A 72,089-nucleotide genomic window follows, 5' to 3' on the forward strand; every position below is an offset into this window, starting at 1 on the left:
TTTTTGGAATTTCATAATCCTGCTAGTCAGAATTTAGGGACTGCTTTTTTTCAAGGTTTTGGCTTGCCCTGGGCTTTTCCCTATGGCTGTACTGTTCCAGGCATCCTGTTGAAAGGTGTTGAGCTGGGAAATAGAACACACACATTCTCCTGTACTAGCCCTAGTCTCCCTTTCCTATCATTATTCCTACATTGGGCCCATTCTACCTCTTGCTTTATCTCTTCTCTCTCCTTTCTCCCTTACACCCCTTTATCCCTTTGTTTCCTTGTTCTGGCTTTCTCTTTCATATAAGCTACTAAAATTAAATCTTACCATCTCTGAAATTGTTTTTTAATAAGAATTTTTTTGTTTTTCTTTTTCCTCTTATTTGGAATGGCTGTAGTGAATTCATCTGTATATGATTGTGAGTTTTATTTTAAAAAATATAAAACTAATTAAAATTTGGAAATTTACGATGATGTAAAAAAGGTCAGCATAACTGACTGAAATGTGAGAATCTATTGTTTCCTATGAATTCAGTGATATATAAATTATTTCTCTCTGAATTGTTGTCAAAACCTCATTCTAATAACTGTAGAGGCTACATGACCTATAGAAGCCAAAAATGGAGGCAAAGGCCTGTGGGCCTAGCACCGGGGATGTGGAGGCAGCAATACAGGGAATTCAAGATTATTCTCAGCTGCAGAGTGAGTTTCAAAGTCACACTGTGATACATGGGACATTATCTCAGAAAGGGGGGGCAGAAAATAATGGGTTAGAAGCTAAGATCACTTACTGTGGAAGCATAAACACTGGAGTTTGTATTCCAGAACCCCTGTAAACACTGGACATATTTCTCGCCTACCAGAAACCTCAACACTGGGGTGGGAAGAGAGAGGAATGTAGCTGGGGCTTCCTGGCTCCCAGCCTAGCTGAAACACAGAAGCTTCAGGTTCACTGAGAGACAGTTCATCAAAGGATCAAGGTGGAGCATGAGAGGAATGCTGGTCCTCCTCCGCCCCCCGTGAATATGTACAGTCGCATACCCACACATACATGCGTATTTCACACATTCCCATTCATACACACACTTAACGCACAAATGTACAAACCACACATGAGCAAAGAGATAAAGAATGTGGATGAAATAACCGATTATGATGTGAAGGAGCAATGATAACAAATAATCATTGTTTGCTCAGATGGTCTTCCTAATAATTTCCATCGTTAGGCATAGATAGTTGCTAACACTTTTTTTTTTTTTTGTGTGTGTGTGTGTGTGTGTGTGTGTGTTAATATGTATTGCTTTCCTATCACTAACTCTATATTGGGCCCACTTGGAACTTCTATAGCTATACAAGATGCAGCCAACAATACTTTGTCCCTTGCAAGAACATATAGCTGTAAATTGTTCCCTTTACACTTGATATATTTCAGTTCCCCGCTCTCTCATGCATCATAGCATCAGGACTTTCTGCTCCTGGGATTGCTCCCTTTGGATGTAATCAGCAGCAGTGCAGACTGTGCCAGGCACACCTATGGCTGGGCATCTTCAGTGTGTGTGTGTGTGTGTGTTTATGTATCCTTCCAGTTTTGTTTAGTGAGACTCAGAGAGACTTGTCAATCCAAGTTGTCTACTTTCTTCACTGGTATTTGTATATTTTTCCCCTGATATTAACAAAGAACGAATGCTTGCTGTTCTCTTTGTTCCTTTCCTTGGCCTCTCTTAAGCAATGTTCATTCACCAAAGCCAGGACTGTTTTTCAAAGATGTTCTGCTTACACTGAGAGAAAGAATGCACATTGGACATATCCCAGTGTTTGCTTTCCCAGATCTCAATGACATGAGTTTTCATCTTGCCTTGCTGACTCTAGGCCCCTCTTGCTTCAGCTCTCTCAGCCACTGCCTGTTCTTTTTGGTTCCTTTGATTTTTTTTTTTCTTCTCAACCCCCTACCTCCTAATTCTCTTCCCTTTACAAGTCAAAGCTATTGAGTTCTGTCTTGTTTCAATCTTCAGCACCCTGAACCCTCACCCACTACCATGTTTAGAATGCCAGAGACCATTAGAAGAAAGATGATGATTTTCTGTGTGAAAACTCAGCAAACAAAAGACCCCATAGTTAGCAGAAGCCCCAAGTCTTCGAAAGCAATGGGAGGTTATAAATAAGCATATTTTTTTTCCTGTCACATATTCAGATTCCAAATAAGAGATTTCTTCCATGCTCTGCAGCTGGACCGTTTTCCATTTTGACAGCTTTGTTAGCAGTTGGTGGTGTAAACCAGAGTTAACTAGAACCACATTTTTTTCTGACTCTTTCCAAAGAATAGATTTTTAACACCTCTCATAGACTGGCTGTCCAGGAAGTCACCAGTCTGGTGAATATTGGTGTCAGCAATGACAAAATAAAACAATTAAGATGATGTAATCTGATCAGTGAAGAAAACAATGGGATTTTGTATTCTGCAACTGACCTTGATATTCCAATAACTAAATAATAGTTGGATCAGTTTTATTGCTTTTGAGCTTTACTCAATTTTTATGTCAATTTTTAATACTATTATCAACCCTGAAACTATGTTTTAACTGAAAAAAAAAGATTATTTACATCTATGCTGATCCAATTTCCTCCAGTGCCTAACCCCTAGAGATTACCCATAATCTCAATACTGAAACAGCAAGCGCAGTGGAGCTTTCTTTTTCTTTCCTTTCTTGGTTCCAGTCATGGAAGCTGTAACAATCCAATATCTCTGGTGTTATAGAAGAGTCCATAGTCCTCTTAATGTTCTCCAGAGCAGAAGCAATCCGCATGCGTCATACTCCTTCCTTCTACCAACAGAAACTCTAGCCATTTAAAAGTAATGCGAGTGGCATTGGTAGATACAAGTAGATGCAAAACTGTCCCCATTTTGTTTGAAAAATCTGGAAAATGAAATCCTGTCAATTTTTGGAGATTTATATACTACATTTAAACTCTGCATTGACTAAAGGTATCTTTCCATAACATGAGCTATTTCAGAAAGAGGATGAAATAAAATAAACAGAGCAAAAGTTGTGTGCCAACTACAACTCCCACTCTGGATCAAAAACTTTCAGAGAAAGTCAGCTGTAAACATGACAACCTTCAACATGATATCAGCAAGTACATGTGATTTTTCATGTGAGCATCCTGACACCGAAGAAATTTGCAATACCAGAAATAATGTCTTTGAAACCAAATTCATGTCAGAAAAAGCAGAAAGGTTTTTTTGTTCGTTTGCTTGCTTGTTTGTTCTGTTTTGGTTGTTTGAAAGGCTTCCTCAGTGTTATCAAATGAGAGATGGTGTGATTTGAAGTTCAGTAGAAACTACTGAAGTTAGCTCATAAATGCAAGACCGGCTAGTTAGAGATTCAGGATTCATGGGCAGCACAAAAACTTTACCTAACAGCCTCTTCCCGTCAACACAACTGAAGATAACAGCCCTGGGAAACCTGCATGCTAAGTGTACTCCTTTTTAATGAAATAAAGCTATTCTTGCAATGTTTGATGGTGGTTCCAGTTTTAATATGAAATGTCCCCTCAAAGGCTCATGTGTTGAAAGCTTGTTCCTAAATGGAGCAATAGAAAGCAGCGGGACTTCAGAGAAGAGATTGGGTTATGAGAGAGATGTCCTTATCAGGGGACAGTCCAGTGGTTAATAATATGGTGAGTTATTAGGAAGTGGTGCAAACTTAGGAAATAGAACCTTGTAGAACAGGGTAGGTAGGTCTTTACAGATCGCCCTTAGGGGTTGTATACACATCTATGATCCATTCTGCCTCTCTGAGGACACCCTTTTATGACTGTGCCCCATCCTCTCATATCTCCTTCTCTTGAACCCACCTTCCTCTTCTTTCTTTCCTGGTCACCATGAGGGGAGCAGCTTTGCTCTGTTCTGGACTTCAGGCCATAATGCTTTGCTTCACACAGATACAATAGGCCCAGTTAGCATGAACTGAAATCTCTACAACTGTGACCGGAATCTTTACTCTTTGTGTGTGAAAATTTGTGCGAGAGAGAGAGAGAGAGAGAGAGAGAGAGAGAGAGAGAGAGAGAGAGAGAGAAAATGTGAGAATATGCTCATGTTGGTGTAGGCCAGTATGTGCTGTAAGCACATACACAGTGGAAAGAAGAGGGTGTCGGGTGTCTTTTTTTATCATTCTCCATCTATATCCTCCAGGAAGGGCTTCTGCTTGACCCTCAGCTAAATTATTTTTTCTTTCTTTACTCTTTCAGCTCATCTGGGAGCCAGGATGGCCCGGAGATCCTCCTATCTCTGCCCTGATAAGAACGGACATTATAAACACCTGCTTGGAGCTGGCATTACAAGCATGCATGGGACACTAAGCTTGTTCTGTGGGTACCTGTATCCAAACTTCAGACCTCAAGATTGCACAGCAAATGCTGTGAGCTACTGAGGCATTGATGCAGTTCTATTGCACACATTGCATTGTGAAGACATTAAATGGTTTGGAAAATTAAAAGTAGATATTAAACATCACTTTCAGTGTTCTGTAAGACAAATATCAAATTATAACTTCTGTTTTGCTTGACACTAGTGATCATTATTGTCTAGCAGCTGTCTACCCATTACAATATGTGACCATTCAAATGACAGCATCTTCGCTGCAAAATATGTTAAATGCTTTGTGTCTAATAAGACACATTTTCTTGTTTGTTTGTTTGGTTGTTTTTTTTTAACTATTTTTCTTGCCCAAAATGTTAAGGATCCACTGATTTCTACTGGCTACTACATTATTTTGTTAATCCGTATAAACTATAATTGTCAATTTAATATTAAAAATATGCTGAACCTCACTAGAAGCTAAAATAGTGAAACGTTTTAAGCCTTAGATTTTCAAAAGCTCAATAAGTGTGTGTGTGCTACCCGCTAACGGCTGACATAGGTGAGAATGTTAGCAGCCCTTAGGAGGGTTTTTCACATTGGCAATTAAATTTTGAATGTGTAAACAATTTGACCCAGCAAAGTGACTTCTGGCTAATAGTCAGAGTGCTAAAGCACACAACATGGGACTCATGTGGAAGATGGCTCCTTGTAGTGTCATTGGCAACAAGTTGTAAGCCATATGCTTTGATGGTGTGAAATGGCATTTAGTAATTCACAGCAATGAGAGGCTACAGAGCTCATTTGCAGTAGAGTAGACAGCACCACTCAAATGGATCTATTTGAGAGGAAAGTCACCATGTTGTATAATCTGCAGAGTCTAAAATCCAAGAGAAATAAAGCACCTTCAGTTGGGCCCTCATGCAAAGACTCCTGGGAGCTCAGAAATCAACACACGGGTGTTCAATATTGCCCTTCAGTGTTAAAAGAGAGAAGGTTCCTGGACTTACTCTGTTGGTCTTAGTGTGTTCAACTTCCCCAAGGTTCGGCCACCCTAGGTTCCCAATAATACATAAGTAATTCTTCAATAAAGAAGTTTACATGATCATGTAAAACTGAACAAATTCAGGAAAGGAGTAAACAAGGCATATTCCACCCACGGAGCATCTACAGTCTAGCTCATCTAGAAATTTTCCAGATAAGTAGTTACCTGGGTTTTGGAAAATATTGCATGTGACTCTCCTTCATTCCTGAATTTGTTTTTGTTTCAGGTTATAGTCAATTTCTGTAACACAGTGTCTTAGTTAGGGTTTCTATTGCTGTGACACGATGGCCAAAGCAACTCTTATAAAGGAATTCATTTAATTGGGGCTGGTTTACTGTTGTGAAGTTTAGTCTCTTGTCATCATGGTGGGAAGCATGGCTGCACCCAGGCAGACATGGTGCTGGAGAGGTTCTATACTATGGTGCTGGAGACAGTTCTACATCTGGTTCTACAGGCAGCAGGAAGAGGTTGTAAACCATTAGGCCTGTCTTTAGCTTCTAAACTTTCTCATACAAAGCCACACCTATTCCAGCAAGGCCATACCCCCCAATGGTGACAATCCCCTATGAACCTATGGGACCATTTTTATTCAAACTACCTCCCACAGAGATCCCGAAATATCTGCCAATAGAAACTACATGGCTGAGTGACATGGGGTGTTATTCAGCCTGCTGCTCAGTATTGATTTATTTTGTCATCTAAAGGGCCATTGGAGGAAAACTATACTTACGGTGACATTTCAAAATTAATTCTTATCAAAACATAGACTTTAAATCAAGAAGTAAACTGGCAACACCACAGCACTTATTATTATCATGTTCCTGGTTAAGTCTAAATCACCTTTTTCACTTCTCTATGTAGTTGGTAGTTGTTGTTAGGTTGGGTTTTGTTTGTTTTACTTTTGGTTGGTTGGTCTGTTTTGTTTTGCTTGTGAAAACATGACTACCTCTATAGCCCATGATGGTTTAGGATGCTTCTAAGTAACTTAGGCTGCATCAGAATTTCAACAGACCTTCTCCTTCGCTTCCCAGGCACTGAGACACCTGGCACGTGCCCCCCACCCCTGCACTTGGAGAACATCAGGGTTTTTCTTGCATAGCTGGACAATAGTGCGACTCTGGGCCCAGTGCCTAAATGGTGTGATTATCTGGATTGTTTCTATTAGAGAAACATATGCTCTCATGTTTGCAACAATTCCCAAATCTCCCTACTGATTTTTGGACAGTCACACTCAAAATTTTTTGCCACCAATCACCTGTTGCTCCCCATTCCTAGTGTGAGATGGCCTCTCCCCATCTAGAGGGATGGGGGACAGAATTGTAGGTGCTATGGTTGAAGAGGCAAAACTAGAAGGAAGAGGGACGCAATCACCTGGGTGGATGTGCGACTGTGGCAGGGAAGTGTTTTCTTCCACAGGCATCTGAGTTCATGAACAATGTTGCTTTTCTTATTATGATCACCTCTTTCACACAACAGAAAATTCATTTTTGACCAGAAAAATCACTGAAATATGTTGCCAGTCGTTCTTTTAAGGTATCTTTCAAATTTAATAGCCTCAGGAAAATGTTTCTGCTCTGAGTAAACTGTGTACTGTAATGTTCAAATCAAGGACCATTCTTTCAGCAAAATATAAAAGCAGAAGTAGAAATGTTTCCTCAAATGTAGAGAGCAACACGTGTGCCCCAGAAAGACAACCCCTAGTTCCCTGTGGCTTCCTATGTAGTTTTTCCAGTGACCTTTTTTATTTCCACTTTTTTAAGCTTCTGTGAGCATCCATTAGTGCACATTCCATTATTTTGTCATCTTCTTCATAAGGTATCATATCCCTTCCATCAGGTCATTGTAACAACTTTAGTTTCTATTTTAAAAAGAATTAAGTTTTTTTTTTTCTTTCTATCAAAAGTGATAGTATCTAAAGTCTCTTTGCTGGCATAAGTGGTATAGAAAACCCTCTATGACTTTTTGATATATGAATAATTCCCCAAATCTAGGATGTAAAGAATTTGCATGATTTTTACAAGCTTGCTCTTTTAAAATTGTTTAATGGGACTCTGAAACAATGACCATGGAGTTTTGGGGATTTGTGTTCTAGCTGATGTAGTCTTTGACAATGTGGAGAGTCCTGGAATGCCTTGGGGAAATAATACTTTCTAAACACTCTCTCTTTAATATCTGTTTCGAGGGAAAGAGGGACATTGCTGATGCTGAGTCCAGGAGATTTTTATTTCCATAATTTAGTTTGAGTGTCTCAGAGCACAGTTGGTTTGATTTGTCTTCGTGCGTTTCGGACCACAGGTGTTTCCCATTAAGACAAGCAAGCTGACTTTAACGGAATCCTGCCGAGCAGTGGGCACAGGATGCCTTCTGTGAACTGCCAATAATTATTTGTCCTACCTTTGTTTCTGGAGATTCTACTTAAATTGGTTCAAAAGCTGATAATCTGTTTCATCCCTAAAGATTAACCCCTTAAAAAAATGAGTGTGCTTTCCCGTAATTGGACTGAATGAAAGAGCTCTCTTAATATCGTTGTTAAATTAGAGAATGATTTTTAAAGTGTGATAAAAGGCAGCTTCGGAAGAGCACTCAATGTGTAGCACTGCTAATAAAATAGCTTCAGTGACTTGCTAGTTCTCTTTAGCAGACAATGAGGTGAGGAATAAATCTAAACTGGCTGCTACATAAATGCTCATGTGACGGACATGCTGACTGCTCTCTCTGCTCAAGAATATGAACTTGAATCTAAGCGTTTATGAGCTTATTCTAATCTTCAGGTCTCTAAAACAAGATATATGTTAAAAAGCTGCTTCTCAGCAGTTCTGTGATTCCAAAGGGGTACAGTCCCTTCTCAAAGAATGAGGAGATATCTCAACCCCCATCCTGGGTGTGTTGGATACCACGAAATAAACTACAAGAAAATACACATTTTTTTTTGCATTTTTATTGTATCACTCAACATTATTCTACCCTCTTCATATATATTTAACACTGAAAGATAGTCTGTGTTCATATGCTGTCTGGATTATAGAGAGCACAGCCCATATAGAGAGCCAGACTATTCTGACTTATTACATTGGAGTTAATTAGGAATAAACAATTTTGATAACAAAAATAAGATTATTGGCTTTATTATATACTGTTCACATTATTTTTATATGTATTTGTTTTGTGTGGGGGTGTTTGTGTATACATGTCTGCTCATGTTCATGTAGGTTCGTTCACACATGTGTGGAGGGTACACATATACATGCTTGCATAGGTCAGGCAACAAATACGAATGTCGCTGTCAGGAAGGTGGTCTACCTCTTTATTACAGTATTTCTCATTGGCCCAAAGCTCACCAGCTGGTTCAGACCGCCTAGAGAGAAAGCCTCAGAAATCCTTCTATCTCTCCATTCCTAGGGCTAGAATTATAAGCACACAGCCGCACACATAGCATTTTGGGTTCTAGGCAGAGCCTCCTGCTTCGATAACAGATACTTTACAGACTAGGTGATTTTCCTGGTCCTATTATGTTTTCATTAATGGTTTATACTTATATTTACATAAGTTGCAAATATATATTCCTTTGAATTATCTACAAAATACTTAATGACAGTCTAGCTTGAATATATGTTTAGGTCCAAGGAAAAAAAAACTTAAGTGTCATAAAAACAAAAGCGCAAAAGCTAATTTATATTCTCAACTAAACAGTATCAACTAAATCAATGCCTTTGGTATCATCAAGGCTTTCATTGATGCTTTGATTTTTCTCTCATCATCAAACTAGTAAATGTACAGATTTATCTTCTAAATAATACTCACCTCTCCTTGTCATGACCTTCACAGTATCTGTTTTCTATCACTGCAGGACTACATCCTATGGGAGAAAGTTACATATATCTGTTATAGCCTCAATACATATAGCCTCCAAAGTTTTCACATGGAAGACAGTTTTGTAATGGAACCATTTTCTCCATATATATGTATGTTTATGTATACACACATATATGACTGTTCCATCTATCTATAATTGTTTCACATTGTATATCATATATACAAAAAATGCAACATGTAATATATAAGAAAGTATAATTGTATTAAATAGGTATTGGTAAGAGTTCACAACTTCTGACTTAAACACACCCATGGTGCTGTCTGTGAAAATCTCTATGCTCCTGGCAGCTATGGCTCAGTGTTGGGGCTCCACATTGCCACAGAATATCATATAGAATCTCCGTAGCTTGAGTTCAAAATTGAAGATTCAGACAGCCATTTTTATCCTTAAAATTGAAAAGCTGCAGGCCAAACGATTGTAGGTAGAGGACAGACACAGCAACATCTTGGTCCTTTGAACTTTTCACTTACTCTTAAGACAAAATTTAAGAAAATAAAAGTTTTATTTTAATTTAATTATATATGTTTTTAAAATAACTCTTACTACAGACACATTTGACAATATAACATGAAGACAAAAGGAGAAATAAAAATCCTAGATTTAATGAACAATATTTTTAATTATTTGAAACCTTGGATAGGCAGCTGCATTTATGAAACATTAAAATAAGTGGATACATATCAGTTGTACTGCTTACATGTCCATTAACCTAATTAACTTTGAAATCTAGTAATTAACTGACCCATGAAGTCACAGGCCAATGAATAAATGAACTTTTCAAAATTACAAAAAAGTAAGTCATTGATTTATACTCAGAGATTCCATCTTTAGGAAGTGCATCCATACCTTGAATTTTGCATGAAGTTATATAATTATACAATTAGGTAACGTGCATTTAGCTACAGTCAACAGAGTTCTTACTTGACTGCCAATTAAGTCTGCATGCTGACTGCTACTTAAGTGAAATATGATGTGGAGGGTAAAAGATTACCTCATCAAGTCTGCATCTGTCTTTCCTCTAACAGATTCAAGCCTACATCCAATATGCAATTAAATCACAAAATACTAAACACACAGTGACCTCCAAAGCAAGTATCACTGTGGATATTCAGTTCCGGGTTGACAAGCAGTGCAGTTGTCATAAAGGGCTTTCAGAGTGTGCAGTTCCAAGATTCCTGGAGAAATTTTCAGGGTAAACACACACACACACACACACACACACACACACACACACACACACACACTCTATGAGTACTGAAAGGAAAAGAAAGATGGATTAGAAATAATGTAGGAATGGAAGGAGTGATGGAGGAAGAGAAGGTAGAATAGCAGACAAAGGAGAAAGAAAGATGGAAAAGAAGGAATCGAGGATTTTGATTTTTGAGTGGGAAACAGGTGAGCTTTAAAAAGACTGAAACGTTGCAGAACTCATTTTGACGTGTTTTAAATAATGGCCGGAAAATACCAGAGCACCCGCTGTGCAGTTAAATCTTTCCCACTCGTTAATGGAGGGATACAAAGGTCACTGCTGTGCAAAGAGAATTGGCTAATCCCTCTGATGCATGGTATATCCAGTACCTCCTTTATTTGATTTTGTGGGGAAAAGCTGGTCTGAATTAGGCCTTCAGTAATTATTGTGTGGACCTGACATAAACTTTAACAAGTCTTATAATGGCCTATCCATATATTCAGTCCAATTATTACAACTCAAGCAGTTGGGCGGCAGACATTGTGCTGTCCACTCAGAACTTTTCTGAATTATTTTATGTGTCACACAATGTAGAAGAAAACAGACATGTAAATTAGAGAAATAAGCAGAATACCACCCAAGGGAAAGAAAGCTGATTTTTAAGGTTGTGTCTGAAGGAGATGCTGAGAGAGTTCAGCCTAGAAGCCTGAAATTGTGCTTGAAGCTGCAATTATCCTCTTCCTGGAAGAATAGCTATTATCTGAAAAGATGCTACATCTGTCTGTAAAAGGCACAAGAAACCAGAGTCCGAGAGTAAGACCCAAGATGCTTCATTTACGGAGAACCATGGCCAAGCTCTTTAAAAGTAGATGGTGGCTTTGGCAATGTATGCACCCATTAGAAGACATGAGTGGGGAATCAGAGTAATTTCAATGACTATGTTATTGTCCTTAAAAAACATTCAAGGACAGGACAGCCTGACCCTTAAATATCTCCATTTATGATGAATTTCTAAACAAAATAAAATGTTTTGGTATTTAATCTCATATATCTGGAGTAATTCTAAACCCAGACCATCCAGTTACAAGGCCACTGTTATCAAATATTTCTTTCACATAATCAGCTAGGGCACAGATACCTTTTGCCTTTAGCTTGGAGAAAATGTTCTCTTTTTGGCTTCTATTCCCTTATCCATCACTGAGAGGTTAATGTTAAAGGGACATTTCGTTTTGCCTCTGTAGATCTGATTCTTTTCACAATCATTATTTAAATTTCCTATACAGATTATATTAAAATATATGAAAGCGGAGCCTGTGTTAAACATGACCTGTATGTGACTCTACGCAAAATAGAATACAAAGCAACTTCCCTTCTTCTCCTTTACCAATTTTTGCCATTCGTTTAACTAGTTATTTCAAAATGTGTTTCGCTATCCTTACAAATGCATGTTTATTTCAAACACAATGAAAATAGTACAGTTGTAAAAAGACTCAGGAGCTAGCTCACTGGTGGTGTTTATTTGCTGCTCAGCACATTTCTGTTTCCGTTGCCTGTGTATTGCCATTCTTAAGAGAGTTAAAATAAACCCCTAGATGCCATGAAAGGTTGAGGTCCCAGGTCCATACATAATGCAACCCACACCATGAAAATGTTTCTGTCAACTCAATGTCCCAAAGACTAATGTTTTGCCATTCTTTCATAGTTTTGTACACTTCTGTTTGACTTTTTAAAAGTTTTCATGATGTAAATTTTAAAAGAAAACATTCAAAATTGTGCCCCAGATAGCACATTTGCATTAGAAATATACTAAGTACTGTTTCAGCCAGCACCACAATCAGCGTAAAGATATACTTGCAATTTGGTTTCAGCTTGCAAAAATTAAACAAAATATTTACCCTCTGGAAGCTATGCAATGGCTGTCAAGATAATTCAAACCCCCCCGAAATCATTTTTGCGTTTTTAATCTATGTAATCCAATTAAAATGCACCTACACAAGAGACTTTAAAAACATATTCTTTGGACATTGTCTATGAAAAAAATTACTAAATATTTGACTATCTTTTAAAAAAATTAAAGTTCTTGTGTTAGAGCTCAGTAAACAATGTTGAATAATTTCCCTCAAATTATTCAAAATACTAACTTTGCACTGAAGAGAGTCTTAACGCAGCATGTTGATTTCTCTTACTCTTTGAGAAAAATCAAAGTATTCTTGCTACTGTTGAAAGGATTCTTGCAGCAATCGCAGTTACTAGAAGCTGGGGGGTTAGTGGAGGTAAGACCATGATAAACTTTGATAGCAAATAAAATTGAAACACAAATACACTTCCACTAAAAGCCACATGATGTGGGAACAGGGAAATGGGGTCCTTTGGTAGTTGTTCCTGTGGAAAAAAAATAAATGGAAAAATATAGATCGAAAACCAATCAAAATAGAATTACGGTTTGTGCCTGAGAAGAAGAGACAAGAAAGGGGTATGGGATAAAAGGCAGGATAGGGAAGGAAAAAAGTGGACAGAGAACAGAGGCGAAAAGGAAGAGAGCCAAATAAATTCTCATCTCTTTGTGTCTGGCAGGATGCTTTTCAAAACTGAAAGCACCCTGCAAGTGACTATAAACATGTATTCGATAGTTCCAGGCCTGGGATCATCAGGTGGAGGCAACAAGCAGTTTTGAGAGATATCTCCACAACATATCGCCTATAGGCATACTTTTTATCTGCTTAATGTGGTTTCTTATACCTCTACCTCCATTCCAACCCCCTAACACTAGGTAGGAGAGAAAGTAGGTTATCGAGTAAAGAGAATGTAAACTTCTTTAGACTTAGTTCCTGTTGATTAGGGTCATGAGGTTCTTTGGGGCAATACCAATCTCAGTTGTCAGGATACCCAGCAGTTTAGCAAACCAGCAAACCAGTAAACATTCAAATGGCAAACACAGCAGCAGGATGAACCATCAACAACTTTCTTTCTCCTCCAACTCATTTTCCTCTCAGTGCTCTGGGATTTATTCCCTCTCAGAGTCCTCAGAATTAAACTATCTGTAGCTGGCAGAGATCACGTGCCTGTCTGAGCCTGCATGAGGCAATCATAATTAACAAGTATGGACAAACTTAAAGCAGCTCCATATCCCACACATGGGATTAAAACAAAAAAACATACTTACATAACTGAGTCTTTAAAGAAACCAGAAGTTCCATGACAATTGCCCCTTGGACATAAATGTTCCTACACTCCCAAACTATGAGCTGAATACAATTCTTCTCACTCTAATTCATTAATCTGTGACCATGGTAGGATAGTACAAAATGGACTGAGATACCATATGAGTCTTCAGGCGCTGCGAGTGTAAAAAATTTCTTGGTTTGTATTCTTCTTGTCATTTATTTATTTAATGGTTATTTGAGACTGGGTTTCTCTGTGTAGCCTTGGCTGTCCTGGACTTGCTTTGTAAACCCGGCTGGCCTGAAACTCAAACTCACAGACTCAAACTCAAACCTGCCTCTGCCTCCCTGAGTGCTGGGATTACAGACATGTACCATTGCAACCAGCCTATTGTTATTTTTTAAAGGAAGAAAAATAGGAAAGATTTTTTAAAATAGAAACATTCCCATAGATCAGATGAAAAATAAAAAAAAATGCTAAACAAGTAGATTAAAATGACTGAAATTCCACTTTCACGTACTAAATGAATTGTGAGTGCATTGCTAAATTTGACTGTCAGGTGCTGTGCTGTGTAATGAACAGATAAATACAAGTAAAATGCACATATACATTAAATACAAGAAAATAAATAAATTCATATTTTTTAAATGAAAGTTTTTTTTTAATTGAAATTGAAAGAAAAAAAAAAACTGTTCAGTTAAATCTGCCATGATAAAAAGGGCCAGTCTAATGTTGGGTTTGATCATCTCTGGTGGACAGCTGTCACAGAACATGTGTAATCAATCCATCCTTCACAGATCCTCAACTGTAGATCCCTTGATGGGTGCGGACAAAGACACTACTTCCTTCTCCTTATGTTAGCTTTTCCTCATCCCACAATCCCATGGTCATCCAGTCACAGGTAGAACCCTGGGCAGGATGTTAGTGATCATTTGTTGTTCCCCTCACCAGTGTACCCTTCCATCACCTCTATCTGGTGTCTGAGAAGCTGCACACATCATTTATCTCCTACGGAAAGAGCCCTGCCTGAGAAGTTAAGAAAAGCAGACTGACTGTGAAATGTTGTAAGAAGAACTTCCCATTTACCATAGAATTTCCATGGTGGTCACACTGGAAGTGTGACTTTGTCATCACTGTTTTTGTCTAGTTTAAGGCAGACTTTGGAGCAGACTGCTTCCAGCTTCAGTTAGTTTCCTCTCCATTGCTCTCTAGTTCTAGGAGGAAAATGCAGTTTCAATATGTACCACACTCTGCTGTGTAATGTGAAGTTCCAAAAGAAAATGGCTCTGACCAGCCCACCTTCCACACTTGCAAGCATCCAGATCATGCTATAGAACCTAGCTGGCTACTCCCATCCCTCATCCCTAACTGTCAGTGCTCAATTCGATGTCTTCCCCACCAGACTGTACAATTCATATGGCAGAGACAGGTTCTCACTTGCTCTCCACATTTGGCATTGACTCACCATGTAATAAATGAAATTAACTGAAGGTGAGAAAGGATGGGAATCAGATTTTTTTTTTCATCAACATATATTTTTGAAGTATCTACTAGGCTCCAGATACTTTCTAGTTTGCAGGAAAAGAGATAAAGCATTGTTTTAAGAGGAAATTAATTGGATTAGTTCAATATCTATCTACAATCATTAAATACCCTTGAATAAGAGAAAAGGAGTCAGGTGTCTAAAAGGTCTAAGAAAAAAGGTGAAAACAGATTTTTTTTAAAAGTCTTGAAGCTAATACTTTGGTACATTAAGAGATTTATATATTGTACAGACGTTTCCAACATATTCAATTTAATCTTTAGAAATAAAGAAAGATGCACAAATTTTCTTGTGGTATAATGGAAGGGTCTGGTCATTAGGGTAGGTTCAACCCTGACTTAAAATTCTAATGGTGCCATTTAAGAACTGTACCCTGGGCAGATGTAGCAGTAGCGCATGGCAGTTCATTGTCCAAGTGAATCCATAGTAAGGGGAACAGGGACTGCTTCAGACATGAACTGATTGTCCTGATCTTTGATCACCTCCCCCTGAGGGGGGAGCAGCCTTACCAGACCACAGAAGAAGACAATGCAGCCACTCCTGATGAGACCTAACAGACCAGGATCACAAGGAAGAAAAAGAAACCCTCCCCTACCAGTGGACTTGGGGAGGGAAGTGTGTGGAGAAGGGGAAGAAAGGTAGGGATTGGGAGGGCAGGAGAGAGGGAACTAGAGGGAGGATACAAAGTAAATAAAGTATAACTTAAAAAAAAGAAATAAAAACACTGATAAACTCAAAATAAAAAGAACTGTAATGTTGGGATTTTTTTAAACTTTTTATTTTTATTAATTACACTTTATGCACTTTATATCCTAGCTGTAGCCCCCTCCTCCATTCCCTCCCAATCCCATCCTCCCTCTTCTTCTCCTATGCCCCTTCCCCAGTCCATTGATAGGGGAGGTTCTTCTCCCCTTCCATCTGACCCTAGTCTATCAGGTCTCATTAGGACTGGCTTCTTTGTCTTCCTCTCTGGACTGATAAGGCTGCTCCTCTGTGAGGTGGAGGTGATCAAAGAGCTAGCCCATGAATTCAAGTCAGAGACAGTCCCTATTCCTATTATTGGGGAATCCTCTTAGACACTGAGCTCCCATGGGCTACAGGAGCTCTACAAGGAGAGCAACAGAACCAAAATATCTGGGCACAGGGGTCTTTTCTGAGGCTGATACTCTAAATATTGTTGGGAATTTTAATGTAAATAAATTAGTGTCATTTTAATGAACTTCTTTTTTTAATTAGTACAATAACAACTATTCCTTAGGATGATCTCAGGTTTTGTACATGAAGTCTGTAGTATATATCATGGAACATAGTAGCCATTTAACTATACATTTCATCATACGACAAGTACAAATTGTGCAAATCAGAGACCTGCTGGATGAGTTGCTAATTCTTGTCTTTTCTTCTCTTAATGATTCATTGACCTTGCTCTTCTTTCCATGGAACTTAGGTGGAGTCACATGATATTTTTAGCTTACCATTAATGAAAACAATCCATGTTCCACAATTAATGTTGCCTGTAGATGCAACAATAAAAAAGTCACACTTTCCCCAGATAGAGGTCCCTTCTTACCTCACAGTAATCCCAGAAGTCAAAGCTATTTGGCTTTTTCTTCCCTCCTTCAATCCTGTTCTTTAATTCTATTTCCTATCATTTGACTTCAGAATTTTTCAAATTCTATGAAAAGTAGGTAGAGAATGCAGAATTATTTGGGAGCAGGGCAGTTGGATCAGTGGTTTAGATCACTGGCTGCTCTTCTTGTGGACCCAGGTTTGACTCATAGCATCCACATGGCATTTAACATCTGTCTGTAAATCCAGATCCAGGATCTCAGATGCCCTTTTTCTTGTCTCTGAAGATACTGCATGCATGAGGTAAAAGACATAGGTACATGCAAACCACTCAGACTCATAATAAACAAAATACTTTTTAAAATAACTTTAAATAAAAACAATGTTGTAGTTAAATCTGATGAATGTGTATACTTCTATGAACCAGCTTGCGGTTGGACTTCTCTGATGTAGAATCATCATTGAGCACATGAGATGATTTCACCCTTCACAGATTCTTACCTGTATGTACATCTCTGGATGAGATGGAGGCATCACCTCCTGCTTCTTATGTTGGTTTCTCTATAGCCCAGAATCTCACATTCTCCAAGTCATTCGGTCACAGGTAGAACCAGGGGCATGATGTCAGTGGTCTCTTGAAGGTCCCTCTCCCTTTCTCATGTATGCTGTCCTGACCCTTTCATCTGTGGGAAGCTGATCATGTCATTTATCTCATAGGACCAGAGCATTGTTAGAGATGGCATATCCCTGTTGCTCTGTTTCTCTGTTAATGTTTCAGGCAACCATAATTGGCAAACACTGTGCTTCCCTAGCTCCAAGACACAAACTCACAGTGGCTCATCAGATTATGTGGCTCACAATATTTTGAAGAGTGTATGGACAGACACTAAGGCTTGGCAGTTTTTTCCAAAACTCTCCCTGATGTCTTCACTTTCAACACATTTGTACTTATAAAGTGGCTGAGAATGCTTAGATTCACAAAGTTTGTTTCTATAATTTCACTAGTCATTCCTTCATGGCGGTCGCATAAAACAGTTTATGTTGAAGCACCACGGACTGTCTTGAGCAGCCACCTTGAACTGATGTGAAAATATTGCACTTATTCATTCTGTCATTTGACTTTTCCTAACGTTACATTTATTTAATAAGAGATTCCTCTTTTTGAAGATTATGCCTTTCCTTGCTCTTTGTGCAATAAAGGCAGACATTTTTTTATATTGTACATTGTGGTTTTAGAATATGATTTCTCAATAGAATAAAAACTTGTCCACTGATTCTGTTAGTCTTTTATTTAATTCATAGGTTGATCTAAATGCCTTGAATATATGGCTATGATTTATCTCTTTCATTTTTATAAACAAGGAAATTAAAAACCTGAAGTGGTAAGTGAAGTTCCCAAGTAATCATTCATAAAATAAGAAGATTTGGACCAGAACAGAAACAGGTATCCTGACTCCCATTCCAGCACTCTTTCCACTACAGACACTAATTGTTTAAAAAAAAAATGACAGGAAATAGTGGAAAACAAAAAGGTTAATTACAAAGAGAAAGCCTAAAACTTTCTGATAAAGCTACAAATATATGTTGACATTTTACGATGCTTATAGCTTCTTAAGGACTGAGCATTTGCCTTAGACTGGATTTTACTTATCCCGACAGCTCTCCCAGGTTGTGCCAGTGTTATTTGCACTGTCTCAACAAGAGAGAGGCCTAGAGTGTGGTACATGGAACTTAGGCAAGGCCACACCATTAAAACTGACAGCAAAGTGCGTATGAAAGGCTGGCTATTCCTCATCTGGAAGTGATTTCTGTTCATTCAAATAAAACTATGTGAAGTTATCACCAATAGGTAACAGAAAGACATAATAAAAAGGAAAGACAAAACTGATACAAAAGAGAAATTTCAAGACACCCATGAATTATAATTAATTACTGGAAACAGCATGAAAAAAATCAGAAACATATCAAAGGACTATATGTGAAAATGGTCTACTGATAGATAAAAAGTATTTTCTAATCATTCTATTTCCATGTTCCTGTTCTGTCAACCCTATAGGTTATTAAAGTACACCATGAGTTAAAGTTTAACAAGGATTTGATGCTTCTTCTATAAAAAACTTCGTATTTCTAGAGCCTACTACAATCTACATACAATTGTTTTGAGTATTCAAATTCTAGAGATTCATGATTCTAAAGCTATTTGAAATCAGTTGGGAAAAAAGAGGTGATCCTTCACTTAGGGTCTTGTTTTCTGTTGTGCCTGGATTTTTCTCTCTGCTTTTGTTTCATTTCTTGGAAAACAGCAGAGAAACTGGATCTGAAACTCAGGCCATGTGCAACAATTCTGGACTTTTCTTCGTGGATTTATATACAACCCCAAAGAGAGAAGATATTTATTTTTGAAGAGTAGTGCCTACCATTGGGACAGTTCCTTATTTTCTGTTTCTTCCTGAGAATTTTAGATGTGAGGAAAAATATGTAGCAGAGCTTGGACAGCACATTCCAGTGTAAAGAATTAATTGCCCAATGAGTCAAAGATTGCTGGGAGCAGAATGAAAAATTTGGGGTAGCTATCTATAGAGTCATAAGTCAGAGAAACATTCTACATGTGGAGCAGTGTGAGGGTTGGGGGAAAGATTCCTCTTGAATTTTATCTCACCTTAGGCTGAAGCTAGATCAAAGAATCACTAGTATATAATATCCATAGGATCTTCTGGAATCATCTTGTTGGCTGTTATTTTTTTTAACTTGCCTCAGCCAAATATGTTTTTTGGGATTCATACATATGAAGTGTGTGTGTGTGTGTGTGTGTGTGTGTGTGTGTGTGCATGCAGATACATGTACATAATAGACATATACTTTTGGGGTTTTGTACATATAAACATGTGTACATACATATATATACATATATACATCATATACATATAAATATGTATACCTATGGTAGAGATGTCCTTGCCTTCTTCATTACAGAAGAGAAATTCATTCATCAATTTATATTAGACTTCATCAGAACAAGAAATACTTTTGAAGCAAACTGACAGAATGCCTTTCAAAATACTGTTTTAGCATGTATCTGTTGTTCTTTAAGCATAACAGCTGCAGCCCGAGGGCAGAGAAGTAAAACTGGAATTACAGCTGTTTGGTGTAATATTCAAATAATGTTTGCTATTGATTTAGGACAATCAGGCAGCTCAGAATCTGTTTCCTTTCATTTACTTTCTTGACATCAAAGTCACTGAGTGTTATGATAGTGTAGTAATGCTGTTAGGAGAAAACATTAATTCTACTGACAGTAGGATCCTCTGTTTTCACTGCTTTGCCTTGACATATTTGTGTGCTCTCTATTCACCAGTAAATAGAAGAATGCTATCTGCAAACATGGAAGAACAATAGATTATGAAATTATTCTGACAGTTCATTCATATGAAGAAGACCTTGTAGAAAACAAGATGTAGTGTAGTTCCTGTTGACCAGGGGCCTGTTTTATAAAAGGTGTAACCTTGTATTACTTAATAAAATTCAACCCTGCTATAGGTCAGTATACTACACAATGAAGCCTCAAGGGAATGCATGTGAAGGCAGTGTAGCTCACAAAGGGAGAGGCAGAGATAGAATAAAAACAATGCACTCAACAGTTGGCAAAAGAGCATGACCTCTGGTCAGCTGCTTACCCTCCTTGGGCTCCAGTTTCCACAGCTGAAAGAAAAAACACTTTAAGCAAAAAGCACCCTTTAGCTTCTCTTTTAGGAAATTGGGCTAAAGACTAATGAAATAATGTATGAAGACAAGCTAATCTCCAGAGGAGCAAGCATTAAAATACATAGATCCAAGTATGATTACCAATAATTTTGCTGGATGACCTCTATGTTCAGGAGAGAGAGCAGTATGAATCTTTGACTGCATAATTACACAGGGAATGGGTTTGTTTATTTGTTTGTTTGTTTTTTACTGTGTTGTCTCTGAAAAGCCATTAGAAGTTTTGATTCATTGAACCTAGAAGACAATATTTTGACTTAACTGTCATAAAGAGTTCCATTGGACATCTACTGAACATGTAGGAATGCTATGGGATAGCCTACTGTGTGGGGTAGAATGTTGTAAAAATAAGCAAAGTAACTTTTAAACAATAAGTTTTAGTTACTAAATGGTGTTTAAAAAATAAACAAGCCTTACTTTTCTAGAAAGAGGAATATTTAATAAGCAACTATTCCCATTGCCATTACCAGGCTCCACTATCAGATATGAGAGGCAAGATTTTTAAATTAGAATTGACTTGCACCATTAATGTCTCTTTCCTGTTGTCCATCAACGCAGCATCTTCAAACTGTAGCAAAATAAGTGTATTAATATCACAATAAGTTCATTAACTGATTTCTATTGGATATCAACCAGAAATATAACAAAAGTCAGATTAATCGATTTACTCTTTCATTTACTATCTACGTATGTCTACTGTTTTCTAGCATTTTGTAGTTTTCTCAGAATAGAGGAAATGTAAATTTTCACATTTTGGGAAGGGAGAAGTCAGGAGTGATCTCATGCAGGTGATAACAATGGAGTCATGATTGACTAGAAATAACTCTCATTCATTAAAGATATAAATTTAAGAAAATAACCCAATAACTAGAAAAAAAACTTGAAAAATGATGGGATTAGATGAAGTAAAAATGATAATATAGGCCACATGACATCAGGTGAAGTAAGAATGATAATATGGGCCATGTGACATCAGGACTCTGCAAAGTGAAGACCTCCAGACATATGTTCACAAGGCCTTTGGAAAGAGCACCATGAGAGTGCTCACTGTGTTCAGCCACACACTGACCAAAAGGCACTGCCAAAGATCCTTAGCTATATTACAGAGGTACAAAAGGCAGTGGAAACCATTTAAAGATTTTAAGCAACCAAATCTTGTATCATGTGTGTTTTACTCTGTAATTCTAGTTACAAAAAATGAATAAACAACATAGTTTGTAGCAATTTCCCTACATAGCTCAGATACTTCATGTTGATCTGTCTCCAGGATTTCTCATCATTTTCTTTAGGCTTCTCACTTTTATCTCCAGCATACTTCAGTTGAGGATCACTTGTGTAAACCATCTGAAAGAACAATGACAGTTGGAAACGTGCTATACAATGATTTAAATTTCATGTCCAGAAATTCTATTATTTCAAATGATTTCCCAATGTATAATCTCTGAGTTTTGTATAATTAAAAGTGACGAAGAGTGTTAACTTCTGGAAACTGTCCATGTGCATCTTGTTTTACATAGATTAGGGACAATGGAGGACCTAAAGAGACTAAGATTATACCTCAGTGAACAGCAATGCAAGTCACTGTATGTGATTTTGGAACAAGGGATAATAGCTCTTACTAATCATTCCTGGGCTTTGACAGTATCAGTGAAACAGGAGACATGAACTTTATTTATTAGCACTTATGTTTGAGGAGACAGATGTACCTAACAGTCATTTACAATGGCTCTGTTTTGGATGGAGAAACATCAGAAAGTGCTCGGCTTGTGCAAACTACAAAGGAAGTGAGGCCTAACCTTAGGCAGCACACCTTTTGGTGATAGAATATCCTGTCTTTCAGTGACTTTCAGGTACTGAGCAGAAATTGCTGTCAGCTACAGCTTTCATGAAACAGTTTGCCCACTTACAAGTTCATATCAAAGGAAGAATATTCAACTATATCACCAAAACATATATTTAATAAACAGTGTTAGTAGACAAAAACCAGGAGGGGTGGAAAGAGAGTACCTTCCAATGACACTCAACCTGACTCTGAGTTCTTTGTGAGCCTTTGTTTATGTTCATGAAAAGTAGCTAGGTCAGAGTCAGTCAATAATGGACTTCAAATAAACTGATATTTAAGGTAACTTTATTACTCAAGCAAATACAAAACACACTGAATAAAATTATCTGCATATCATAACCTACAGAGTGAGAAAGTGCAGACATTTTTCATGGGGAATTTTAAATACATGTGAATTCTATGCACTTTATTTAATGTGCTAAAACATCAGTAAAATGGAGGGTCCATGGCTAAGATTGCTAAGCATTCATTGCCTTTGTAAGATATGTTCGTTGTCCTGGGACACTGTCGAATTTCTGGTTTCTTGTAGGCAGAAGGAGATGGATTAGCTGATGTAGTGCTTGCTGTGCAAGCATGGCAACCTGACGTTAGATCCATGGCAGTAGTGTGAAAATGCAGGCATTGAAGTACATGTCTATCATCCAGAACTGTGGAGACAGACAAGAAGGTCCCTGGAGTTCACTAGACACCAACCAAGCCAAGTCACAGTGCTCCAGGTTTAAGGAGAGACCTGTCTCAAACCAAACAAAAGTGGATAAAAACCTAAAAGGACACATGAGGTTGACTTCTAGACTTCAATGTGCATATGCTCAGATGTGCACATGAACTCTCATGTACACATGCATATACATAGGGATGTGTATGGACAACAAACACATTCACAAACATGACAGAATGTTACTATGAAAGCACAATAGCTGATTTTAAATGGTAGAGTCAATTTTCTCAATTAATCTTTCTAAAGAGACTTCTGAAAGGAAATAGTCTAAAATTACCTCTCCTGTAGTCTAAGAAGTGTCTCGAGAAAAAATAGTGATAACTTTTTTTAAGCATCCTGTCCAAAGACCAAAAGACAACCTAAAGCCACCATGTGTGAAAAACAATGTATTAAGGACTACATTGAACTTTATTTGTTTTTTAAAAACATTTTTTTCATTTGAGGAGACATTTAAAATATTGGAAAATTAATTTTGATTGGAGACATATTGAGTGTCTACTACATTTAAAGTGTCATGCCTACAGCTGGGCCACAAGAGGAAGATAAACCATGTATTCCTTGAGATTTGCAAGCTTTCATACATATGAACCAATCAAACTACTTGAATATATTCATTGACATTATTTACATACCTCTTATATAAGACAGAACTACCAATATTGCATGTGGAATTTCCTTATAAGACAATAGAATGATGGGATAATCAAGCTTCCTTTTCAGTCAAACTTTTCATATTATGTTTTTACCATCTTATATAACATTCCCTCACTTCCCAGTCCATCCCTAAACAGTATTACCTCTGCCTGTAATTTAAGCAAGATTTAGAGCCCATAAAGTCCCCAAATTTTCTTTGCATCCAAAACTTCTCTGATCTCCATGTGACTGACTCTGTTTAATGTCTTCACCTGACTGTTCCACAGGTATACCAAATCACATGTCTTCATCACATGACTAAGTCATGGCTCTTAGTCACAAGCATCAGACTTGGATGCTTGATGAGAAAAGTACACGGTTGAAGACTTACTGAACAACTCACAGAATCACAACCACATTTCTTGAGAAACCACACAAGAGATTACTGTGACATGGCTACCATGGTGTAAGGTTTCTCACAAAAATCTACATAGTATTTTAGGTGCGGTGTTTTGGCTATATACAATCTTGCATACTCTTTGTTTTATTTTTACAACAGTTTTCAGCTTCCGATTATCGACAATGCTATTATCATGAAGAAATTTCCATGAACACATACACTAAAAGCTTAATGATGATTGAACTCCCTACTTCTTTATATCTCTTGTATCAATTGAAAGAATCACAGAAGTGGAATTGTAAAAGCTGAAATGTGATAGAGCCTTATTTATGTCTTTCACAGGTTGCTGACAATAACTTTAAACGAAACTGAAGGTGGCTCTGAGCAGCCTTTGAGACTTCGAAGCTCCAGGGTCCTGATGTGCTATTCATATGGCTGAACCTGTATTATCTTTCGGGTAGGTCAGCCTTTCTTCCTTTCTAGGAACATGATTCTCTGCGCTAACTGAAGCTCTTCTCACAGTCTCTTCTTCACTTGACATCACTGCCCTATTATTTTTTTTCTTCATTTTGAAGGTGCATAAGTCAGGGTTTTGTTGGGGAGGAAATGGTTTATTTGGCTTATACTTCCAGATTATAATCCATTACTGGAGGAATTCTAGACAGAAACTCAAGCAGATCTGGAACCTGGAGGCAGGAGCTGATGCAGAGGCCATGGAGGGTGCTGCTTGCTGGCTTGCATCCCTGGCTTGCTCACACTGCCTTCTAAAAGAACCCAGGACCAGCTACCCATAATAGGCTGGGTCCTCCCTCATTGATAACTAATTGAGAAATGCCTCACAGCTGAATCTCATGGATACATTTCCTCAACTAAGGCTCATTTCTTGGTGATGACTCTAGCTTGTGTCTAGTTGACACACAAAACCAGCCAATGCAGAAAGCTCATGGACACAATTTTTTTTTTCTCATTCTACCAACTAAAATTAAGTTACTCTTCCTTTTAATCTACAAGCATCCTGTTATATTTTTGTAGGATTCATTGTTCTGTCTATAGCTCCTTAACTGACTCTTTGTAATGCTGTTTCTCTTCTATAATGTAAATTTCAAGAGAAGGACAAAGCTGGATTCCTTCCTTGCTATGAATTTCATGGCAAATGTCTTATCATTTTTCCCAAAGAATTATCAGTTGAATAAAAAACTAAAGGGATGTATCATCCCAGCTGGAGAAGTTCAAGAAAACATTCTCTGAGCTTGTAAAATTTAAGAATACAAAGAATTTAGAAAGGAGAATTAGCAAAGTTTTAGATGGACTCCTAGGACCTCAAAGAGTGAGCTGTACAAAGCTCTGAGTTATATGGTAATCATAGGATAGATAAGGATATTACTTGGAAAACTGGGTTGGAAGCAAATTATAGACTGTCTTAGATGCTGAGATGAGAGACATACTTTATCTTAATTGCCTAATAGGCTATCCCCCTATGGTGTTCTGTGAGCTTTTTAATATCTTTAAATCACTGTATCTCTGCAAGCGAAGGCTGTCATAGAATGAATCTAAGTTGAACCCCAGCATCCTTCCCTCCAGATACTCAAATCCTTAGTATATTGTTCCTATTGAGTCTATTTCTACCCATTCATTGCGGCAAAGGTAATGGGAAGTCATGCCCTTGTTTCCTGATTGAAGTGTGAAGCATCTCTCTCACTAAGGGACTTTCTCTTTCACTAATTTTGATAATACAAGTTGATTATTTTGGTGAGACCCACGTAGCAAGGTATTGAAATAGCTACGGGCAGACAGCAAGAAAATGAAGTCTTCAGTCTGAAAAGCTACAGAGAACTGAATTCTGCCCACAAACCTGTGATATCATATCAGATCCTTCCCTTATTGAGCCTTAAAAAGAGGCCTAACACTTAGAGAAATCTCGGTTGAGGTCTTGAAGACACTGAACTAATCAGAGGTTCCTGATCTGTAGACACCATGAGGAAACAAAGATGTTGTTTTCAGCTCTATGTCTGTGATAACATTGCTATCTAGTAATAGATACTGAAGATAAGGTATTAAGAGTTGATTTATTTGTTAAACTCTTCACCCCTAGCATCTCAGAATGTAGCTATTTTCAGAGACAGGTTTTTAATAAACACATTAAGTTTCAGTGAGGATACTAGGAGAGCATGAACCAATACTACTGGTACTATGCCTTAGTCTTTCTTAGTTACTTTACTACTGCAGGAAAAAAAAGTCATGACCAAGGCACTGTATAAAAGAAACCATTTAATGTGGTAGCCTGGGGAGCAGAGTTTCTGACCATCATGGCAGGAATTATGGCAGCAGGCTGATACACATGGTCCTGAAGCAGTAGCTGAGAGCTTACGTCTGATCCACAAAGAGAGAGAGAGAGATAGGCAATCCAGAATGACAGTGGCCTATTTTCTCACAGTTCTGAAGGTTAGAAGTCAAGGCCATGGCTCCTCCAACAAGGCCATACCTCTTAACCCCTCCCAAATAGCTCTATCACCTGAAGATTCACCTTTTGAATATATGACTCTATGGAGGCCATTCTTATTCAAACAACCACACACTATTACAAGAAAAGAAGTTTGGCCATGACATAGAAAAGAAGAGGTTGTGAAGACCCAGAGAAGAAGTAGCCCTTGAGTGGTAAGTCTGGAGCAGAACTCTCTCCTAGAACTGTCAGAATAAACAACCTTCCCAAGCCATGGCCTTGACTTCTAACCTTCAGAACTGTGAGAAAATAGGCCACTGTTGGTTATTCCACGTGGTCGGTGATAAGTTATAGAACTGCTAGAAACCAAGCACACTGTATTATCAACCTTTTCTCATAAAGAATATTTATGAACACCTAAAGGCTAAGGAATCACTAATAGCTAAAGCATCACTGGCCCACAGTAGAAGTGGAATACTCTTAAACAACAGGGGATTCTGGAAACAAACTAGCCACATGAATTTTATTAAATGCATTTTAAAAAAATGTTAGTACAGGCCAATGTTGTACTGAACACTCCCATAGCCTCTGTCTCCTTCACCTTTTCTCCCAGTAGGCCCCTTTCTTTCCTCAAAAGTTTTTCTTCTTTCTACTTTCATATCAAATACATAGATTTAAGAACCACACATCAGAGAAAACGTGCCCGCTGTCCTGAGGCTGGCTTCATTAAATTATCTCTTGTGATACACAGTTTCCTACAAATGACATGACATCATTTGTATGGTTGAAATAAATACACAGACTCACTCACACATACACAGACACAGAGGGAGACAAAGAAAGAGAGGGGGAGGCGGGGGACAAGGGCTAGGGTAAGGGCAAGAGCATTATTTTCTTTATCCATTCTTTGACTGATAGTCACCTAGTTTGGTGCATAATGTAGCTACTGTAAATAAAGCTGCAGTAAACACTGATGCACAAATTACTGTGCGCTGTCTCCAGTTGGCATCTTTGGATAAATACCCCGGAGTAGTAGAGCAAATTCATTTTCTTTCTTTTTTTATATATATATTTTTTATCTCTAAGCATTGGTTTATTTCTTTTTTTTTTTTTTCAATGCAGTTTATTCAGGAACATTGAACAATCCTCGGACCCCGGGGAAAGCCAGCCCACAGCTTAAATAACCTCTGGGTAGCCAACCCAGGCGTGCCACGGGGGCAATGCAGATAGGTCCACATACATGGAAGCAAGCCAGATCCTCGGCCTTAGCCAAATGTGGAGTTGTTCGTGACAGAGAGCACTCACCATCGGGAAGGTGGAAGGCGGAAACCAGCTCCATCTTTAAGGCATAGCATTCCGCAGCTCTCTACAGTTCCCCCTTTTTGTTTTAGACGCATCAGGCAAGAGTAGAGGTCTGATCTCTGATATTAGAAATAAATTGGGACTTTGTACAGATGTTCATTTAGGTGTCATCCACCCAAAGAGCATCAGACCCGTCCGATACCTTTTTCTCAGAGGCGGGACCTGGGGCATCAACCCGCATGCAATCAGACATGCTCTTCTCTGGGTCCAAAGCGGCTGACCCTGAGTGCAATGCTTAGCCTTGCATCCTGAGCGTATCATTTTAGCTTTTTATGGTATCCAACCATGCTTGGGGAGAATGTCCTGCTTCAATGGCTGTAAAGGCCTGAATGATCATGGCTGCATCACACTGTTTTGAGACTCTAATCTTGCATATATACCACAGGCAAACCAAGGAGACCAACACCAGAAGGCCTGCTAACACTCCCATGCCCGCCCATTCCTTCAGATGATTCATGGCTGCAGCAATCCATGTTGATAATCCTGTGGCTAGTCCTGCGTCCACTCCGGTAGAATTTACTGTGACAATGGTCACTCTCAGCTGCTCCATCGTAGTATCGAATTCACCAGTCCAATTACCTAAAATATAGCTCGACAATTGTTTAGACAGATTTGCAGCACAGGAAAAATTCTCATGTTGTATGCTAGTGACACAAAGTCCAGCATACTTTCATTGACAGCCAGGTTGAGCGATTTGCCATAGGGTATCAATTTGCTCCTGCACGAGGTCAATCCTCTGATTGAACACCATCAAGCTTCCTTTTAGTTGAGATTAATTCCTTTATGTACAACTAAGGCATGAGCTACATTGGCTAAATGATTATTCAGGGTCTGAGCAGTCTGCACAGTATGACTCATGGCTAATGCCCTGGTGGTAGCTCCAACAGCCGTCAATGAGATGGTAGTAACAATGGTGGCTGTAGTTCCAAGATCCCTTTTCTGTCTGAAGAGAGTCATAGCATGAGGGGCATCAATGGGCACAGGCACCCAGTGAGGCATGCGAGTAAGCAGGGCATACCTAAATTTACTAGCATTCCAGCATTGGGCAAAAAAGCAAGTATTATTACCACAATTATTTGGCTCTATCTGGCTAATAATGAATAAAAATGGGGGATATAGACAAACAGGTGTGGGCTTATAGGAAATATTATGAGAAGCCTTAACCCCTCGTTGGAACATCCTGCGTCAGTTCTAGAACTAGCAGTGGTGGTGTCCGAGGTCTGAGTAGGTTCAGGAGACCATTGCCCCCAGGGGCGAGACGTGCTCCATGCCAACTGACTAACTCCATGTTTTCCTCCAATTTTGAAAGTCGTTTAAGGTTCTTAAATTATTTTTTCCCTTTTTTCTTAAATTTTTCATCAATTACACTTTATTCATTCTGCATCCCCCCATAAGCCCCTCCCTCCTCTCCTCCCAATCCCACCCTCCCTCCTCCCTCTGCTTGCATGCCACTCCCCAAGTCCACTAATAGGGGAGGTTCTCCTCTCCTTTCTGATCTTAGTCTGTCAGTTCACATCAAAAGTGGCTGTATTGTCCTCTACTGTGGCCTGGTAAGGCTGCTCCCCCCCCCCCCAGAGGGAGGTGATCAAAGAGCAGGCCAATCAGATTATGTCAGAGGCAGTCCCTCTTCACATTACTATGTAACCCAATTGGACTCTGAACTGCCCTGGGCTACATTTGTGCAGGGGTTCTGGGTTATCTCCAAGAATAGACCTTGGTTGGAGTATGAGTCTCTGGGAAGTTCCCTATGTTCAAATTTTCTTGTTCTGTTGCTCTCCTTGTGGAGACCCTGTCCTCTCCAGCTCTTACTATTTCCCAGTTCTTACCTAAAATTCCGTTCTTCTGCCCAACAGTTGCCCATCCGGCTCAGCATCGGCTTTGATAATCCGAAGGGCAGAGGCTTTCAGAGGCCCTCTGTGGCAGGTTCCTAGGTTGTTTTCTGTTTTCTTCTTCTTCTGATGTCCATCCTCTTTGCCTTTCCGGATGGGGATTGGACGTTTTAGTTAGGGTCCTCTCTCTTGCTTAGTTTCTTTAGATGCACAGGTTTTAGTGGGTTTGTCCTATGTTGTATGTCTATATGAGTGAGTATATACCATGTGTGTCTTTTTGCTTCTGGGACAACTCACTCAGGATGATCCTTTCCAGATCCCACCATTTACCTGCAAGTTTCATGATTTCCTTATTTTTCATTGCTGAGTAATATTCCATTGTGTAGATGTACCACAATTTCTGCATCCATTCTTCAGTTGAGGGGCATCTGGGTTGTTTCCAGCTTCTGGCTATTACAAATAAAGCTGCTACAAACATGGTTGAGCAAATGTCCTTTTTGTGTACTTGAGCCTCTTTTGGATATATGCCCAGTAGTGGTATGGCTGGATCTTGAGGAAGCGCTATTCCTAGTTGTCTGAGAACGCGCCAGATTGATTTCCAGAGTGGTTGTACAAGTTTACATTCCCACCAGCAGTGGAGAAGGCTTCCCCTTTCTCCACAACCTCTCCAGCATGTGTTGTCACTTGAGTTTTTGATTTTGGCCATTCTCATGGGTATAAGGTGAAATCTCAGGGTTGTTTTGATTTGCATTTCCCTAATGGCTAGTGAGGTTGAGCATTTCTTTAAGTGCTTCTCTGCCATTCGGTATTCCTCTACAGAGAATTCTCTGTTTAGCTCTGTTCCCCATTTTTTAAGTGGATTACTTGGTTTGCTGCTTTTCAGCTTCTTTAGTTCTTTATATATACTGGATATGAGTCCTCTGTCAGATAAAGGGTTGGTGAAGATTCTTTCCCAATCTGTAGGTGGTCGCTTTGTTTTGATGACGGTGTCCTTTGCTTTACAGAAGCTTTTCAGTTTCATGAGGTCCCATTTATTGGTTGTTGCTCTTAGAGCCTGTGCTGTTGGTGTTCTGTTCAGGAAGTTTCCGCCTGTACCAATGAGTTCTAGGGTATTTCCCACTTTTTTTTCAAGCCGATTTAATGTGTCTGGTTTTATGTTGAGGTCTTTGATCCACATGGACTTCAGTTTTGTGCAGGGTGACAAGTATGGATCTATTTTCATTTTTCTACATGTAGACATCCAGTTAGACCAGCACCATTTGTTGAAGATGCTATCTTTTTTCCATTGTATGGTTTTGGCGTCTTTGTCAAAGATCAGGTGTCCATAAGTGTGTGGGTTTATTTCTGGGTCCTCTGTTCGGTTCCATTGATCCACCATTCTGTTTCTATGCCAGTACCATGCAGTTTTTAAAACTGTTGCTCTATTGTACAACTTAAAATCAGGGATGGAGATACCTCCAGAATATCTTTTATTGTAGAGGATTGTTTTAGCAATTCTGGGTTTCTTGTTATTCCATATGAAGTTGAGAATTTTCCTTTCCAGGTCTGTAAGGAATTGTGTTGGTAATTTGATGGGCATTGCATTGAATCTGTAGATTGCTTTTGGTAAGATGGCCATTTTTACTATGTTAATCCTACCAAGCCATGAGCATGGGAGATCTTTCCATCTTCTCATATCTTCTTCTAATTCTTTCTTCAGAGATTTGAAATTTTTTTCATACAAGTCTTTGACTTCCTTGGTTAGGGTTACTCTGAGGTACCTTATGTCATTTGTGGCTATTGTGAAGGGTGTTGTTTCCCTAATTTCTTTCTCAGCCCTTTTGTCTTTTGTATATAGGAGTGCTACTGATTTTTTTGAGTTAATTTTGTATCCGGCCACTTTGCTGAAGGTGTTTATCAGCTGTAGGAGTTCCCTGGTAGAGTTTTTGGGGTCACTCACGTATACTATCATATCATCTGCAAATAGTGATAATTTGACTTCTTCCTTTCCAATTTGTATCCCCTTGATCTCCTTCTACTGTCTTATTGCTCTAGCAAGGACTTCCAACACTGTGTTGAAGACATATGGAGAGAGTGGGCAGCCTTGTCTTGTCCCTGATTTCAGTGGGATTGCTTTAAGTTTCTCTCCATTCAGTTTGATGTTGGCTATAGGCTTGCTGTATATCGCCTTTACTATGTTTAGATATGTGCCTTGTATCCCTGATCTCTCCAATACTTTGAACATGAATGGATGTTGGATTTTGTCAAAGGCTTTTTCAGCATCTAGGGAGATTATCATGTGGTTTTTTTCTTTCAGTTTGTTAATATGGTGGATCACATTGATGGATTTCTGTATATTGAACCACCCCTGCATACCTGGGATGAAGCCTACTTGGTAATAGTGGATAATATCTTTGATGTGTTCTTGGATTCGGTTTGCAAGTATTTTATTAAGTATTTTTGCATCAATGTTCATAAGGGAGATTGGCCGCAAATTCTCTTTCTTTGTTGAGTCTTTGTGAGGTTTAGGTACCAAGGTGACTGTGGCTTCATAGAATGAATTTGGTAATATTCCTTCTGTTTCTATTTTGTGGAATAGTTTGAAGAGAATTGGTGTTAGCTCTTCTTTGAAGGTCTGGTAGAATTCTGCGCTGAAGCCATCTGGTCCTGGGCTTTTTTTGGATGGGAGACTTTTGATAACCGCTTCTATTTCTTTGGGGGATATAGGTTTATTTAGTTGATTTACCTGGTCCTGGTTCAGCTTTGGTAAGTCAAATCGATCAAGAAAATTGTCCATTTCATTTAGATTTTCAAATTTTGTGGCATATAGACTTTTGAAGTAAGTCCTAATGATTGTTTGGATTTCCTCAGTGTCTGTAGTTATATCCCCCTTTTCATTTCTGATTTTGTTGATTTGGGTGGTGTCTCTCTGCCTTTTAGTTAGCCTGGCTAAGGGTTTGTCGATCTTGTTGATTTTCTCAAAGAACCAGCTCTTGGTTTCATTGATTCTTTGAATTGTTTTATTTGTTTCCAATTGATTGATTTCAGCCCTGAGTTTGATTATTTCCAGCCGTCTACTCCTTCTTGGTGTGTCTGCTTCTTCTTTTTCTAGGGTTTTTAAGTGAGCCATTAGGGTGCTTGAATGAGCTGTCTCGAATTTCTTCTTGAAGGCACTTAGTGCTATGAACTTTCCTCTTAGCACTGCTTTCATTGTGTCCCACAAGTTCGGGTATGTTGCGTCTTCATTTTCATTGATTTCTAGAAAGACTTTAATTTCTTTCTTTATTTCTTCCCTGACCCAGCTGTCATTTAGTAACAAGTTGTTCAGTTTCCATGTGTGTGTAGGCTTTTTGTTATTTCTGTTATTGTTGAGGTCCAGCTTTATTCCATGGTGATCAGACAAGATACATGGGATTATTTCAATCTCCTTGTATCTGTTGAGGCTCGCTTTGTGACCCACTATGTGGTCTATTTTGGAGAAGGTTCCATGAGGTGCTGAGAAGAAGGTAAATTCTTTTGTGTTTGGGTGTAAAGTTCTGTAAATGTCTGTTAGGTCCATTTGATTCATGACCTCTGTCAGAGACATTGTTTCTTTGTTTAATTTCTGTTTGGTTGACCTGTCCTTTGTTGAGAGTGGGGTGTTGAAGTCTCCCACTATTAATGTGTGTGGATCTATATGTGCTTTAAATTTTATCAATGTTTCTTTCACAAATGTGGGTGCCTTTGAATTTGGGGCATAGATGTTCAGGATTGTGATGTCTTCCTGGTGGAATTTTCCCTTGATGAGTATGAAGTGTCCTTCCCCATCTCTTTTGATTAATTTTGGTTGAAAGTCTATTTTATCAGATATTAGAATGGCTACTCCTGCTTGCTTCTTGGGTCCGTTTGCTTGGAAAGTCGTCTTCCAACCCTTTACCCTCAGGTAATGTCTATCTTTGTGTCTTAGGTGTGTTTCTTGTATGCAACAGATTGCTGGGTTTTGTTTACGTATCCATTCTGTTAATCTGTGTCTTTTTATTGGAGAGTTGAGTCCATTGATGTTGAGAGAGATTAATGACCAGTGGCTGTTAGATCTCTTGATTTTGATGTTGGCTGTGGTCATCAGGTTGTGTGCTTGGTTGCTTTTTGTTTTACTGAAGTGAGGTTATTTATTTCCTGTGTTTTCTTGAATGTAGCTAGCTTTCTTGGGTTGTATTTTCCCTTCCAGTGTCTTCTGTAATGCTGGATTTGTTTGTAGGTATTGTTGAAATTTGTTTTTGTCATCGAATATCTTGTTTTCTCCATCTATGAGGACTGAGAGTTTTGCTGGGTATAGTAGCCTGGGCTGACATCTGTGTTCTCTTAGGGTCTGCATGATATCCGTCCAGGCCCTTCTGGCTTTCATAGTCTCTGTTGAAAAGTCAGGTGTGATTCTAATGGGTTTGCCATTGTATGTTACTTGGCCTTTTTCCCTTGCAGCTTTTAGTATTTTTTCTTTGTTCTGTATACTTACTGTTTTGATTATTATGTGGCGGGAGGATTTTCTTTTCTGGTCAAATTTGTTCCCTCTTTATCTCTGAACTTCTGTCTCATATGGCTGAGAAGCACTTAAAGAAATGTTCAATATCCTTATCTATCAGAAAAATGAAAATCAAAATGACCCTAAGATTCCATCTCATACCAGGCAGAATGGCTAAGATAAAAAAAAAAAAAAAAAAAAAAAAAAAACTCAAGTGAAACACAAGCTGGCCAGGATGTGGAGAAAGGGGAACGCTCCTCCATTGCTGGTGGGAGTGCAAACTTGTACAACCTTTCTAGAAATCAACCCAATATTTTCTCAGAAAATTGGGAATAGTTCTACCTCAAAACCCATCTAAACCACTCCTGGGTATACACCCAAAGGATGCTCCACCATACAACAAGGTCATTTGCTCAACAATGTTTATAGTGGCTTTATTCATAATAACCAGAAACTGGAAACAACCTAAATGTCCCTTAGCCAAAGAATAGATACAGAAATTGTGGTACATTTAAACAATGGAATACTATTCAGCTATTAAAAACAAAGAAATCCTTAAATTTGCAGGCAAATGGGTGGAACTAGAAAAGATCATCCTGAGTGACATAAACCAGACCCAGAAAGATGCACATGGTTTGCATATACTTATAAATGGATATTAGACCTATAGTACAGGATTATCATACTACAATCCACTGACCCAAAGAAGCTAAGTAACAAGGAGGGCCCAAGGGAGGGTTCAGGAATGTCTCTCAAAAGGGGAAATAGAATAAACAGCAGAAGTGGATGAAGAGAGGGAACTGGGCAGGGATAGACTAGGGAGGGAAACAAAGGTAGCATCAGATTGGGAGAAGGGGGTAGGAGGTGAGAGGACTGGGAACAAGATGGGACACTGCTGAGTGGGGGAGATATCTTTTTGTCAAGCTGGAGGCCTGCAACAGGATAGGCTCCTGGGAGGATACAGGTGTGACTCCAGCTGAGACTCCTAACACCTGGGAACATAAAACCTGAAGTGACCACCTCCTAGCCAGGCAGAACTAATAGAAGGAGGAGACCAACAACAACCCACCCATAAAACATTTGATCAAAAAATTAACCTGCCTTCAAGAAGTGATTTATTTTTAGTATTTATATAAACGTTCTCCTTCTGCTTTCACAATCTGTGAATTTCATTGTTCCTGGTCCCCGCTAAGTGCAAACTGTGAAGTCCTTGGTCATTTTGAAAGTGAGCATCCAGTCCAGCCTTGGTTTTAGTTGGTTTTCAGACCCTGGACAAGCAGCTAAGGTGCCTTTTGAATCTGACGTCCAGGCTCTCCTGGTATGCTTTGGTTTCTACCTCTTGTAGGGTGTGGCAGGCATATCCTGCCCTCTACCCTGAACTCTCCAACCCAGGAGCAAGGCTTCCCTTCCTCCAGAGGCTCTTCAATATATAATCCAGACATTTTGCTTCCCCTTCTTTCTTGTGTTTCTTCTCTTTCTACATTTTCTCTCTACTCTCTCTGCTTTTCCTCTCTCCTCTCCCTGCACATGTACTTTTCCTTCTCCCACTGTTCTGTCTTCCCCTGCACAGTGGTTTCTTTGGCACAATTTCTTGGGACCAGTAAACCTGCCAAGAGATAGTCTCAATAAACCTAAATTTGTATACAAACAAAAACAAAAACAAAAAAAAGTCCATACTGATTTACATAGTGACTGGATTAGTTTAAATTCCTAAGTAGTAGTGTATGCGGCCTCCATTCTGTCTTCTTTGCCAGTATTTTTATTATTATTATTACTTGCTTTCTGAATGAAGGGAGCTAGGCATTTTTATTTATTAACTTTTGTCAATGGTTAAACAAATACTTCCTTCACACATTTTTAATTTGTTTCACATGTATGGGTTCTTTGCTTATATGTTTGCCGATACATCTCGTTCCTGCCTGATATCCATGGAGTCCAGAAGAGGATGTGGAATTCCATAAACCTGGAGTTACAATCATTAGATGTCCTGTGCACAGTAGGAGTCAGATCTGAGTCTTCTGGGAGAGAAACCAGAGTTCCTAAGGGCTGAGCCATCTTTCCAGCCCCCACTTTGCTTTTTTAATCAAGTTTTAGATGTGTTTCTCTTAGAATATTTAGAATGATTCATTTCTCAGGCCTCTATTCAATATGACAAGCCATTTTCCTATAATATGTTTAAAATTAAATGTTTCTATACTACTTATTTTCTATGTAACTTAAAAACCAACAGTGAAAACCTTAGTTAAATTGTTCATAACTTGCAAGCCATTTTCAATAGTTGGGATGACTGCTTTCTTCAGAATGAATGAGTCTTTGTGTGTATACAAAGTTGGGAACAGAGATATTTTTAAAAAATGCAATGAACTATTTCTCAAGACATTATTTATTGGACTTGGCAATATCACTCTGTGGTCTGCTCTTTGGAGAAACTTGACTGAAATGATTGCAAATAGCTTTCTATTTTCCCTTCATTTTGCTTCAGACCAGGGTTGTGTATTCTCTTACGTATAATAAATGTCTAAGTACTCGTGGGTGGCTTTCAGACAGTGAATGTGGTTTTTCAGCTACTAATTGCCAAGTTGGGGTTGCACAATCAGATTTCTGAGACAGGGTTCTCTGAAGCTTTGATCATGTCTTTTTTAGTGAAATGTGTTTGGAATGAGTTTAGAAGCAGTCATTGCTGGCTGGGGGTTCCTCTCCATCTCCCTGACAGGCATTCTCTCCTCCTTTGATTTGGTTCTTTCTCTGAGCCTCCTACATCAAGTTCATTGTGTCCCTTTCTTGACCTCTGATTGGTCCTTAATCTTGATTATCTACTGGTACAAATTTATAGGTTGTACTGATTTGAGGTGCTATTTGATAAGGGAGGACCATACTTTGTCTCCAAGGGCTTTCCCAGGAAAGAGTATTCTCTGCCAAATTCCTCAATGTAACTCTTTAAGCTACACCAATGAGGTTTCTGTATTTGCCATTTTCCTAAAGGAATTCTCACCAGATTCATCACTGAATCTCTTAGTGCCAAACACAGTAGAGTTCTTTCTGTAATCACAGGAACAGGGGCCTTTATGACATCTGTATCTCAGAGCCTTTTGATATCCCTGGCCCCTACATGCCCAGTGTCCTTCTTTTAGCTCACAGGCCCATCATATGCTTGTCATTCTTGGGTTACTCTTTAACTGTTAGTGTGCCTTGTATATTCTCTCCTAATATTCTATTTTCTATGGTCTGCTGCATGATCTCATTGTATTCTATTAGTCCAAAGACAATATGATGATTGCATAATGTCTCCAATTATTTTTTCTTCAGCTCAGGCTCTTTTACTGAACTCTAGACCTGCATACAAAACTGCACAGAGAGGAAATGATTTTGAATTTCTAATTTCCTGTTTTTTTTTCAGTATTCAGCCAATTTCATTCATCTTGATTTTTCTCTTGCTACTCCTAAATAATCTTTCTAAAAGTTCATGTTTATCATATTGTTATGCTCTCCGTATAATATTATTTATATATAACAAAATAATATTCACAATTTCATGCCCATCTTTTCTCCATGTTTATTTCCATAAGGTCTATCTTCCATCTATGCAAATATACTTCCCTGTCTTTAGCTCTATTCCTTTGATTATTTGGCTTGTTAGAACACCTATATCCTTGACTTGTCGGCTGTTCTGTCATGGCCTGAATATTGCTAATTCTCTAACTCGGTGCATTTCTTCTATTTTGACAGTTTCTTCCAAGCACTAGTTTACGTTCATTGCTTCTACATTGTTTGGCTTAATAGTTATGTTATGTTAATCACTCTATTTAGGGCTTCTAAATGACAAGTATGAACTTGGAGGTTAAAAATCCAATCTAGGCCCTGCTCCCATTTCATTGTGCTGAGACAAAATATCTTGAATTAGACCTGGAATCTGGTACTTCAGCACTATTTTTAGACCATCCTCCTACTCATAAAGCGGTATGTCCATTGCTTCGCTAATGTCTTCGTTGACATGTTTCTAAGCATTAAGTGATTAGAAAGAGATGGTACAATTCTGTTAAAATAATAATCTGAAAGACAAGGGATGCACTTAGAGCCAGGCTTCTTTCTTTGACCAGGACATAAATGCTACTAGAAAAGAAAATGAAATGACTGATACATCAAATATGAGTCATTTTTTTCTCTGACAAAGCTGCCATGTATCCTTGTTGTGTGAGCACACTGTTTTTGTGCAGGAAAAACAGGTTGCTATGAGAAACTGTGTTCTGCTTGAAGAAAAGAAATAAAAATGTTTTCTTCTGAGAGCTAGGGTGGATCTGATGCCCAGGTGATTAGACCTTGTAGAAAGGTTGAAGTGTCTGATGGCCCTCCTCAGACACTTGTTTGTGTACATACGTGGGCAAAATAAGATGCCACTTTCTTTAAATTTTTAAAGTTTTTAAAAAGTGTCTTCTTAATTGTTCATTGTACCATGTGAGAACCACAATCACTGCACTGTAATAGAAAGTACATACAGACAGAAAAATTCAGATAAGAAAGTAAATTTAAGTAAGATGAAAAAAAAATCTCCATTTAACTAAGGGACACTAACATTATAATAACATTTTTATATCCTTTTCACTTAGTGAGTATAACTATTTGAAGAGTAGAATGATATTTTCTGTTAAATATGCATGTTTAGATATGTGGGAGTACATGCATGTATAGGCAAGTGAGTGTGTGTTTGCCTATGGGGGGGTGACTCTTTGTGTGTGTAAGCCAGAGGAATATGTTGGATATTATTTCATAGACATTATGTGCCATGTTTTTTAAATACAGTCTTCCATTGGCCTGAGATTTGTCAAATAGTTTAGACTCTCTTGGCCAACAGCTTCAGATACTCACCAGTCTCCTCCCCAACAGAAATGATACTATAACCCCACTACCACATACATTTTTACTTTCTTCTTCTTCCTCCTCTTCTTCTTTTTCTTCTCCTCCTTCTCTTCCTCCTTTTCCTCCTCTTCTTTCTTCTTGTTCTTTTTCTCCTTTTCCTCCTCCTCCTCCTTCTTGTTCTTGTTCTTCTTCCTCTAGCATGTGATCTAGGGATCTCATGGGCGTTATCTTGACTGAGCTATCTCCCTAGACAACGTTTTTCTTTTGAGAAAAATGAAAGCAGTACTGCTTGGCATATGAAATTCAATCAAGAAAAACTTTTTGAAATGAATGGGCAGAAAGACTTTTCAACTGGCAGGAATCATAAAACTATATTTAACTGTAAAAAAAAAAAAGAGTTTCTGTAGAGAGCTGATCTGTTATCTAATTTGAATATCATACTTTAAAATCCACACATTGTGTCCTGTTTAATTGAGTTGTTCCATTACTACTTTTAAGATTTCCACCCACATGATGTGCTGAGTCTCTCAACACCGAAGCATGAAGAGGAAACATTAGTATCTCCCCATGTCTGCACAGAAAGGAAGGCTGGCCTCAAGTGTGGTTAAAATGCTGCAGCTTTCTGCTGATGCTACATGGTCTTCAATACGCTCAAATGTGTCTATTGTTGTACCAAATAATCTGTTGTAAAATTTTCTCACTGAACACACAATAATGCTAAAATTTGTAATTTTAAAAATAGGTACAATTTAAAAATTAACTACAGTTAATATAGTGTGTTTTCTAAGTTCAAAGTGATAGAATTGAATAGGTTAATAATAAAACTATAATTTTCAGTCTCTCTTCAAGGGCTGTTCATGGGCATATATGTTTGGATCAAATCACCAAAACATGGTATGGTATAATGCTGATTAATGGAAATAAATTTTTCTCTAAAATATTTCATTTGAAAATGAATTTTTCTACATTACCAAACTACATAGAAGAGTGCATTTTTACTGCCTTTATATTATTTCTTAAACTCTTTATATTAAATGCTTTTCTTCTTATTCTTTGCATACCTGACCTCTTAGTTCATCAATCCTGAGATGTATTTGGTCTTTATTGATTAGACAATCATAAAGAACCCATCTTGGGGAGGGAGATGTGTTGGGTAGAAGCAGAAGAAAAAGGGGAGTAGAGTGGGTAAGATCAAAATAGATATGTGTGTGTGTGAAAGTCTCACAGAATAAATAAAAACTATTATTCCAAACCAACAAACACTATGATCAAGGTGAAATTTTCAAAAAGGCATCTCATCCCTAAAAGCAAAAACTTGAATGGGATATCATTTGTTTGTATATTAAGTCCAAAGAGTGCCTAGAACACTCAAAATGTCATTATTTGTTAGTATTCATAGAAATAAGAAATAACTGGTCATTAAAAACTGCTTTGACAATGTTTTCCATTTCCAGGCATCAGGCCAGCACCAAGTATCTATAAGACTGAGTAGAAACCCTATCTTCCTGTAAAGTTCTCTCCATCACTTTTACCATCTCGCCAACAAGCTTATCATCAGTTGAGTCAGTCCTATACGTATCCCCAAATGGAAGCTAGGCACAACCACCCACACTCCATGTAACAGTTCTGCTGGTCAGAGACCTAACTGACTCAAATGTGAACCCAGAGGCAGTAATACCTGCCAGGGACGAAGCACAGTAATCCCTTCCTACTCCTCCAATATGAAACCTCTTAACTCTGCTCCTGAACTGGAAAACGGAATTAACCTGTGACCTGGCTCCATCTGCTCAGGTATACTAAAAGAAGTCTTTCACAGACCTGGAAGGAACAGTTACTCCACAAGGAGAACAACAGAGACAATATAACTGGGTCCAGGGGGCCCTGCAGAGACTGATACTCCAGCTAAGGACCATGAATGGAGAGGAACTACACCCCATATTCAAAGGAAGCCCATTGGCTGTTCAGTTTCCAAGTCGGTTCCCTAGTAAGAGGAACAGGGACTGTCTCTGACATGAACTCAGTGGCTGGCTCTTTGATCACCTCCCCCTGGAGCGGGGGTGGGCAGCCTTGCCAGGCACAGAGGAAGATGATGCAGCCAGCCTTGATGGGACCTGATAAGCGAGGGTCAGATAGAAGGGGAGGAAGTCCTCCCCTATCAGTGGACTAGGGAAAGGGAAAAGGGGAGAAGGACGGGCTGGGAGGAGATGGGAGAGGGGCTGCAGCGGGGATACAAAGTGAATAAATTGTAGTAAATAAATAAATAAAATTTAATTTAAAAATAAAAAAATTTTGAGAAAAAGAAGTCTTTCACACACACACACACATCATATACAAACATACACATACACAAACATGCCATAAGACAAATACACATCACAAACAAACACCCACACACAAGGCTCAGAAATAATGAAGAATTGGACAATCTGAATGCTGCTCATGACAGCAATGATGGGTACAGTTTAAAAAATTCTTTCAAGGGGGAGGAATTCAAAACATCCATCTTAAATAGACTCAGTAAACTATAAAATACAGATCTCAAATACAGGTCGAAAAATAATTACTGAGCAAACTGGGTAGTTTAAAAAATAGAAATTGCAAGGTGTTCACTGCCCAGAGCCCTCTATACTTGCTATGTAAAGACATTTCCTATGCCTATGTAGAAACTCTTTTTCCCTTTCTTATTATTTCCTTTTCTCCACTGTCTTTCTATAACTTCAACCTCAGTTGCTTTGGTTTTTATTTGATACTTATTTTATTTCATATTTAACACTACACATTAAGTACCAATCCTCTTCTCAAATTATCTGAAAGAGTATTACAGCTTGGCTGTTCTTACACAACAGACTAGCTTCAGTGTGCCACAATCACTGTATGTCTTACTGAAGATTTTCCCCCATGTAACGAGTTTTGCTGAAAGGTCTGCACATTCTTGCCGTTCATAGGTTCTGACTAGTTTTCCTGAAGTTACCATGTGCCTGTACAGCTCCACTCCGAGGCTCAGGATTTATTAGGTACCAATCCTGGACTCAGTTTCAGGTGAAGGAAACACAGAAGTTATAGTTCTGCTATTATGGAGGAGGGAAATGCAATAGATTTTCAGCAATGAATTCAGGAAAATGAAAGCAATATGGAGCACCAAGAGTGATCTGATTTCCAGGGACCAGTTTTAAATACAACGTTCCTGTCACCCCAGTAGACAGCCAATCATCACAGACACCAGGCACGTGCCCCAATCCACTCTTACCCCATGAAAAGAACAAATGTCTTCACACTGACTGTGTTGTCAACAATGGCACATTCAACCCTCGCTCCTCTGGAGGAATAATGAGATAATAAGTAAGCAGTGAATAAAAAAATTGGCAAGAGCTATGGTAATTGCTGTAATCAAAACAAAATATGTGTCTGATTGCTTCATTTTAACTGCTCCAGGTAGCTTTGTTTCTAAGCCTGACTTCTCAGAAAAGCTGGACGTCCTTTCAATGACTTTTCAGACGACATGGTGAACAGCTTTCCGTTATTTCTCCAACTTGGACAAATTGTGAGACATGGTGAAACCTACATTGTGTGACCTCAGGGTGATGGCACAGAAAACTACGTTTCCCTTCTTTAATGCATCACTTACAACTTGAGAAGCGGTGGGACATGCTGCTTTAACTTACGACAGTTCCTTTCAGTCCTTTCTTGATACCACAAACAGAAAAAAAAATGATTTCACTAGCATTCATTTTTGATGGAACTAATTTTATCATTTACTTTTGGCTAGGTAAAAGAAAAATTGCATTATGTACATATATATAATGTTCATTTCTATTTATTTATTCAAGCAGATAGTCTGTATATTCGTGGAATCTCACTTACCCTTCATGTCCTTCACAATTATCTATGAGCAAACTGACATTTTCTAACATCAGAAATGTATTCTGTATTTGGACACAATGAGAACTATACACTGCATGTATGAGATTACAAATACATAGTAAATAAACCTTCCAATAGGCTTTATTGAAATATTTTAATAGGCTAATTTTTGTTCTTACTTCCTATCTAACATCCTAAGCAGCAAAAAATTCCAGAGCACACTTCAGCTCATATGACATCATCATTCATGCTGATTTTGATTCTTGACTTAGTTCTAGGTCACAGGCCTGTGACTGTGGTGTGGTTGGGCAGGTAACTAACTACTTTCAGTTTAAAGCACAGAATCAGCCTTTTCGTCGCAGCCACTTTGAGGCCTTGGGTTTGAACCCTAGCACCACAAAAGTACCACAAAGCAAAAGAAACAAAACAAACAAAGTTAAAGTGCTGTTCTTTATGGTCTTATAACACCTGGGGGGGTACTGTTGGAACAGTAGCATTGCATATTACTCTGGATTACATTTTCTAGAATGGTGTCTGAGGTCATGACCTCAGCATTTGGTGGCCAGTAGCTGCGAGGTTGGCACTAAACAAAGCAGTCCACAGTCACTTAGGCTTTGGTACATTTCTAGGAGAAAGAGTGTAAATTACCCTCCAAATGATACGAGGAGGACTTAGGAAACTCTGAGCCACACCAAATGACTTGTCTCTGCCACAACGTCCGCAGTCAAGTATGGAGCTCTCACATAGCGAGGTTACCCCTCTTTCTTCAGTATCAACAGTCTTAAGACCTACAGAAATTAGTCTTTGGCAATCCCTGGAGCAAAGAGTTAAGTCTTGAAAAGAAGATTCATAGGTAGGTCAGACTTTGGGGAGGCACTTTTTGGCAGCATCATCACCACTGCTTTCATTCTAAAAGCAAGTTCCCCCTCCTGGCAGATTTCACAGTGAGCAACACACCAAAGCCAATTAGGTTTTCATCCTAGTTTTCCTTGCACCAGAGAGGAGTCACGTCATAGCTTTGTTCAAGAATGCATATTTAAAAATCATCACCACCTTCAAGGAAATTTTTTATATTTTTTTTCTGAAGAAAATTATATTCTACTTACAATGTATTTGTGAAGTCCAGAAAATTCCATCATAATAAACAAGGATAAAAGTGCACAAGATAAGGTCAAAAAAAACAGTTTCAGTGCTCTATCAAAATACATTAATCAAAATATACATTAGCTTTTTCATTCAAGGGAAGATTGAAAGAAAAGTTGAATTTTGGATAAAATGAAGAGATTTATGCTAGTTTTATTTTTTGCTAATAGTTTTCTGTATTACCCTCCCACAGATATATCATTTAAGATATAAAATGATACCAAAAATAAAAATTCAAAAATACAAAATTAGTAACCTGAATTTTTACCTTAAAAATCAGGTAAAAATTAATCAAAAACAGATAGAAGTAAGGAATCAATTAGTGAGAAAATCAAAAACAAAAAAATAGGAGAGTAAAATAATGACAGAAATCAGTGGTAACTATGAGTGGGCAAAAAAAATGTTTCTATGATACACAGTTTATATATCATCTAAAAATCAGTTCATTTCATGGATCATTTCCGTAGAATAGAGGACAACAAATATTTAATCAAGTCAAAAGATGCAGAAACAATTTTGCAATGAATACTCATCCTGATTTAAATTCTCAATATGAAGGAAGCTTGGAAACCCTGTATCTAAGATCATATTTACTGATGAAGGAAAGAATACTCTCCTCTGAGACAAATGACAAGGTACGGATGTCTGTTATTGACACTTGTTGGATTACCTGCAGTGCTTTCATCTGTGCCATCAGGTTAGCAAAAGAAACAGAATGCATTCAATCACATTTGAAAGGAAGAAATAAATCTCCTAGCAAGTAGCTTGATCCTGTATATCAAAACACAATAGAATCCACGCTGAACAAGTGTTTAAAATACCTGCTGAGGACCTACGTGATGCTGCCATGAATCCTCAAAACTCATGTAGAAATTTTCCATGGTGAACAGGGGCAGTTTTGCAAGTATCTGTACACAACATGTCTATGTACATGGTAGGTGGTGACTGGGGACCCCACAGACAGCCTGAATAAGCAGTGCAGTGGCTGGAAAATAAGAAAACCTCTGCATCAAGAATAAAGTGGGGAGAGTCACCACAGAAAGTGTCCTTTGGTATGCATACTCACATGTTGGGATGGATGAATGTACATATGTAATTGTACACACACACACATGCTGAATAAACATATATATATGTTTATTATTATATTATATATAATACCTAGTAATATGAATATTATATTATATATAGAGATATATAATATTATATATATATATCTCTATATATAATACCTAGTAATATAAATGAACAGATCCACATTCAACCAGTTTTGCAAGTTCCAAAATTGATTACCAAAAAATGAAGAATGAATTGCGTCTCCACAGGCAATGGATCTGAAAATAGGAGAAAGACCACAAACTACTCAACCCTATGCAAAGAACTGTGGGCAACTAAGGAGTGCTCAAGAGGAGAGAAATTGTCTACTCCAAGGAAAAGCACACCAGTTGGTTATTCAATATCAAATGCTCAGCCCTGAAAACATACATATGAGTAACATTATACAAAATGAGCAGGTGATATTTAGAAATGTATGTGTATATGCACATATGTATGCAATAACAATGAAAAAAGAAACCACGAATCTGAAAGAGACCAAGGAGGGGTAAATTGAGTAGTTTGAAGGGAGGAAAGAGAAGGGGAAAATAGTAGAATTACATTGTAATCTCCAAAATAAAAATATTTCTTTTAAAAGGACACCAAAGAGAACAAAGTATAGAGGAATATACTCATACAGATGTTTAAATTTTACAACCATGAATATGTCTTAGACTAATTAAAGAATACTAGAGTATATTAAATAAAGGGGGTGATCACTCATGTCCATGGATTGGAAAACTCGGTGTCATTACTAAAGCGGTTTCTCAAATTGATCCAAAGATCACAGCAATTATTAATGAAAACCACATGGATTCTTTTGATTTGCAGAAATTTTAAAGATGATCTTAAAATACACGTGGGAATGCAAAGTTTTGACGAGAGTAAAAATGATTTTGGAGTCAAACTCATAGGAACTAAATGTTCCAATTTTAAAACTTTATAAGCTGTGGTCATCACAGATGGTGTTGGCAAGGGAGAGAGAGAAAGATCAACAGAACAGAACTGAATCCAGAAATAAACCCTCATGTTTATGGTCAATTGATCTTGTACAAATGTGCCAAGGGAATCAATGGGGAAAGGATAGTCAATTTGCTATCCAAGACTATAAATTAAAACCTTCCTGCGCACCGTATTCAGTAATTAACTCACAGTAGATGATAGACCTAACTGTAAGAGGAGAAACTACAAGACTTTAACATAAAACATAAAAACTGTCTTTATAGAGCCTGAGTTCCATGAAGAGTTCTTAAACAGTATGTCAGAAACACATTTAATAAGTTAAAATGACCTATCAATATTTGAAAATTTTCATTTCAAATAAAATACCATTAAAATATAAAACAAGCATAGTTTGGGTGAAAAAGTCACTGTAAATCATATCCTTGAAATACAAATACCTTCAAAATATGAAGATACATTATCTAATTTAAAACAGGAGGAAAAGACCGCAATGAGAATTTCACTAAAAATGAGCCCATGGTCAGTAAGTATGTAAAAGGAGGTGAGCCATGTTCATCATTAGAAGAATACAAACATTAAAATTTGAATCCATACCCTTTTATATACATGTATGTAACTATACTCAGACACAAAAATAACAAGGGTTGAGTGGGACATGGAACACTATAATCTGTTGCTGAAATGTTAAATGTTACAGCCATTTGGTACAACATATTGGTACTCTGAAAAATACAAACATAAATTTGTTATGTGATGCACAGATGCTATCACTAGGAACCAATGGAAGATAAACACATTAAGACCACGGTTTACAGTGCAATATCCATACCAGCTTAAAAATGGAAAACATAGAAACATCTATTTGGAAGTGCACAAGCTTTATGCCCACACTTTAGAACATTAACTATATATTTAAAAAAAAAGTCAGTGATACAGGATATGTACTTGGTGAACCTCAAAATCATTGTGCTAAATGAAAGAAGCCACATACAAAAGACCCCCTTTGCAATCCTATTTATAGAAAATGGGTAGGCAGGAAAAAAATTGATATAGAAATAAAGATGGTGTTTTGAATATTCAGAGCTAGTAGTAAACATATGGCCTGTAAAAGGACATAAGGAATTTTGAGGGTGTGTACTTCTTGAGGAAGATCTACTAACAAATTCTGGTCACCACATAATTTTTAACAACTTTGTACAACTACACTATACACATACATACATACATACATACATGTATACATACATATGTGAACATACATATGTATACACACACATATATATGTTAAATTATATGCTAAATTATGCCCTGAGAATCAATGAGTTGAGTATTTCCTGGACTTTTCCCTTATATTTTTAAACATTTGATAGCTTGGAGTTCACTAACTCTGAACTTTTGAACATTTGCCTTTCTTAAAACATTCATATAGAAAAAGCTGAAAGGTATGAGACCACATTAATAGAGACCAAACAGAAAAGAGACCATAAATGACAATCTGTTTCACCTTCTTACTTTAACTATGGTTGGCACTTGGAACAACGACAGCCAAACTGCTGCTTCTGATATGGAAAATAAAATTTAATCAACAAGCTGCCACAATAAAGATGCGGGAAAGAACTTATAGGAAGAGCCTATCACTATGTCACCTATAATACTGCTATTTATGAAAAGAAATGAACGTTCTAGAATGGTTTTGAAGGCCCTGCTACTTGCTTCATGAAGACCGTGCAATAACACAAGCATTCGTGCGGACAACTATGATGGACTGGGTTGTGTGTACATTGCTCATTGGCCATGATTGAGAATGTGGACACACGCCAAGTCTCATGATGCTTCTGACTGTTTCCTGTGATGACCTAGATATAAGCACTTTCAAAAGACCTCAATTTGTTAAATAAGTGAAACTCATTCAGCCTTGATGCTTGAGATCAGAGCAGAGATTCCAACTATGCCAAACTGGGATGTGCAATGGCTCATCAGAAAACAGAACCACAAGGCGGAGTACACAGTTATCCCTCGGAAGCCATAGAGCACTGGTGCTCCAACCCCCCACAGATACCAAAATCTACGTATGCTTGAGTCCCTCAGAGAAACTGACATAGTATTTGATATGACTTATACATTGTCTTCCATGCATGTTTAAACCATCACTAGGTTACATATAATGCCCACCACAATGAAAATACAATGTAAATATCTGTTTGTAGAGATTTGAACAAAACGAATACAAATTTCTTATAGACACACTGGTTCTCCTGTACTCCCCCACCCTCTAAGTATGTAAAACCACAAGTGGTGAAATCCATGCAGTACAACAAACAGACATGAAGATCCTACAGTTTACAAAGGATTTTGCAGCCAGTCCTGGGAGGGTTTAGGAGGGAATGAGGGAGCCGGATACAGCTGGGATACAGAGTTAATTAGATGTAACTAATAAGAAAGAAAGAGAGAAAGAAAGAAAGAAAGAAAGAAAGAAAGAAAGAAAGAAAGAAAGAAAGAAAGAAAGAAAGAAAGAAAGAGATCGTGAGAGAGAAAGAAACAAACAAAGGGCACTGATAAAGAGATTTATTTTAAGGAGATGACTCAGGAAAATTGGAAGACTTAGCAAGTTTCTGATCTACAGGTTACAGTGACTGAGGAGTGTGTCAGGGAAGATTCGCAGTCCGCATTTAAAAGTAGTCAGAAGACACACTTCCCCTGTCTTCCAGGGCAGCAAGTCCTAGTCTATAAATATTCCATCAGTTGGGTGGGGACTATTTCATGTAATAGAGGACAACTTGATTTACCATGAGATACCACTACCATCTAAAGAAATAACGTCACAGACATATCTAGAATAATTTTTGACCAAATATTCGAGTGCTGTGTCGCAGTAGTGTTGATACACGATTCAAGTATCACAAGGGAGCACTGGATAAGACTCAAGGACAGCATACTTGGCAAGCCATCCGTAAGATATTTGTGTTTCTGAGCTCAAGGCAGTTGCCAGCAAGGCCAGAACATGGAAATCAAAGGAAATGGACAAACGTAGTCCCAGGATGAGCATGGGGAAAACTAGACAATAAAGGTTAGACAGCAGTAGAAGAAAGAGCTAACCTAGATGAAGACTTGGAATAGCTTAAATGTGGGGCATAGGTCACAGAAGGCAAAAATAAACAAACAACAAACCAAAAAAACAAAACCCCTAAAAATGAAACATATTCAAGCACAAGATGACTGCTTCATGAACCCTTTAGCCTAAAAGGTCTTTCCCATGATTCCTTATGTACAAACATACTTATATTCTGTATTGCCAATAACAAATTTTGTTGATGTATAAAATAATTAAACTTTAAAAAATGTTATTAATAATTTCAGAAATTTTTACCATGCATTTTGATAATATTCATCCTGACTCTTTTCCTTACTTCCTCCCAAATCTGCTTTCACCTGACTGAACCCTACATGTTCTAAACCAGCTTAATGCTTCATGTCCTCCATATACTTCTGAGTCTGGGAGCAGAGACTAGAGCATGGTCAAACTTCCAGAAGTTGCATCTGTAAAAAAAGCTGACTCTCCATCCAATCAACATACTAGCACAGAACGGAAGGGTTCATGAGTTCCCACCCATGCCTGAGGACAGTTGGTGGCTTCAGGAGGAGAAACGGATTTACCCTAAAGAAGATTCTATCAGCACAACAGGCTATATGCACTGCTCCCATTGTTGCTTTTAATAAGGACACATATTTGTTAATTTGTCTACAGTATTTTGCTAGTTCCTATTCAGACCAATGTCACTTGTCACTGATAAGGAATAGACTTTCTTAACTAATGGTATGAAGTAAGTTGATTCAATCTGAATTTTAAAATGAGGAAGATTGAGGTGTAAGCTGGGAGCTTTTAGTTCTGTTGCTTGAAAGAAAGATGTCAACACACAATCAATTATAACCCCAAATTCCTAGCAAAATGGCCAATGTTACATGTGTATTTTTTCTCTTTCTCTGAAACCATTTTAGGTAAATGTGCAAAAAAATTATTTAAATATTTAAAATTTTTCAGAAAAATGAAAACTACATAGATAATATTGATATTAAAATGTGACTTTTTGTAGATAAAATGGAAAGTGATTTACACATGAAAATAAGCTATAATATTTTATTTTTCAAATTACATGCTAGGACGTTAAAACACACTAGAGTTTTCAGAATTCACTGTTGCTTGCAGGGGCTGTAATTCGGCATTTACATGTGTTTTGCACAACAGTGTGGTGTGTTAGTGCTTTGGTTTGCTACTTGCACATAGGTATTCAGTACAGGTACTTAAGGGACCTGATTTGAAACCTTTTGACTTACAAATTTAGGAAGCATGCCCTTACTGTTCTAACAGCGTAAGGTGCTACAATTAAATTCCCATAGTACAAAGTAAACAAATGAGAGAAAAATTTTAAAGCTCTCCAAATTTTTATACTCATAATTCAGTCATAATAGGTTTTCTCGGAATGTGTGATTTGAAACTCAGCAAACAGAATTGTAATTATATGTCTTTTTGTAAGTTTGTATTTGTTGCAATAAATGTAGCTGTCACACTTTTCCCTGTTGCAGAATTTGTCACCTGAATTAAAAGCAAATTCCACAACTTAAATGTTTAGGGTTTTCAACATGAAACTACACAAATAAGCTGCAAAGAGTGACTTTAAAACAAGAGGGATGAATCCAGATCTCCGTGAAGGTCCCTGAAGACTTTCCATCCAGTTAGTGATGGTACATCAGGGAGCTGCCTCACATTCTCGCTTCTCCTAGGATACCTGTTGTCAATCACTAGAATAGTGTTGTTTATTTATTTATTTATTCCTTTATTTACTTATAGCACATCCAATACATTTGTCACTTTGTAATTTATATGTGGTTTATCAAGAGTTTGGAATCAGCTCTGGTCCTAACAAAAATGATCTCAATTCATTACCAGAGATGCACGACACAGATAAATATCCTAACATCAAACTCCTTACTCACAACATAGCTGACAAATACAACTTCCTCACTAGTCTTAAAATCCTTCCCCACCTTTGTCATGGATTTCCAACTCTGGACACTTTTCAGTTTACTGAAAATATACACTGCATATTCCATAAATGTTTATGCAGACACTACCTTATTTTATCTAGACAAAAAGAAAAATGAAAATTCCTTACATAAGATTTTAGAACTCATTGGGTCAATAAACTCCCAATTACAGCTCAAGTTAATACTTTGGGTTTGCTGAAACTTTCAAAATATAATTTTAAAAGAAAATGTAAGAGAAATGGGTTGAAAGAGGTGTGGGGGGAGCAACACATGCCAGAACAAAAAAAAAAAAAAACTGTATTGATTAGTTAGATATATGAAGCTAAAGATCAAGATACTGGAAAAAAAAATAAACTGGATAAGAAGGTGTCTGGCCTTAGATAAACACACTTGGGTTTTTTTTTTGTTGTTTGTTTTTGTTTGTTTGTTTGTTTAGATAAACACACTTATAATGTACAGCTTTGTGACAGAATGTGCTAATGATTATGTTTTTCTGTTTTCTTCTCTGCATGAGAATCTTATGCACATAAATGGTGGATTTGTTCACCATATCCTAGCTTTGGCCAATGCAAAATGAATTAATGGGAGCCTTGAAAGAAAATAGTTCAAGATTTATGTTTTCTTTTCACTCTGTCAGTAAGACTCTTGCAGTAAGACCAGCTATGGCAGATGACCAAAGCTTACTCAAAGAAGACAAAGCACATAAACATGAAAATCATGTGTTTGGGGCCACTGAGACCCAGGAGCTATTTGCTACTATGGAAATATCTATACTTACCTGAATGGGTGTTTGCTCATTAGCACAGTTAGGAAATGATCTACAGTTCTTCTGGCTAACGATGCTGTCAGAAAATCATCTCTGTCTCTCACCTCACACCATACATGGTGCTAATCATACATGGTGCTAATCATGTATGGTGTGATGCCCATAGAAAGACTGAAGTATTTCAGCAGGTACTGTTAGGGCACACAATTATATTGCTAAAATTTTATGAGCAAAATAACAATATGTACCCATTTTAAAAAGAAATGGCTAAAATATCATCAACCACAGTATTAAACAACCAAAACATATGTGTAGCATATAGAACTGATAAGGAGTGCCTGAAATACTATTACTTATTTATTTATTTAGTCACTTTACTTCTCTGTCATAGCCCCCTCATTCCTCTCCTCCTGGTCCTAAACTTCTTCCCTCTTTTCAATATATCCTTTTTCCTACCCATTTCATAAGAAGGATAACACACACACACACACACACACACACACACACACACACACACACACACACACACACCTATCCCCCCAGCACATCAATTTGTATCAAAATGGAGAGCATCCTTTACCACAGTGGCCTGGCTTGGCATTCCCGACAAGAGAAAGTGATCAAAAAGCATGCAAGAGAGTCATTGTCAGAGACAGCCCCTGTTCCCCTTGCTAGGGAAAACACATGAAGACCAAGCTGTCCATCACAGACATATGTGTAGGGCCCAGCCCATGCATGGTCCTTGGTTGGTGTTTCAGTCTCTGCAAGCACCCCCAGGATAGTTGGGTCTGTTAGTCTTAGGGAGATCATGTTGCCTCCAGCAACCCCTCTCCTTTTCCCCCCACTTTTGCACAAGGCTTCTGCGTTCCACCCAATGTTTGACTGTGAGTTTTCAGCATTTGTTGTCATTCTGCTGCTAGGCGGAGCCTCTCAACAGACAGCTACGCTAGGTTCCTATCTGTAGGCAAAGCAGAGCATCTTTAATGGTGTCAGGTGTTGGTTCGTTCCCATGGTGTGGCCACGCATTGGTTGGACATTACCTCAATCTCTGCTCTGTCTTTATCCCTGCACATCTTGTGGGCAGGGTAATTTTGGGTCAAACTTTTTATAGGAGGGTTGATGTTCCCCTCCCTCTACTCGGAGGCCTGTCTGCTTAGAGGGTAGCCTCTTCAGTCTCCAGGCCCCCTGCTAGTAGGGTCTTCCCTAGTATCACCTCCAAATTCCCCTAGATGCTTACCTGTCTAGGTCTGCAGCCTGTCCCAGAGATGCCCCAGTGGGAAAATTGCTAACAGCTATTTTGATGAGAGTTTATTCTCTATATACATGAAAGGGAGTATGGCTTCACTAATGACTCATGAATAAATAAATAACAAAATATAACATCATCATAGACCTAACCAGAATGACTGCTGTCTGTGTGACTTTGCTTGGGAGATGTGAACCATGCTTTTCATATGGGGTATGGCACTGAGGCTAGACTAGGTCCACCTGGAAATTTCATCCTAACGTACTTTGATGATCAGTTGTTACGGATTACTTACTGGAGTATGGGTATGATACTTACAGGAATGTGAATGACTTGAGGCCTGCTGCACCATAAAGAAGCCCACAGTAGCACTCCTGAGAACACAGGGAAGCTTCATCACTTGGCTTACCCCACGACTGTCTCAGCAGGGAATGCATTGATTCCTAGGAAATAGGTACAAAAGAATGACTAAAATAAAAGCAAAAGACTATTTCAAAAGTTGTGGCTGAGATAAGCCACTAACACATTCATCAGTCATATACCTAGCCTGTATCGGTTTGGCATTATCAGCTAATGCAGAATAAACACAAGTTCTACGGTTCAGAAACTCTATGCTACAGACACACTTAGAAGAATAGTGCTCCTGCTCTACTCAAGGTCCTGCATTGCGAGATCTTCCTACAAGGATGGATTTCCAGGAGTATGGACGGTGGACAGCCTGCATCCTCCAGCTGTCTAGTTTATCAGAGTGCTCTCACCTTCAGGAAGGAAACACCTGCTCAAGGACAGCCGCTCACAGCGTTACAGGATGAGAAGGAGTATTGAGAGTCTGGCCATCTGAGTCCTGCAGACAAGTTCCAGACCACAAGTTTCCGGTGTCCCTCTCTCAGTTCAGCTTCCTCTCTGCCCACACCTGCTGCAGCCCCCTCTTTATAAAGCACCTGCTTCTGGAAAAATCATCGTGGGACAGCTTGTGCTAGAGGCAGTCTGAGAGAGCAGCTGATGAGTTGGAATCTGAGGACAGCACATTCACTGCCCAGCTGGGCCATCAAGACTCAACGTTAGTGGTGAGCACCTGTGTAGAACGTTCACTGGCAGGAATTTGGGAGGTGGGCACTAACACCAGGGAATGCACCTGTCTTGGACTTTGGAAACAAGTATAGAGAAAGACAGCAATGAGATGCTAAAGGATTGTGAAAAACAAGTAGTGATTAAAAGCCACTCGTCATGCCCCAGGAACCTTTTCATTTACACATGTTAACTGGGACTGTAAGAGAAAGTTGAAGATCATAGCCAAACCCTTTATTTTAATTGAAGAAAATTTCATCATATTTCCTCCTCCTCTCCCTACCCACCCAATGTTTTATTCATCTTTTTCTACTCTCCCTACCCACCCAATGTTTTATCTTTTTCAAAAATAAAGAGAATAAAAACAACAAAAATACTAAATAAAAATCAAACCAGCCAAACAAAAGACCAGTAAGATTTTTAAAAATGCTGAAACAAAGCAAAATAAAACAAAAACTACACAAAAACTACAGCAGATTTCTTTTTGTGTTGACCAAATAACTGGGCGCCAGGCCTTCCCTAAAGCATACTTCATATACCCAGTGACACTCCATTAAGAAACCTCATTTTCTCCATGAGAATGTGTCAATGGCAGATAACTTCTTGGTGGGGTGGAAGTCTGCGTCTGCTTCTTGCTCTCAGTGTGGGGACTGCATCTGGCTTGCACCTGAGTGGGTCTGTGTCAGCTGAGACAATCTCTGGGAGCCCATGTGTGCATTAGTCCTGCTGTGTCTCAAAACCAGTGTGTCCTTGGCATCTCCCATTACCTCCAGCTCTCACAAGACTTTCTTCTGCTCCTCTGCAGAGATATCAGATATGCAACCCCCAAAGAGGTAGGAACACACTGGTTGAGAATCATTGCCATAGAAACATATTAAGACACAAACACATTTGTGAAATTGTTCAAAGAACATAATGCATAAAAAGTACAAATGAAGACAACTACAATAAAAATACTTAACTAGTAACTAAAAATAATGTGTCTTTAAAACGGAATAAAGGGTGGGTGCTGGAAGAGTTTGAAAATGGTGAAAAAAAACTTGAACAATCAAAAACAAGGAAATCATGAATTTTGCAGGCAAATGGTGGGATCTAGAAAAGATCATCCTGAGTGAGGTATCCCAGGAGCAGAAAGACATACATGGTACATACTCACTTATATAGTCCTATGAGATAGTATACTAAAATATGTGAACTTAAAGAAGATAAACAAGTAAGAGGACCCAGGGTAAGATGATCAAGCCTCCCTTAGAAAAACAAATGGGATGGACATGGGAAGTAGGAGAAAACAATAGACAGGACAGGAGCCTACCACAGAGGGCCTCTGAAAGACTCTACCTATTAGTGTATCAAAGCAGATGCTGAGACTCATAACCAAATCTTCGGCAGAGAACAGGGAATCATATGATAAAAGGGGGAGTTAATATGACCGGGAGAGGACAAGAGCGCCACAATAACAAAATATATCAGGGCACAGGGGTCCTCTATGAGACTGTTTCTCCAACCAAGGACCATGTTTGGATACAACCTAGAACCCCTGCTCGGATGTAGTCCATGGTAGCTCAGTATCCAGGTGGGTACCCTAGTAAGGGGAACAGGAACTATTTCTGACATGAATTCAAGGTAAACTGGCTCCTTTACCCCCCTCCACCCCCAAGGGAGGAACAGCCTTGCTGGGTCATAGAGAAGGACATTGCAGCCAATACTGAAGATACCTGATAAGCTAGGGTAAGTCAGATGAAAGGAGAGAAGGATCTCCCTAGCAGTAGACTTGGAAAAGGACAGGGAGGAGATAAAGGAGGAAGGGTGGGATTGGGAGGGAATGAGGGAGAGGGCTACAGCTGGGATACAAAGTAAATAACCTGTGATGAATATTAAAAAATAAAAATTAAAAAAGGAAAAAAAGATTGTTGGTAAAATACTGTCATTAGACATGATTCAAGGCAGGACTCAGAAAAAAAAAACTATTTGCACTATAGGGAAAATGACTATTGCCTTAGCAATATACAACTATTTTCATGAAGAGCATATTGGCAGATATATGAACATAAAAAGTGTTTCTAGTGAGATGTCGGATGAAGTTGAAGAATCCACTAGAAATGGAAGACTATACGCACTTGTTGGCTCAGGTTGTAGGTGCAGGCTGAAGGAGAATGGCAACGATACACACTATAGCCTAGCTCAGGGATGGACTTGGAAAAAAATGGTGTGGGGAAATCCTCACAATGGGTAGATTTTTAAACAATTAATCTGGTCATCTACTTCATGGGAAAGAGTAAGAGTCCAAAATAACACAGCTGTTAATGGTCAATACAATAAAGTTTGAATGGAATCCCAGACACGTTGAAAAGAAATAGCCAAAGAATAAATTGACTATGTTGATGAATTTAAAATGCAAATCGTGAAATACTTTTGAAAAATGAAAGTAAACTACAAGTTTATTCACTGAGGAAGAAGCATGAAAAATTGTTGAGTGGCAGAAGTCAGAGAGTAAAGGAACAACTTCATAGACTTTCATTAACTGGCGTGGGTTACTGCAATAGGAATGGAAGTAAAAGAGGCTCTAGGCAGGTTCAGGTAATGTTATATTTCTTGATATAGTGACAATTAAGTATTTTCTAATAATTCACACTTCTTATGTATTTTATGCTTTTCTGATTTATGTTTTGTCTTGTACGATTACTACACTATAGGTACATGGACTTCCTCAAAGTAAGCCTGTTGGCACTAGCTTTTAACTTAATTTTATTTTAGTTTCTTTTTCTGCTCTTCTACACCCCAGTTCCTTCCAATACTCCATCACCAGGTAGGACAGCAAGGTTAGTGGGGAGAGGAGGCAAAGTTCTCTTTTGCTACTTCCTGCTGGTTAACGTCATCAGATTCCTTGTAGAAAGTCCGATCTTCCTTTCAGGGTATCTCCAACTTCTTCTCTTCACACTTCATCAACAGCAACCAGGAGCAGAAGGTGTGGGAGGAGCACCAGCAGCTTCTTTTTTCCCAGAGCTCCTTCAATACTCTCTGGGCTCTGTCCTTTCTCCCCTCTCTAGAGTCCTCAGGTTTATACTATCTGCATCTGATAAAGAGGCCTTCTCAGAGCCTGCACCAGATAAATAGCTTGCTGCAGTGGACAATCTGAACCAGTCCCATATCCCATCCCTGGGATTAAAATAAAGATATGTTTATATATCATAAACCAAAATCTTCACAGCATAAACGTCTTTGACTTACCTACTCTGGGCAGTGAGAATGCTGATCCACCCACATTTAACACCAAGAGAAATGCAGCCACCCTTCAACCAGCTCATTCATGGGAAAAAGGAGAAGGCAAAGGGCTAGTCTGCACATTTCCCTTCCTTTCCTATCCCAACCAGATGTTACTCACCTTCTATTGGGAAGAATGGCAAATGGGGAGAAGAGAGGACAGAAACATCTTTAGAACGCTTTGTTGAGTTCAAAAGAAACATTAAGAACATGGAACAAGCATCAATAGTGCACTCTCAAATTATTACTGGGGTTCCTATCATGTTACCTCACTGATCCTATCCACTCTGGGCTTCTAAGATCCTTCTATTCATACTTGGTAATCAAGTCAGCATTTCTCGGATGATTGTATCTATCTATACAGAGCCGTTCTCTTAATACCCTTTGAGAATCCTACAGCCAATGGCGGGTTCTGAGTCTTGACTGATTTTAAGACTTAACTGATGCCTATTTGAAATTGATTGCACAGTATATTGTATACAGCTCTTTGAAAGTACAATTCATTTCCAATACACAAGATATATTCCTTGTACTTGTGTTGTCAAAATGCAGTGTCACATACAGTTTACAGCTTTGTCATAAGATTAAATGAGAATGTTAGGATAATCCCATGATGAGGTGCCAATTTAAAGATGCTCTAAAGAGAATAACAGAACTGTCCATAAACCCTCTGTAATTGACCTGGCAACCAGACCATTAATTAAAATAAAATCCTAGCATAGATTTGGATTCCCTGGACCTGACTGAAGAAGATGAGCAGCCAGAAAGAAGCTGCAAAACCAATCTGCCTGCTAGGTGCACCGTAAAAATTTATATGCAACTAGATCCCCAGGATAGTAAATCAAGAAATGTATAGTGACCCAAGCGTTAATTAAGCTTAATAAGTATTAATTTTCTTCAAATGTAAACATTGACCTGGGCTCAAAAGATGGTTTTTATATGCCACCATGACTCTTGGAAGTCTGGGAGCATATGATGTCTCTGAACAATTAAATAAAAATTCAGAATGGTTCTAACAGGTGGTGAAAGAAGGTGAGACAGGACTATAAGAATAAATACATCTTAGATGTACAAAACAGTTACAGTGCACCCTTATGTCCCTATCCAAATAAACTTTATAGGAGTTATGGAGGTTCTTCAAAAAGTTCTTCTTAATGAATCTCTGCATACAATTATCCCTCTCAGAATCTATGACCAAGGGGGGAGCCAAGATGGCGGCGCCGGGAAAGCACCGAGTTTGAGAAGCAGGACAGCACTCGCCATGCAGAGACCAGGAGACTGAACTCTGAGCCCTGAAACTACATCAATCGTGTTTCCCAGGTGAGGGGAGGCTCCCACGGCGTGGGAATCGGTCTGGTCCACTCAAGGCTACCCAGCCAGAACCCGGAAGAAATCCCGGGTAACGCGGGCTTTGTGTCTCCGGGCTGGAGCCGCAAGCAAGGGTGTCCCAATTACTTTCCCAGGCTGATCCGTAAGCACAAGGGTGCCTGAGGCTGGGAGTCCCAGTCGCGGGGGACCCCACTGGGAAACAAAGTTGCCAGACTGATCACGGGTCACCCAGTCTTTCCCCGGAAGGTCTCTAGGATGGCGGGTACCCACCACCAACACAACTGAGCTCCTGCCACGCAGAGATCTGCGCGCTCAGCTCAGCAGTACAGACAAGCTGCACGCCCCAGTACAACAGGGACTGGGAACACCTGTCCAGAGAGGACCCCACAGGGAAGGAAGAAAGCGTGCTGCTGGGGTCACCTAGGGACAGTCTAGCAGCCTGCAGATCGCAGACAGATGAGTACGCCCAGCCATCACAGATCTGGGCCCAAACAGGGAGCACAGAGTGATTGGAAACTCAGCTCCCGCAGACTAGCAGGCAGGCACACGCTCCACCAGCCCAGAGGCCTTCATTGTACCGAATACACCTTACAGGCAGAACTGTGCGCCCCAAGACACCAGAGCAGTACTCACCCACCACAGATTACCTATTGGGCTCTGGAGCATAGAGCCCCAACCTCAGACCTACAAAAGACCGGGAACCCTGAGATCAACCCCCCAGATACTGCTCCAAGGGGCAACCAGTTATCCCTAACAAAACCGACCAAACCACGGGACACACAGGTTACAGCAGTTGATCACTAAATTTACAGCAAGAAACCCAGAAGGAGGGCAGCTGTCTCCAGGACTTCTCCCAGTGAGAGGAGAGCCCTCTCGACTAATCAGGACCACAGTTACTACCCAGGTCTCTATGCCTGAGGTGAGCTGTAGCAAACGCTGAAAAACACCAGACATCCAGTGACTATACCCAAAAAGCTGGAAAGGCTTCCTTGAGGAAAAACCATCTTCCTGCCAAAGGGATTCTCTCCACTACAAGAGTCCAGCAACAACCAGAAACTAAATTCAAACAAGTAAGATAGCCCAAAGGGTAGAGGACAACGTAAAAGTTCAACCAACAAAAGCCAGAGCAATATGGCATCTCCAGAACCCATTTACCCAGGGGCAAATAGCCCTAGACACCCCAGCATAAATGAAATTCAAGGAGATGACCTAACATCTATGCTCATGAAGAAGATAACAGAGGAAACAAATAAAATACGAAAAGAATTAGAGGAAGATAAAAACAAACAGATCATGGCTATCCGTAAAGAAATGGAGGAAATTAAAGACAAGGAGATTATGGCCATCCATGAAGAAATACGGGAAGCAGCAGCAAACAGTCTGTGGCCTTTAGAGAGGAAATGCTTAAATCACTGAATGAAATAAAAGAAACAGTGGATTGTTCAAACAAACAGCTGAAGGAATTGACGGAAAAACATGAAAATACAGTCAGACAGGGGAAGGAAACCAACAAAATAGCCCAAGACCTGAAGATAGAATTGGAAAAATTAAATAAAAAAAACAAAAATGGAAGAAATTGTGGAGAGAAAGAACTTAGGGAAGAAAGCAGGAACTACAGAGGTTAGCATAACCAATAGGCTACAAGAAATAGAAGAAAGAATCTCAGGTGTGGAAGATACAATGGAAGAAATAGATGTATCTCTCAAAGAAAATGATAAATCTAAAAAATTCCTGACACAGACCGTCCAAGAAATAAAAGACAACATAAAAAGACAAAACCTAAGAATAATAGGAATAGAGGAAAAAGAAGATTTCCTGCACCAAGGCCCAGAAAATATTTTCAACAAAACCATTGAAGAAAATTTCCCCAACTTAAAGGAGAGACCAATGAGAATACAAGAGGCCTATAGAACACCCAATAAATTAGACCAGAAAAGAAAATCCTCCCGCCACATAATAATCAAAACTGTAAGTATACAGAACAAAGAAAAAATACTAAAAGCTGCAAGAGAAAAAGGCCAAGTAACATATAATGGCAAACCCATTAGAATCACACCTGACTTTTCAACAGAGAAATGAAAGCCAGAAGGGCCTGGACTGATATCATGCAGAGCATAAGAGAACACAGATGTCAGCCCAGGCTACTATACCCTGCAAAACTCTCAGTCCTCATAGACGGAGAAAACAAGATATTCAATGACAAGAACAAATTTCAACAATACCTAGAAACAAATCCAGCATTACAGAAGACACTGGAAGGGAAAATACAACCCAAGAAAGCTAGCTACATTCAAGAAAACACAGAAAATAAATAACCCCACTACAGTAAAACAAAAAGCAACCAAGCACACAACCGTATGACCACAGCCAACATCAAATTCAAAGGATCTAACAGCCACTGGTCATTAATCTCTCTCAATATCAATGGAATTAATTCTCCAATAAAATGACACAGACTAACAGAATGGATGCGTAAACAAAACCCAGCAATCTGTTGTATACAAGAAACACACCTAAGTCACAAAGATAGACATTATCTGAGGGTAAAGGGATGGAAGACAGCTTTTCAAGCAAATGGACGCAAGAAGCAAGCAGGAGTAGCCATTCTAATATCTGATAAAATAGTCTTTCAACCAAAATTAATCAAAAGAGATGGGGAAGGACACTTCATACTCATCAAGGGAAAATTCCACCAAGAAGACATCACAATCCTGAACATCTATGCCCCAAATACAAGGGCACCCACATTTGTGAAAGAAACATTGATAAAACTTAAGCCACACATAGATCCCCACACACTAATAGTGGGAGACTTCAACACCCCACTCTCAACAAAGGACAGGTCAACTAAACAGAAATTAAACAAAAAAAGACTATCTCTAACAGAGGTCATGAATCAAATGGACCTAACAGACATTTACAGAACCTTACACCCAAACACAAAAGAATTTACCTTCTTCTCAGCACCTCATGGAACCTTCTCCAAAATAGACCACATAGTTGTTCACAAAGCAAGCCTCAACAGATACAAGAAGATTGAAATAATCCCTTGTATCCTGTCTGATCACCATGGAATAAAGCTGGACCTCAGTAACACAGAAATAGCAAAAAGCCTACACATACATGGAAACTGAACAACTTGCTACTAAAAGACAGCTGGGTCAGGGAAGAAGTAAACAAAGAAATTAAAATCTTCCAAGAACTCAATGAAAATGAAGACACAACATACCCAAACTTATGGGACACAATGAAAGCTGTGCTAAGAGGAAAGTTCATAGCACTAAGTGCCTTCAAGAAGAAATTTGAGACAGCGCATTCAAGCAACTTAATGGCTCACTTAAAAAACCTAGAAAAAGAAGAAGCAGACACACCAAGAAGGAGCAGACAGCTGGAAATAATCAAACTCAAGGCTGAAATCAATCAATTAGAAACAAATAAAACAATTCAAAGAATCAATGAAACCAAGAGCTGGTTTTTTAAGAAAATCAACAAGATAGACAAACCCTTAGCCAAGCTAACTAAAAGGCAGCAAGACACCATCCAAATCAACAAAATCAGAAATGAAAAGGGGGACATAACTACAGACACTGACGAAATCCAAGCAATCATTAGGACTTACTTCAAAAGTCTATATGCAACAAAATTTGAAAATTTAAATGAAATGGACAATTTTTTTGATCGATTCCACTTACCAAAGCTAAATCTGGACCAGGTAAATCAATTAAATAGTCCTATATCTCCCAAGGAAATAGAAGCAGTCATAGAAAGTCTCCCATCCAAAAAAAAAGCCCAGGACCTGATGGTTTCAGTGCAGATTTCTACCAAACATTCAAAAAAGAGCAAACTGCAGTTCTCTTCAAACTATTCCACAAAATCAAAACAGAAGCAACATTACCAAACTCATTCTATGAAGTCACAGTCACCTTGGTACCTAAACCTCACAAAGACCCAAACAAAAAAGAGAACTTCAGGCCAATCTCCCTTATGAACATTGATGCAAAAATACTCAACAAAATACTCGCAAACCGAATCCAAGAACACATCAAAGATATCATCCACCATGACCAAGTAGGCTTCATCCCAGGTATGCAGGGGTGGTTCTATATACAGAAATCCATCAATGTGATCCACTATATTAACAAACTGAAAGAAAAAAAACCACATGATAATCTCCCTAGATGCTAAAAAAGCATTTGACAAAATCCAACATCCATTCATGTTTAAAGTATTGGAGAGATCAGGGATACAAGGCACATATCTAAACATAGTAAAGACGATATACAGCAAACCTATAGCCAACATCAAACTGAACGGAGAGAAACTTAAAGCAATCCCACTGAAATCAGGGACAAGACAAGGCTGCCCACTCTCTACATATCTCTTCAACACAGTGCTGGAAGTCCTTGCTAGAGCAATAAGACAGTAGAAGGAGATCAAGGGGATATAAATTGGAAAGGAAGAAGTCAAATTATCACTATTTGCAGATGATATGATAGTATACGTGAGTGACCCCAAAAACTCTACCAGGGAACACCTACAGCTGATAAAAACCTTCAGCAAAGTGGCCGGATACAAAATTAACTCAAAAAAATCAGTAGCACTCCTAAATACAAAAGACAAAAGGGCTGAGAAAGAAATTAGGGAAACAACACCCTTCACAATAGCCACAAATGACATAAGGTACCTTGGAGTAACCCTAACCAAGGAAATCAAAGACTTGTATGAAAAAAATTTCAAGTCTCTGAAGAAAGAATTAGAAGAAGATATGAGAAGATGGAAAGATCTCCCATGCTCATGGCTTGGCAAGTTTGACATAGTAAAAATGGCCATCTTACCAAAAGCAATCTACAGATTCAATGCAATGCCCATCAAATTACCAACACAATTCTTTACAGACCTGGAAAGAAAAATTCTCAACTTCATATTGAACAACAAGAAACCCAGAATTGCTAAAACAATCCTCCATAATAAAAGATCTTCTGGAGGTATCTCCATCCCTGATCTTAAGTTGTACTATAGAGCAACAGTTTTAAAAACTGCATGGTACTGGCATAATAACAGAATAGTGGATCAATGGAACCGAACAGAGGATCCAGAAATAAACCCACACACTTATGGACACCTGATCTTTGACAAAGGCGCCAAAACCATACAATGGAAAAAAGATAGCATCTTCAACAAATGGTGCTGGTCCAACTGGATGTCTACATGTAGAAAAATGAAAATAGATCCATACTTATCACCCTGCACAAAAATGAAGTCCAAGTGGATCAAAGACCTCAACATAAAACCTGACATATTAAATCGGCTAGAAAAAAAAGTGGGGAATACCCTAGAACTCATTGGTATAGGAGAAAACTTCCTGAACAGAACACCAAAAGCACAGGCTCTAAGAGCAATAATCAATAAACGGAACCTCATGAAACTGAAAAGCTTCTGCAAAGCAAAGGAGACCATCACCAAAACAAAGCGACTGCCTACAGATTGGGAAAGAATCTTCACCAACTCTTTATCTGACAGAGGACTCATATCCAGTATATATAAAGAACTAAAGAAGCTGAAAAGCAGCAAACCAAGTAATCCAATTAAAAAATAGGGAATAGAGCTAAACAGAGAATTCTCTGTAGAGGAATACCGAATAGCAGAGAAGTACTTACAGAAATGCTCAACCTCACTAGCCATTAGGGAAATGCAAATCAAAACAACCCTGAGATTTCACCTTACACCCATCAGAATGGCCAAGATAAAAAACTCAGGTGACAACTCATGCTGGAGAGGTTGTGGAGAAAGGGGAAGCCTTCTCCACTGCTGGTGGGAATGTAAACTTGTACAACCACTCTGGAAATCAATCTGGTGCTTTCTCAGACAACTAGGAATAGTGCTTCCCCATGATCCAGCCATACCACTCCTAGGCCTATATCCAAAAGAGGCTCAAGTACACAAAAAGGACATTTGCTCAACCATGTTTGTAGCAGCTTTATTTGTAATAGCCAGAAGCTGGAAACAGCCCAGATGCCCCTCAACTGAAGAATGGATGCAGAAATTGGGGTACATCTACACAATGGAATATTACTCAGCAATGAAAAATAAGGAAATCATGAAATTTGCAGGTAAATGGTGGGATCTGGAAAGGATCATCCTGAGTGAGTTGTCCCAGAAGCAAAAAGACACACATGGTATATACTCACTCATATAGACATACAACATAGGACAAACCCACTATAACCTGTGCATCTAAAGAAACTAAGCAAGAGAGAGGACCCTAACAAAAATGTCCAATCCCCATCCGGAAAGGCAAAGAGGATGGACATCAGAAGAAGAAGAAAACAGGAAACAACCTAGGAACCTACCACAGAGGGCCTCTGAAACCCTCTGCCCTACAGACTATCAAAGCAGATGCTGAGCCTGATGGGCAACTGATGGGCAGAGTGAATGGAATTTTATGTAAGAACTGGGAAATAGTAAGAGCTGGAGAGGACAGGGTCTCCACAAGGAGAGCAACAGAACAAGAAAATTTGAACACAGGGAACTTCCCAGAGACTCATACTCCAACCAAGGACTATTCATGGAGATAACCCAGAACCCCTGCACAAATGTAGCCCAGGGCAGTTCAGAGTCCAATTGGGTTACATAGTAATGGGAAGAGGGACTGCCTCTGACATAATCCGATTGACCTGCTCTTTGATTATCTCCCCCTGGGGGGGAACAGCCTTACCAGGCCATAGTAGAGGACAATGCAGCCACTTTTGATGTGAATTGATGGACTAAGATCAGAAAGGAGAGGAGAACCTCCCCTATCAGGGGACTTGGAGAGTGTCATACATGCAGAGGGAGGAGGGAGGGTGGGATTGGGAGGTGAAGAGGGAGGGGCTTATAGGGGGATTCAGAATGAATAAAGTGTAATTGAGGAAAATTTAAAAAAAGGGAAAATAATTTAAGAACCTTAAATGACTTTCAAAAGTAGAGGAAAACATGGAGTTAGTCAATTTACATGGAGCACGTCTCACCCCTGGGGGCAATGGTCTCCTGAACCTACTCAGACCTGAGACACCACCACTGCTAGTTCTAGAATTGATGCAAGATGTTCCAACGAGGGGATTAAGGCTTCTCATAATATTTCCTATAAGCCCACACCGTTTGTTTATATCCCCCATTTTTATTCATTATTAGCCAGATAGAGCCAAGTAATTGTGGTGATGATACTTGCTTTTTTGCCCAATGCAGGAATGCTAGTGAATTTAGGTATGCCCTGGTTACTCGCATGCCTCGCTGGGTGCCTGTGCCCGTTGATGCCCCTCACGCTATGACTCTCTTCAGGTAGAAAAGGGATCTTGGAACTACAGCCGCCATTGTTACTGCCATCTCATTGGCGGCTGTTGGAGCTACCGCTGTGGCATTAGCCATGAGTCATACTGGGCAGACTGCTCAGACCCTGAATAATCTTTTAGCCAATGTAGCTCATGCCTTAGATGTACAAAAAGGAATTAATGCTCAACTAAAAGGAGGCTTGATGGTATTCAATCAGAGGATTGACCTCGTGCAGGAGCAAACTGATACCCTATGGCAAATCGCTCAACTTGGCTGTCAATGAAAATATGCTGGACTTTGTGTCACTAGCATACAACATGAGAATTTTCCCTGTATTGCAAATCTGTCTAAACAATTGTCTAGCTATATTTTAGGTAATTAGACTGGAGAATTCGATACTACGATGGAGCAGCTGAGAGTGGCCATTGTCACAGTAAATTCTACCGGAGTGGACGCAGGACTAGCCACAGGATTATCACCATGGATTGCTGCAGCCATGAATCATCTGAAGGAATGGGCGGGCATGGGAGCGTTAGCAGGCCTTCTGGTGTTGGTCTCCTTGGTTTGCCTGTGATGTATATGCAAGGTTAGAGTCTCACAACAGCATAATGCAGCCATGATCATTCAGGCCATTACAGCCATTGAAGCAGGACATTCTCCCCAAGCATGGTTGGATACCATAAATAGCTAAAAAGTTATGCTCAGGATGCGAGGCTAAGCACTGCACTCAGGGTCAGCCGCTTTGGACCCAGAGAAGAGCAAGTCTAATTGCATGAGGGTTGATGCCCCAGGTCCCGCCTCTGAGAAAAAGGTATCGGACGGGTCTGATGCTCTTTGGGTGGATGACACCTAAATGAACATCGGTACAAAGTCCCAATTTATTTCTAATATCAGAGATCAGACCTCTACTCTTGCCTGATGCGTCTAAAACAAAAAGGGAGAACTGTAGAGAGCTGCGTAATGCCGTGCCTTAAAGATGGAGCTGGTTTCCGCCTTCCACCTTCCCGATGGTGAGTGCTCTCTGTCACGAACAACTCCACATTTGGCTAAGGCCGAGGATCTGGCTTGCTTCCATGTATGTGGACCTATCTGCATTGCCCACGTGGCACGCTGGGGTTGGCTACCCAGAGGTTATTTAAGCTGTGGGCTGGCTTTCCCCAGGGTCAGATGATTGTTCAAGGTTCCTGAATAAACTGTATTGGAAAAAAAAAAAAAAGACTCTATGACCAAAAAACTCAATTTAAAATGCATGTAATAATTTACTGTTACCATTCTATACTATAGGTATATTATATTCCTAAAATTTTAACATATCTTTTCCCTAATCTTATTCTCAAAATGCTTTTTTTCCAAGTGCTAACAAATTCCTGGTTGATTTTCGAGTTCAAGAGCAAGTAAACCAGCCACTCTTTAACTGTTACCCTATATTGCTCAAGAAAATGTGTATTCTCATAGAAGTCTACAAAGACTGTGCAGTTGATCATTGTGTAGATACATATATAATATATACATTAAATTTATGAGTACGAAGATTTCTTTTTTTTTATTTTAGGTACATTTATTTTTTTTCCTTCCCAGTTCTTACTCTACCCGTACTTTTTTTTTTTGCTTATTCTTTTTTTTTATTAATTACACTTTATTCATTTTGTATCCCCCCATAAGCCCCTCCCTCCTCCCCTCCCGATCCCACCCTTCCTTCCCTTTCTGCATGCATGCTCCTCCCCAAGTCCACTGATAGGGGAGGTCCTCCTCTCCTTCCTTCTGATCTTAGTCTATCAGATCACATCAGGAGTGGCTGCATTGTCTTCTTCTGTGGCCTGGTAAGGCTGCTCCTCCCTCACGGGGAGGTGATCAGGAGTAGGCCAGTCAGTTTATGTCAGAGGCAGTCCCTCTTCCCATCACTATGTAACCCACTTGGACACTAAACTGCCATGGGCTACATATGTGCAGGGGTTCTAGGTTATCTCCATGAATAGTCCTTGGTTGGAGTATGAGTCTCTGGGAAGTTCCTTGTATTCAAATTTTCTTGTTCTGTTGCTCTCCTTGTGGAGTTCCTGTCCTCTCCAGCTCTTGCTATTTCCCACTTCTTACATAAAATTCCATTCATTCTGCCCAACAGTTGCCCATCAGGCTCAGCATCTGCTTTGATAGTCTGCAGGGCAGAGGCTTTCAGAGGCCCTCTGTGGCAGGTTCCTAGGTTGTTTCCTGTTTTCTTCTTCTTCTGATGTCCATCTTTTTTGCCTTTCCGGATGGGGATTGAGCGTTTTAGTAAGGGTCCTCTCTGTTGTTTAGTTTGTTTAGATATACCGAATTTAGTCGGTTTATCCATGGTTTTATGTTTATATGAGTGAGTATATACCATGTGTGTCTTTTTGCTTCTGGGACAACTCACTCAGGATGATCCTTTCCAGGTCCCACCATTTTCCTGCAAATTTCATGATTTCCTTATTTTTCATTGCTGAGTAATATTCCATTGTATAGATGTACCCCAATTTCTGCATCCATTCTTCAGTTGAGAGGCATCTGGGCTCTTTCCAGCTTCTGGCTATTACAAATAAAGCTGCTACAAACATGGTTGAGCAAATGTCCTTTTTGTGTACTTGAGCCTCTTTTGGATATATGCCTAGGAGCGGTATGGCTGGATCTTGGGGAAGCGCTATTCCTAGTTGTCTGAGAAAGCGCCAGATTGATTTCCAGAGTAGTTGTACAAGTTTACATTCCCACCAGCAATGGAGAAGGCTTCCCCTTTCTCCACAACCTCTCCAGCATGTTTTGTCACTTGAGTTTTTTATCTTGGCCATTCTGATGGGTGTAAGGTGAAATCTCAGGGTTGTTTTGATTTGCATTTCTCTAATGGCTAGTGAGGTTGAGCATTTCTTTAAGTGCTTCTCTGCCATTCGGTATTCCTCTACAAAGAATTCTCTGTTTAGCTCTGTTCCCCATTTTTTAATTGGATTACTTGGTTTGCTGCTTTTCAGCTTCTTTAGTTCTTTATATATACTGGATATGAGTCCTCTGTTAGATAAAGGGTTGATAAAGATTCTTTCCCAATCTGTCGGCAGTCGCTTTGTTTTAATGAAGGTATCCTTTGCTTTACAGAAGCTTTTCCGTTTCATGTGGTCCCATTTATTGATTGTTTCTCTTAGAGCCTGTGCTGTTGGTGTTCTGTTCAGGAAGTTCTCCCCTGTACCAATGAGTTCTAGGGTATTTCCCACTTTTTTTCTAGCTGATTTAATGTGTCTGGTTTTATGTTGAGGTCTTTGATCCACTTGGACTTCAGTTTTGTGCAGGGTGATAAGTATGGATCTATTTTCATTTTTCTACATGTAGACATCCAATTGGACCAGCACCATTTGTTGAAGACACTATCTTTTTTCCATTGTATCGTTTTGGCATCTTTGTCAAAAATCAGGCGTCCATAAGTGTGTGGGTTTATTTCTGGATCCTCTGTTCGGTTCCATTGATCCACCATTCTGTTTCTATGCCAGTACATGCAGTTTTTATCACTGTTGCTCTATAGTACAGCTTGAGATCAGGGATGGAGATACCTCCAGAAGATCTTTTATTGTAGAGGATTGTTTTAGCAATTCTGGGTTTTTTATTATTCCATACGAAGTTGAGAATTTTTCTTTCCGGGTCTGTAAAGAATTGTGTTGGCAATTTGATGGGCATTGCATTGAATCTGTAGATTGCTTTTGGTAAGATGGCCATTTTTATTATGTTAATCCTGCCAAGCCATGAGCATGGGAGATCTTTCCATGTTCTCATATCTTCTTCTAATTCTTTCTTCAGAGACTTGAATTTTTTTTTTTCATACAAGTCTTTGACTTGCTTGGTTAGGGTTACACCAAGGGGCACGAAAAATTCTTAAAGTTTGAGCAATCATGTATGTGCATAATAGGTAGCTTTCTTTTTCACCTTACTAATCTCTTTCTAGCAGTGGAGACCATTTTTGTAAGATACAAGGAGTTAAAAACCATAACAATAATGACAACACATTTAGTGTTTCTTAAGTAATTCGCTGTATTGATGAATTTGGTATCCATTAAAACATGTACCTCTCAGGGAGTCATAAAATGTTATCCCATTATTATTTCTAACTTACGAGTGAAGAACAGAGTTTCAGAGAGACTATTTATTGAGGTCACACAGCTAATAATGATAAAGCCATGATCCACATGCAGCAGTTTTTAAATCTATTTTCTTAAATTCTCAACAACCTACTATTAAAATAGGCTTACATTTCTTTATTTAATAAAATGCTCATGCTGCTAAAAGCAATCCTTATATGAAAAAAATGTATTGCTATCTATTCCTCTTTGAAGAATTCTGAAAATTCTAGATCACCTACTGCCATGATGAATAATAGAGAATAACATATGTGGGATTTCAGAAAGGAGATTGTTCTGAGAGGAGCATAGAGCAACAGAATGTGCTGTGATGAAGAGAAAGACAAGCAGACGAGCACGATCAACACTCTAGGGAAACACTGTAACTATTCTCTCCCTTAGAATTTTGCAGCATCGTCTAGACTCCAAGTGCATGAGATAGATGACCACTGAGTGTCCTTGACTTATTTTTGTTTCTAAGTCAGAGCTACTTTCTTCTTGGCCATCAAGGTAAGACCATAGAGTTCCACATTACTGTATAGTTACTAAAACTACACCTTGCACAGAGTAAGAATAAGATAATAGTCTGTCTCTTTTAATTACATTATATCTTAGACCTCCCTTGTGAAGTTTAGCTCTTAATTTGAAAGGATGGATAAAATAGGGAGTGAGACAAGTAAAATGTCAGTATAAAAATTAACATGTTTATTGCAATGAACCCATGATGGAAGTAGAGTATGGGAGAATTTTTAGATCACGGGGTGAAATTTTTCATCTTTGAGTAGAGGCACAGAATTTTCACATTTATTTCTTGAATGCCTCAAAGCAGCAATCAGAGACTACATATATTCTTTGATATGCCCTGAGGGATTTGCACAGCATCTTGGCTTCCTTATTCCAAGAAAACTGTGAGACTCCAAATTGATCATCTATGCTACACACCCGTGAAAAATGATGCAGCACATTATACCATGCATAAATGTCGTATAATTAAAATTAAGTCCTTCTATGATGATATTTCACTGACATACAAAGATATATTTCTATCAGTTAACAAAAGTCTAATGATATGAATAAGTAAAATATCTTACTCTTCTACAGCGTTTATATACTCTCTATAGCAGTGTAAGGTTTCTGTTCCTTCTCTCCTCACTTCACATATGATGAATACAGAGGTTACATAACCAATTGCAGAGCTTCAGAGGTAGTGAGTAAAGAAAGACGGCAACACTGGGCATTGATTTGTGCATCCATCATAAAATACCTCTCCTGTTTACATAAAATTTTTCTCTTATTTTCTAAAGATGATGTTCTCAAGGCAGAAGACATATCCACAATAAGCCTTAAATAATTAAATCTGCTTTAAAGCCTAATATATAGAGAAAGAGGAGAAGGAGGGAGGTATACACACACACACACACACATACGCACACACACACACAGTTCGGGGAGACAAGAGACTGAGAGACACATACAGAGAGACAGAGAGAGGTTGTTTAATGAACACCATGCAACAATGCCTGTCTTGCTAGAATTTCTGTTTATGGAGCTACTGCTCAACTTATAATTTATTTGGCTGATTATCTCCACTTTCAAACTAATGCCATTTGGACTGTTTCTGTTAGGAAAGTTTTTATTATTTAAAGAATATTCTGCTTACCATACCACTAAGATAATCAGAAGCGAAAAACTAAGGAGATAGTATTGTCATAGATCACCTTCTCATCATAATATGACTGTTCTCCAAACACCTCTGTAAAATAAAATTAAGGCTTATTCAGACAGCCGTATTTATTTCAAACAAAAATAGAAATATGTGCTGAACTCTTCATAAAAGTTCTGATTGCCTGTGAACCCCA

Source organism: Meriones unguiculatus, chromosome 10, assembly GCF_030254825.1.
Source record: "Meriones unguiculatus strain TT.TT164.6M chromosome 10, Bangor_MerUng_6.1, whole genome shotgun sequence".
Classification (NCBI taxonomy): domain Eukaryota; kingdom Metazoa; phylum Chordata; class Mammalia; order Rodentia; family Muridae; genus Meriones; species Meriones unguiculatus.